Source organism: Oncorhynchus gorbuscha, linkage group LG01 (assembly GCF_021184085.1).
Source record: "Oncorhynchus gorbuscha isolate QuinsamMale2020 ecotype Even-year linkage group LG01, OgorEven_v1.0, whole genome shotgun sequence".
In the NCBI taxonomy this organism is placed as follows: Eukaryota; Metazoa; Chordata; class Actinopteri; order Salmoniformes; family Salmonidae; genus Oncorhynchus; species Oncorhynchus gorbuscha.
Window position 1 is genome coordinate 102,246,426 of NC_060173.1, and position 72,089 is coordinate 102,318,514.

At 44.4% G+C, this 72,089-nt stretch overlaps 1 protein-coding gene and 1 long non-coding RNA gene across 2 annotated transcripts; both read left to right on the forward strand.

Moving 5' to 3' along the window:
• Positions 1 to 10,899: 10,899 nt before the first annotated feature.
• LOC124028664 lies at positions 10,900 to 12,644 on the forward strand. Its single transcript, XR_006837634.1, has 2 exons — positions 10,900 to 11,415; positions 12,133 to 12,644. It is a non-coding gene; the product is annotated as an uncharacterized LOC124028664 (long non-coding RNA).
• Positions 12,645 to 22,306: 9,662 nt separating this feature from the next.
• On the forward strand, positions 22,307 to 34,574 carry LOC124047565 (inhibin beta B chain-like). Its single transcript, XM_046367877.1, has 2 exons — positions 22,307 to 23,411; positions 30,371 to 34,574. Exons 1-2 carry the CDS (start codon positions 23,012 to 23,014, stop codon positions 31,204 to 31,206), a joined length of 1,236 nt encoding a protein of 411 aa, XP_046223833.1. The 5' UTR covers positions 22,307 to 23,011; the 3' UTR covers positions 31,207 to 34,574.
• The last annotated feature ends 37,515 nt before the right edge of the window (positions 34,575 to 72,089 follow it).

Genomic DNA, 72,089 nt, shown 5'->3' on the forward strand with positions numbered 1-72,089 from the left:
TCTCTTATCTCTTGCAGCGAAAGAGCAGTGGGTGTATTGGCAGGGGAAAGGGGGAACAAGCCTCAGGCATGTACTGTAATGGAACGCACCACATACCAGGGAAATTGAGAGTGTTAACATGTAAACACATAATCATGCTTCCTCTCTCAACAATGCTTCCTCTCTTTTCCACAACTAGCTCCCATTCATACAAAGGCACCACTGTAAGCATTCTTAAAAGAACAGTACATATACATTTTTAAAAACTTGATGGTTCGAGCCCTGAGTGCTGATTGGCTGACAGCGGTGGTATATCAGACCGTATACCACGGGTATGACAAAACATTTATTTTTACTGCTCTAATTACATTGGTAGCCAGTTTATAATATCGATAAGGCACCTCGGGGGGTTTGTGATATATGGCCATTATATCACAGCTAAGGGCTGTGTTCATGTACTCTGCGTTGCGTTGTGCATAAGAACAGCCCTTGGTATATTGGCCATATACCACATCTCCTCGGGCAATATTTCTTAAGTACACCCTCATATATCAAGAATATCAAGTATAACTGAAATTAATGAAAAACTAAATAAATTGTTTAACTAAATGAAACCACAGCATATGGCAGCTCTATAAATTGGCCCATAGCATGATCAATAGTGGAATCTGTTTAGGTAGGGTTTCCATGTCTTGTTACTGTAATTGATGACAACCCTTCATGGCAGTCCATTTGTTAAAAATGTTCCCAGAACCAGGTGCCAGTCAACAGGAAGGGCCAAAGTGCCGTGGTGTTTGGCTCTGCTATGTACATCTACGGGGGATACATTGACATGATAGGCTCATCACAGGAGTTTTGGAAGTTCGATTTTGGTGAGTTAGAAGTTTTGGTCGCACTTTATTTGAAGTGCATCTTATGAAGGCTTCATAAAGTATGAATTAAGGCTTTATAAGCACTATCTACATGGGTCAGAAATCATCTGTAACCTTATTTCATGCTGAGGAAAAATGCATAATGTGGCATAACTGTCCGACATAACCATCAATACATTTTTTCACATGTATTAATTATTTATAGAGCATGAAATACAGTTATATATGATTTGTGACCCATTTATGTCGAGGTTTTAAAACCTATATGAATGCTTTATGAAGCCTTTATTAGTTTGGTTTCCGGATGGGGAAAGAGGATGCGAGCTGGTGGATGGAGACCGAGGGGGATTGGGTTGGTGTTATATTTATTTATCTTTGATTTAAAAAAATTACCTGTAACCTCCCCCCCATAAAAAAGACTAAAATAAATACAAAGTTGGTAGTTGGACTGCCCGTTCCATGATCTCGCCATCACGGTTGACAACTCCATTGTGTCCTCCTCCCAGAGCGCTAAGAACCTTGGCGTGATCCTGGACAACACCCTGTCGTTCTCAACTAACATCAAGGCGGTGGCCCGTTCCTGTAGGTTCATGCTCTACAACATCCGCAGAGTACGACCCTGCCTCACACAGGAAGCGGCGCAGGTCCTAATCCAGGCACTTGTCATCTCCCGTCTGGATTACTGCAACTCGCTGTTGGCTGGGCTCCCTGCCTGTGCCATTAAACCCCTACAACTCATCCAGAACGCCGCAGCCCGTCTGGTGTTCAACCTTCCCAAGTTCTCTCACGTCACCCCGCTCCTCCGCTCTCTCCACTGGCTTCCAGTTGAAGATCGCATCCGCTACAAGACCATGGTGCTTGCCTACGGAGCTGTGATGGGAACGGCACCTCAGTACCTCCAGGCTCTGATCAGGCCCTACACCCAAACAAGGGCACTGCGTTCATCCACCTCTGGCCTGCTCGCCTCCCTATCACTGAGGAAGTACAGTTCCCTCTCAGCCCAGTCAAAACTGTTCGCTGCTCTGGCCCCCCAATGGTGGAACAAACTCCCTCACGACGCCAGGACAGCGGAGTCAATCACCACCTTCCGGAGACACCTGAAACCCCACCTCTTTAAGGAATACCTAGGATAGGTAGGATAAGTAATCCTTCTCACCCCCCCCCTTTAAGATTTAGATGCACTATTGTAAAGTGACTGTTCCACTGGATGTCATAAGGTGAATGCACCAATTTGTAAGTCGCTCTGGATAAGAGCGTCTGCTAAATGACTTAAATGTAATGTAAATGTAAAAGAAAAGGAACTGAACTACCTCAATAGCCTTATAGAAGACATACACTTTCACAGTGAAGATGCTTCTAAACCAGCATAAAATGTACCTTCTCTTCATTGGTTTTATTTGCTTAATCATCATTCACTATAAATTGTTACTCTTGAATTTTAAAAAAACGGCGGTTTGAGTACACACAGCACATGAGGTAAATCAACATTCTAAGTTATGTGATCTTTGCCACACAAAGAAAAAAAGAGAAACAAAAGACAAATTGTGTTGGTTGTTTAACAATGGCATTGTTTTTTTTTGTTTTTTTTTGTGGGGGTGTCACGCCTTGTTCTTAGTATTTTGTGTTTTCTTTAATTATTTGTTCAGGCCAGGGTGTGACATGGGGTTATTGTATTGTCTTATTGGGGTTTTGTAGCCATTGGGTTTGCGGTTGAGTAGGGGTGTTGTATAGGCTTGGCTGCCTGAGGCGGTTCTCAATCAGAGTCAGGTGATTCTCGTTGTCTCTGATTGGGAACCGTATTTTGGTAGCCGGGGTTTCACTGTGTATTTCGTGGGTGATTGTTCCTGTCTCTGTGTAGTTTCACCAGATAGGCTGTAATTAGGTTTCACGTTCCGTTTGTTGCTTTTGTATTTGTATAGTTATTTTCATGTGTCACTTTGTTCATTAAAGTTATGAGTAACCACCACGCTGCATTTCGGTCCGACTCTCTTTCGACAAACGAAGAACGCCGTTACAGGGGGTGGGTAGATCAGCTTCAATATTGCAGATAGATTGTAGCTTCCATCAATGTAATTGTCTGCATTTTTCCAATCCACCATAAATATATATATACAGCACGAATCAAACGTTTGCACACAATTACTCATTCAAGGGTTTCTCTTTATTTTTTTGTTATGTTCTACATTGTAGGATAATGGTGAAGACATAAAAACTATGAAAGAACACCTATGGAATCATGTAGTAACCAAAAAAGTATAAAACAAATCAAAATATATTTTATTTTTGATTCTTCAAAGTAGCCACCCTTTGCCATGTTGACAGCTTTGCACACTCTTGGCATTCTATCAACCAGGTTCACCCCGAAGGCTTTTCGACTTGTCTTGAAGAATTTCCCACTTATGCTGAGCACACCAAACCATCTCATTTGGTTTGAGGTCGGGTAATTGTGGAGGCCAGGTCCTCTGATGCAACACTCTTTCAGTCTCTTTATTGGTCAAATAGCCCTTACACAGCCTGAATGTGTGTGTTGGGTCATCGTCCTTTTGAAAAAGAAATTATAGTCCCACTAAGCGCAAACCAATTGGAATGGCATATCGCTGCAGAATGCTGTAGTAGCCATGCTGGTTAAGTGGGCCTTGAATTCTAAATAAATCACTGATAGTGTCACCAGCAAAGCACCAACAAACCATCCCACATCTTCCTCCATGCTTCACGGTGGGAACTACACATTCGGGGACCATCTGTTCACCTACTCTACGTCCTCACAAAGACACAGCGGTTGGAACCAAAAATCTCAAATTTGGACACATCAGACCAAAGGAAAAGTTTCCACCGGTCTAATGTCCATTGCTTGTGTTTCTTGGCCCAAGCTGTCATGTTTGTCATTTATTATCATGTCTTGTCCCTGTGCTCCCCATGCTATTCGTTTCCCTCTGCTGGTCTTATTTGGTTCTTTCCCTCCTATCCCTCTCTCTCCCCCTCCCTCTCTCACTCTCTCGCTCTCTCTTCTCTCTGTCGTTCCGTTCCTGCTCCCAGCTGTTCCTATTCCCCTAATCATCATTTAGTCTTCCCACACCTGTTCCCGATCCTTTCCCCTGATTAGATTCCCTATTTATTCCTTTGTAATCCGTTCCTGTTCCGTCGGTTCCTTGCATTGTATTCACGATGCTGTGATTGCGTTTCGCCCTGTCCTGTCGTGTTTTTTGCCGTGATTGTGTATCACCCTGTCCTGTCGTGTTTTGTGCCTTCTTCAGACGCTGCGTGTGAGCAGGTGTCTCAGTTGACTACGGCCTGCGCCTACCCGAAGCGACCTGCAGTCTGTGGCCGCTTCTCCAGTTGTTTTCCCCTCTACTATCTAGAGGATTTCAGTTATTCGGTTTTGAGCATTAATAAACTCTGTTTCTGTTAAGTCGCGTTTGGGTCCTCCTTCACCTGCATAACAGAAGGAACCGACCAAAGAATGGACCCAGCGACTTCAGACGCTGTTTACACTGCCGTCAAGATCCAAGGAGCCATGCTCGGCAGACACGAGCAGGAATTGTCTGCTGCTCGCCATGCCGTGGAGAACCTGGCCGCTCAGGTTTCCGACCTCTCTGGACAGTTCCAGAGTCTACGTCTCGTGCCACCTGTTACTCCCTGGCCTGCCGAGCCTCCAGAACCCAGGGTTAATAACCCACCTTGCTACTCCGGGCAGCCCACTGAGTGCCGCTCCTTTCTCACGCAGTGTGAGATTGTGTTCTCTCTCCAACCCCACACATACTCTAGAGAGAGAGCTCGGGTTGCTTACGTCATTTCACTCCTTACTGGCCGGGCTCGAGAATGGGGCACAGCTATCTGGGAGGCAAGGGCTGATTGCTCTAACAGATTCCAGAACTTTAAAGAGGAGATGATTCGGGTTTTTGACCGTTCAGTTTTTGGTGAGGAGGCTTCTAGGGCCCTGGCTTCCTTATGCCAAGGTGAACGGTCCATAACGGATTATTCCATTGAGTTTCGCACTCTTGCTGCCTCTAGTGAGTGGAACGAGCCGGCGCTGCTCGCTCGTTTTCTGGAGGGACTCCACGCAGCGGTTAAGGATGAGATTCTTTCCCGGGAGGTTCCTTCAGATGTGGACTCTTTGATTGCTCTCGCCATCCGCATAGAACGACGGGTAGATCTTCGTCACCGGGCTCGTGGAAGAGAGCTCGCATCAACGGTGTTTCCTGCTCCGCATCGCAACCATCTCCCTCCTCTGGCTTTGAGACTGAGCCCATGCAGCTGGGAGGGATTCGCATCTCGAATAAGGAGAGGGAACAGAGGATCACCAACCGCCTGTGCCTCTATTTGCGGAGTTGCTGGACATTTTGTTATTTCATGTCCAGTAAGAGGCCAGAGCCCATCAGTAAGCGGAGGGCTACTGGTGAGCGCTACTACTCAGGTCCCTTCATCTAGATCTTGTACTACTATGTCGGTCCATCTACGCTGGACCGGTTCGGTGCTACATGCAGTGCCTTGATTGACTCTGGGGCTGAGGGTTGTTTCATGGACGAAGCATGGGTTCGGAAACATAACATTCCTTTCAGACCATTAGACAAGCCTACGCCCATGTTTGCCTTAGATGGTAGTCATCTTCCCAGTATCAAATTTGAGACACTACCTTTAACTCTCACAGTATCTGGTAACCACAGTGAGACTATTTCTTTTTTGATTTTCCGTTCACCGTTTACACCTGTTGTTTTGGGTCATCCCTGGCTAGTATGTCATAATCCTTCTATTAATTGGTCTAGTAATTCTATCCTATCCTGGAACGTTTCTTGTCATGTGAAGTGTTTAATGTCTGCCATCCCTCCCGTTTCTTCTCTCCCTACTTCTCAGGAGGAACCTGGCGATTTGACAGGAGTGCCGGAGGAATATCATGATCTGCGCACGGTCTTCAGTCGGTCCCGAGCCAACTCCCTTCCTCCTCACCGGTCGTATGATTGTAGTATTGATCTCCTTCCAGGGACCACGCCTCCTCGAGGTAGACTATACTCTCTGTCGGCTCCCGAACGTAAGGCTCTCGAGGATTATTTGTCTGTGTCTCTTGACGCCGGTACCATAGTGCCTTCTTCTTCTCCGGCCGGGGCGGGGTTCTTTTTTGTTAAGAAGAAGGACGGTACTCTGCGCCCCTGCGTGGATTATCGAGGGCTGAATGACATAACGGTTAAGAATCGTTATCCGCTTCCCCTTATGTCATCAGCCTTCGAGATTCTGCAGGGAGCCAGGTGCTTTACTAAGTTGGACCTTCGTAACGCTTACCATCTCGTGCGCATCAGAGAGGGGGACGAGTGGAAAACGGCGTTTAACACTCCGTTAGGGCATTTTGAGTACCGGGTTCTGCCGTTCGGTCTCGCCAATGCGCCAGCTGTTTTTCAGGCATTAGTTAATGATGTTCTGAGAGACATGCTGAACATTTTTGTTTTTGTCTATCTTGACGATATCCTGATTTTTTCTCCGTCACTCGAGATTCATGTTCAGCACGTTCGACGTGTTCTACAGCGCCTTTTAGAGAATTGTCTCTACGTAAAGGCTGAGAAGTGCTCTTTTCATGTCTCCTCCGTTACTTTTCTCGGTTCCGTTATTTCCGCTGAAGGCATTCAGATGGATTCCGCTAAGGTCCAAGCTGTCAGTGATTGGCCCGTTCCAAGGTCACGTGTCGAGTTGCAGCGCTTTTTAGGTTTCGCTAATTTCTATCGGCGTTTCATTCGTAATTTCGGTCAAGTTGCTGCCCCTCTCACAGCTCTTACTTCTGTCAAGACGTGTTTTAAGTGGTCCGGTTCCGCCCAGGAGCTTTTGATCTTCTAAAAGAACGTTTTACGTCCGCTCCTATCCTCGTTACTCCTGACGTCACTAGACAATTCATTGTCGAGGTTGACGCTTCAGAGGTAGGCGTGGGAGCCATTCTATCCCAGCGCTTCCAGTCTGACGATAAGGTTCATCCTTGCGCTTATTTTTCTCATCGCCTGTCGCCATCTGAGCGCAACTATGATGTGGGTAACCGTGAACTGCTCGCCATCCGCTTAGCCCTAGGCGAATGGCGACAGTGGTTGGAGGGGGCGACTGTTCCTTTTGTCGTTTGGACAGACCATAAGAACCTTGAGTACATCCGTTCTGCCAAACGACTTAATGCCCGTCAAGCTCGTTGGGCGTTGTTTTTCGCTCGTTTCGTAGTTTGTGATTTCTTACCGTCCGGGTAGCAAGAACACCAAGCCTGATGCCTTATCCCGTCTGTTTAGTTCTTCTGTGGCTTCTACTGATCTCGAGGGGATTCTTCCTTATGGGCGTGTTGTCGGGTTGACAGTCTGGGGAATTGAAAGACAGGTTAAGCAAGCACTCACGCACACTGCGTCGCCGCGCGCTTGTCCTAGTAACCTCCTTTTCGTTCCTGTTTCCACTCGTCTGGCTGTTCTTCAGTGGGCTCACTCTGCCAAGTTAGCTGGTCATCCCGGTGTTCGAGGCACTCTTGCGTCTATTCGCCAGCGCTTTTGGTGGCCGACTCAGGAGCGTGACACGCGCCGTTTCGTGGCTGCGTGTTCAGACTGCGCGCAGAAGAAGTCTGGTAATTTTTTTCTGCTTCTGCTCCTGGTCTTGCTGGGTCTCAGTCTGTTCCCTGCCATCGCATCTCTCCTGTTCTTGTCCCTGCCCTTGCTGTGTCTCAGTCTGTCCCTAGTTCTCATTTTTTTTTTTAGAGTAGTACCCTAGTTTCCTTTTTATCGTTTTTGTTACGGTCCTGAGGAGAGGAGTTGGGTTCTTTCTCGGGACGTGCTGGACCGTTTGATCTATGATTTCCTCCGTTGCTGCCAGTGTTCCTCCTCGAGAGCGCCAGGAGGCGCTCGGTGAGTGGGGGGTACTGTCATGTTTGTCATTTATTATCATGTCTTGTCCCTGTGCTCCCCATGCTATTCGTTTCCCTCTGCTGGTCTTATTTGGTTCTTTCCTCCTATCCCTCTCTCTCCCCTCCCTCTCTCACTCTCTCGCTCTCTCTTCTCTCTGTCGTTCCGTTCCTGCTCCCAGCTGTTCCTATTCCCCTAATCATCATTTAGTCTTCCCACACCTGTTCCCGATCCTTTCCCTGATTAGATTCCCTATTTATTCCTTTGTAATCCGTTCCTGTTCCGTCGGTTCCTTGTTTTGTATTCACGATGCTGTGATTGCGTTTCGCCCTGTCCTGTCGTGTTTTTTGCCGTGATTGTGTATCACCCTGTCCTGTCGTGTTTTGTGCCTTCTTCAGACGCTGCGTGTGAGCAGGTGTCTCAGTTGACTATGCCTGCGCCTACCCGGCGACCTGCAGTCTGTGGGCTTCTCCAGTTGTTTTCCCTCTACTATCTAGAGGATTTCAGTTATTCGGTTTTGAGCATTAATAAACTCTGTTTCTGTTAAGTCGCGTTTGGGTCCTCCTTCACCTGCATAACACAAGCAATACTCTTCTTCTTATTGGTGTCCTTTAGTAGTGGTTTCTTTGCAGCAATTTGACCATGAAGGCCTGATTCACGCAATTTCCTCTGAACAGCTGATGTTGAGATGTGTCTGTTACTTAAACTCTGTGAAGCATTTATTTGGGCTGCAGATAATTGCCGATTTCTGAGGCTGGTAACTCTAACTCTGCAGCAGAGATAACTCTCTTTTTGGGTGTTCCTTTCCTGTGGCGGTCTTCATGAGAGCCAGTTTCCTCATAGCGCTTGATGGTTTTTGCAACTGCACTTGAAGAAAGTTCTTGACATTTTCCAGATTGACTGACCTTCATGTCTGAAATAATGATGGACTGATGTTTCTCTTTGCTTATTTGAGATGTTCTTTCCATAATATGGACTTGGTCTTTGTCACGCCTTGGTCATTATATTTTGTGTTTTTGGTATATGTTTGGGTAGCCAGGGTGTGACATGGGTTTATATGTTGTGTTTCGTATTGGGGTTTGTAGTAATTGGGATTGTGTATGATTAGGGGTGTGTCTAGTTAGGCTTGGCTGCCTGGGGCGATTCTCAATCAGAGTCAGGTGCTTGTCGTTGTCTCTGATTGAGAACCGTATTTAGTCAGCCTGACTTTCGCGTTGTATTTTTGTGGGTGTTTGTTCCTGTCTTAGTGTTGTAGTCACCAGATAGGCTGTAATAGGTTTCACGTTTCGTTTGTTGTTTTCATATACAGTTATTTCATGTACCGCGATTATTTTAATTAAAGTCATGAGTAACCTACACGCTGCATTTCGGTCTGACTCTCTTCATACAACAGACGAACTGCGTTACAGTCTTTTACCAAATAGGGCTGTCTTCTGTATTCCACCCCACTTTGTCACAACACAACTGATTGGCTCAAACGCATTAAGAAGGAAAGAAATTCCACAAATTAACTTTTAACAATGCACACCTGTTAATTGAAATGCATACCTCATGAAGCTAGTTGAGAGAATGCCAAGAGTATGTAAAGGGTGGCTACTTTGAAGAATCTCAAATATAAAATATATTTTGATTTGTTTAACACTTTGGTTAATACATAATTCCATATTTGTTATTTCATAGTTTTGATGTCTTCACTATTATACTACAATGTAGAAAGTAATAAAAAATAAAAGAAAACCCTTGAATGAGTAGGTGTCCGAACCTTTGACTGGTACTGTACATACTTACGGGGCGGCAGGTAGCCTAGTGGTTAGAGTGTTGGACTAGTAACCGGAAGGTTAGAAGATCAAATCCCTGAACTGACAAGGTAAATATCTATTGTTCTGCCCCTGAACACGGCAGTTAATCCACTGTTCCTAGGCCGTCATTGAAAATAAGAATTTGTTCTTAACGGACTTGCCTAGTTAAAAAGAGGTAAAGAAATACACATAGAGTATATTCACATATGTGTTTTTATTACTTTGTAACCCTACCACTCCTCCCCTAATTGGAGTAAACTAGTGAACAACAACGCTTAGGCTTCTACTTGCAGCTCATACATACTATATATATTTTACGGGAACAGAATATTTTACAATAGTTATATTTTGTTTGATTTTCCTCCTCTAACAACCTCTCCCATCTATTTCTTTCACAGAAGATTTGAACCTATATACGTTTTATAGACACAGTATGTTATACATTAGTTATGTTGTTGTTATTAGTAGTTATTATTCCCAACCTTCAGCTCCATTCAACCCCTCCCATATATCACTTAACACCATCCATATTGGATTTCTATTTGCCATATATTTTTCAACTGTGCTGTGATGTTTCACAAAAGTTCTGAACCTTTCTATTCTCATAATTTCAGATTGTAAATTAAGAACAAACATTTTTGATAAAAGTACTATTATATTATTGATTGATTGACTATTACTTTTCAGATCACCCAGTAGTGCTATCTGCAGAGTTAGCTCCAGGTAAATGTTCCAATTCTTCAGCCACTCCTGGACCTGTAACCAAAAACAAGCTACATATGGACAGTACCAAAACAAATTATCTAATGATTCTGTCTCTTCGCAGCTAAATCTGCAGAGCTGGGAAGTTTGTATCCCCCATATATATAACATTCTATTGGTTGCAAGAATTTTGTATAATCATGTAAAATGAAAAATTATATGTTTTGAATCCAGCATAATTTTGTGTATCAGTTCATAAACCATGTGCCATGGAATCAGTACGTCGAAAATCTCTTCCCAATTATTTTACAATCTATATTGCAGTTGTCAATTTTTTGGTCTTTAAATTAATCTTAAATTTTTTTGTTTATCACAATTTTCTTGAACCAATTCTGGTCTTTAATGCAGGGCCGACAGACTAGTTCCTTACTTTCCCCCTGTCACGACTTCTACCGAAGTCGTTGCCTCTCCCTGTTCGGGCGGTGCTCGGCGTTAGACGTCACCGGTCTTCTAGCCATCATTGATCCTTTTTTCATTTTCCATTGGTTTTGTCTAGTCTTCCCACACACCTGTTTTCAATCCCATTCATTACCTGTTGTGTATTTAACCCTCTGTTTCCCCTCATGTCTTTGTCAGAGATTGATTTGTTGTCAGTGTAGTGTGATTGTTTGTATAGGTGCGCGTCGGGTCTTCGTACCCATGTTTTGTTTGTACATTTATTGTTATGGAGCATACTCGTTTAACTTTATTAAAAGACTCCATATTTAAACTCCAATTGACTCTCCTGCGCCTGACTTCCCTGCCACCTATTACACCTATGCGTGACACCCCCCTTCCACATTCCTCTTCATTTTTGAAGTAATGCTGCAATTTGTTGGTTGTAATTTTGGGTAGAGCAGAAATGTCCATATATTTTTGTTAGCTGCATGTGTGACATAACTCCACCAGTCCTATTCATTTACGAAGATTAATTTTTATTTTTATTATTACTTTTTTGTTTTTAATCTAGTATATTTGAGTTTAACAACAATATTTGTTGTATTATTTGTTCTGTTTGGTGGTGCCACCATGGGGCAGTCTGTTTACAACATTGACATCAGCAAACCTCTCAACCACAAGACGCCATACACGCTGTCTGCCATCTAGCCAGTACAGTTGACACCGGGATTCATCTATGAAGAGCACACTTCTCCAGCATGCCTTTGGCAATCGCAGGTGAGCATTTGCCCACTAAAGACAGTTACGACACCGAATTGCAGTCAGGTCAAGACCCTGGTGAGGATGACAAGCATGCAAATGAGCTTCCCTGAGACAGTTTCTGACAGTTTGTACAGATATTCTTTGCTTGTGCAAAATCACAGTTTCATCAGCTGTCCAGGTGGCTGGTCTCAGACGATCCCGCAGGTGCAGAAGCCAGATGTGAAGGTTACGCATGTTCAGCAGTTGTGAGGCCTGTTCGAAGTACTGCCAAATTCTCTAAAATGACGTTGGAGGTGGCTTATGGTAGAGAAATTAACATTAAATTATCTGGCAACTGCTCTGGTAGACATTCCATTCTCTCAAAACTTGAAACATCTGTGGCATTGTGTTGTGTGACAAAACTACACATTTTAGAGTGGCCTGTTTTAATCAGCTTCCTGATAAGCCACACCTGTCAGGTGGATGGATTATCTTGGCAAAAGATAAATGCTCACTAAAAGGGATGTAAACAAATTTGTGCACAAAATATGAGAGAAATAAGCTTTTTGTGTGTATGGAAAATTTCTGGGATCTTTTATTTCAGCTCATGAAACATGGGACCAACACTTTACATGCTATGTTTATATTTTTGTTCTGTAAATCAGTCAGAATTAAGAGAAAGATCTAGTGTGTTTGCTGAAGCAAGTTACAATAAATATATGATATAATAATATAATGTATGCCAATTTGCAGATGCCTTTTCTCCACAAGTACAGCTTCACCACCCGGACCTGGGTGAAGCTAGCCGTGCTACCCAGCTCCAACCCTCCACCCCACAGGATCTACCACTGCTGTGCTGGCCTAGGCCCCAGCTACCAGCCTGTCATGACCACCACCACCACCACCAGCACCACCCTGACCCCCAGCATCACCATCAGAAACAGTCTGGACAGCAATCTACAGTCATTCAAAAACAAATGCTTCCCTTCCTCCTCAGAGTTAGAGGGCACTATAGAGCTGGAGACGTTAAGTAGCTCAGAGAAGCTATTGACTGAACTGGGGGACTATTGTAATGGTCTAAGTGGGAACTATGCTGAGCGCTTTGGGAACTGTCTGACTTTTTTAAATAATTGTTATACTTTTTTCATCAAACCCACAACCGTGGCGCTGCAAGTGTAATATATAATTCAATATTCACTATTAGCAATTACTGATTTTATTTTCAATACAATTCAACAATAAATTATTGTATTTCTGTTTTGCTATATATTTACATGCATTTCATTTGTAAAAGCTGTCAAAAGGGTGGAGGGAACAAAATGTACTCTTGAGAACTCCATGGTGTTGGGAAGGCTTTCAATGCAGGCTGCAGAGTTTGCTTCCCACCAGCAGGATCCGTGGAGGTTACGTGTAAAGTTTTTTTATAGTAATGGTGATCAATGTCATGCTAAAGTGGAGGGAAAGTCCATGAAGATGGACATTATTGTGGATGCGGCAGAGTGGTTCCTGGGGCTAAAATATTTCTCAAGAAAGGGATTACATGAGGCTCTGTCACAAGCAGTGATACCCTCTCAGGCCCCAGAGTGTGGGGAGGGAGCTATTGAAGAAATGAGGGAGTGTGATATAGGTTTTGTTAAGTCATTTTTTTGTATGGCATTTCCTTTTTTACCTTAAGGAGTTTCCTTGTCCCCCTGTACAGATGGTGGCACCATAAATATAGTATGACGACCGCCTTTAAACTTCACCGATGAAGAAGAAGTTCACAAAAGATCATGAACAGTCAAACTCATGTTTGTCTTGAAATTGGATAATATTTGGATGAAACCAGATAAAGTTTAATCATAAAGTTACTGATCCCGTCTCCCATGTCAAACACTTCGATTCTGAAGGTGGGATTTTTAAGGGGATAGAGTAACATCACACTAACTCTTATTTGGTAACATGATATTATATTCCCTAGCTTAAATAAGTAACGCCTTGTAAGCAACATCAGAGAAGGCGTGTTTGCAGAGGGGTCGTAGTTTATAAAGCTAGATAGCTACTCTACTGGTGCCAAAATTGGACTGTATGGTGTCAGCAAATGTAATTAAAAGTTGACACTTCACCTATGGCAAAGATACTTATATGTTTCCCCTTTCATCTGTTTCTGGTATTAGCTAGTTAATGGCTAGCTAGGTCTTCATCTATTTCTGGTATTAGCTAGTTAATGGCTAGTTAGGTCTTCATCTATGTCTGGTATTAGCTAGTTAATGGCTAGCTAGGTCTTCATCTGTGTCTGGTATTAGCTAGTTAATGGCTAGCTAGGTCTTCATCTGTGTCTGGTATTAGCTACTTAATGGGTCTTCATCTGTAGTCTGGTATTAGGTAATGGCTAGCTAGGTCTTCATCTGTGTCTGGTATTAGCTAGTTAATGGCTAGCTAGGTCTTCATCTGTGTCTGGTATTAGCTAGTTACTGGCTAGCTAGGTCTTCATCTGTGTCTGGTGTTAGCTAGTTACTGGCTAGCTAGGTCTTCATCTGTGTCTGGTATTAGCTAGTTAATGGCTAGCTAGGTCTTCATCTGTGTCTGGTATTAGCTAGTTAATGGCTAGCTAGGTCTTCATCTGTGTCTGGTATTAGCTAGTTAATGGCTAGCTAGGTCTTCATCTGTGTCTGGTATTAGCTAGTTAATGGCTAGCTAGGTCTTCAGCCAGCGTGGAACAAAAGGGTTGTTGAAAACTCTGACGCAGTTGTCATGTCAACACATCTGTCAGTGCTGCTGTGAACTGCGTCAATAAAAGACATGCCAAAGGGGAGATGTGTATATATAGATTTTCCGTAATTGATGCAATTTCAATGTTTGTTGCTTTGCTTATTTCCAATTTGTTTTTATACGTTTTTAACTGAAACACTGTCAGTCAAGGCGAGCTCATGATTATTGGCTCCCCGCTCACTTAGCCTCCTTTGAAAAATGGTTGAGCATTTCTATCCCCCCAAAATATTATGGGTGATATTTTAATCGCTCAAAATACTATTTTACATGGGAATCAGAATGATTGTTTGGGACCTTTTAGTGGTTGAATATTTACCCATGCCCATTTGATCTGTTTCGCACAGCAATCACATCCAGATGAGAAGCCTTTGTTTAGGCATCTAGAAGTGAAAGTGATATAAAACACCTAGTATTTATTAATATGCTGTAATATGCAAATGCCTACAGCTAACCTGCTTGGTATAATTACAGTAAAATACAGTAGAAATAATTTTCTTTCAGTTTAATAGGAGCATTTACTGTACTGTGTTTCATTGCCCCGGCATCATCGTGAATATCTCAGTATTGTATTGACACTATCCAGAGATATATCATAAGATTTCTATAGATCCATTACACTTTACGATACGAAATGGGAAAGGAGAACCGTAAAAATATACAGTTGAAGTCAGAAGTTTACATACACCCTAGACAAGTACATTTAAACTCAGTTTTCACAATTCCTGACATTTAATCCTAGTAAAAATTCCCCGTCTTAGGTCAGTTAGGATCACCACTTTATTTTAAGAATGTGAAATGTCAGAATAATAGTAGAGAGAATTATTTATTTCAGCTTTTAATTCTTTCATCACATTCCCAGTGGGTCAGAAGTTTACATACACTCAATTAGTATTTGGTAGCATTGCCTTTAAATTGTTTAACTTGGGTCAAACGTTTCGGGTAGCCTTCATCAAGCTTCCCACAATAAATTGGGTGAATTTTGGCCCATTCCTCCATGACAGAGCTGGTGTAACTGAGTCAGGTTTGTAGACCTCCTTGCTCGCACACGGTTTTTCAGTTCTGCCTACACATTTTCTATAGGATTGAGGTCAGGGCTTTGTGATGGCCACTCCAATACCTTGACTTTGTTGTCCTTAAGCCATATTGCCACAACTTCCTGAAGTATGCTTGGGGTCATTGTCCATTTGGAGGACCCATTTGCGACCAAGTTTCAACCTCATGACTGATGTCTTGAGATGTTGCTTCAACATATCCACAAAACTTTCCTACCTCATGATGCCATCTATTTTGTGAATTGCACCAGTCCCTCCTGCAGCAAAGCAACCCCACAACATGATGCTGCCACCCCCGTGCTTAACGGTTGGGATGGTGTCTTCGGCTTGCAAGCCTCCCCTTTTTCCTCCAAACATAATGATGGTCCTTATGGCCAAACAGCTTTATTTCTGTTTCATCAGAACAGAGGACATTTCTCCAAAAAGTACGATCTTTGTCCCCATGTGCAGTTGCAAACCGTAGTCTGGCTTTTATATGGCAGTTTTGGAGCAGTGGCTTCTTCCTTGCTGAGCTGCCTTTCAGGTTATGTCTTTCTAGGACTCGTTTTACTGTGGATATAGATACTTTTGTACCTTTTTGCTCCAGCATCTTCACAAGGTCCTTTGTTGTTGTTCTGGGATTGATTTGCACTTTTCGCACCAAAGTACGTTCACCTCTAGGAGACAGAACACGTCTCCTTCCTGACCTGTATGATGGCTGCGTGGTCCCATGTTCTTTATACTTGCGTACTATTGTTTGTATAGATTAACGTGATACCTTTAAGCGTTTGGGAAATTGCTCCCAAGAATGAACCAGACTTTCCCTGAGGTATTGGCTGATTTCTTTTGATCTTCCCATGATGTCAAGCAAAAAGGAACTGAGTTTGAAGGTAGGCCTTGAAATACATCCACAGGTACACCTCCAATTGACTTAAACTATGTTAATTAGCCTATCAGAAGCATTGAAAGCCATGACATCATTTTCAGGAATTTTACAAGCTGTTTAAAGGCACAGTCAACTTAGTGTATGCAAACTTTTGACCCACAGGAATTGTGATACAGTGAATTATAGGTAAAATAATCTGTCTGTTAACAATTTTTGGAAAAATGATGTGTGTCAAAGTAGATGTCCTAATTGACTTGCCAAATTAACAAGACATTTGTGGAGTGGTTGAAAACCGAGTTTTAATGACTCCAACCTAAGTGTATGTAAACTTCCGACTTGAACTGTATATATAAAGTACCAGTCAAATTATTTGGACAGGTTTTTCCTTTATTTTTACTATTTTTTACATTGTAGAATAATAATGAAGACATCAAAACAATGAAATAACACATATGGAATCACGTTGTAACCAAGAAAGTGTTTAACAAATCAAAATATATTCTATATTTGAGATTCTTCAAAGTAGCCACCCTTTGCCTTGCTGACAGCTTTGCGCACTCTTAGCATTCTCTCAACTAGCTTCACCTGGAATAATTTTCCAATAGTCTTGAAGGAGTTCCCACATAGGTTGAACACTTGTTGGCTGCTTTTCCTTCACTCTGCGGTCCATCATCTTATTCCACTACTTAAACTCTATCTGATCCTTCCCCAGGCCAAAAGACGGAGAGGATGTGACACCACCACTTAACACATGCTGTAACTCTTCTGAAGTCAAATCTCATACCCCCAAGCAATGTTCCCTTCATTTTTTTTCCGCACTGAGCAAATTCCAGGTCTGCTGAGCTCAAACTTCTGTGCAACTCCGTGCTATTCTGTGCAACTTCTTGCATGCGCTTATTGTGAACACTGAGGCTGTACCCACTTTAAGTTACAGTTATAACAGTGGCCAAGTAGACAACTGTGGCTACTTGATCATAATGTACAGTGCATTCTTAAAGTATTCAGACCCCTTGACTTTATCCACATTTTATTACGTTAAAACGTTATTCTAAAATTGATAATTGTATTTTTCATCAATCTACACACAATACCCCATACTGACAAAGCAAAAGCTGTTTTTTAGAAATGTTTGCAAAATTATAAAACATTAACAAGAAAAGGATATTGCATTTACATAAGTTTTCAGAACATTTACTCAGTAGTTTGTTGAAAGACATTTGGCAGCGATTACTACCTCAAGGCTTCTTGGGTATGATGATACAAGCTTGGCACACCTGTACTTAAGGAGTTCCTCCCATTCTTCTCTGCAGATCCTCTCAAGCTCTGTCAGGTTCGATGTGGAGCATTGGTGCACATTTTTTTCAGGTATCTACAGAGATGTTCGATAGGGTTCAAGTCCAGGCTCTGACTGGGCCACTCATGGACATTCAGAGACTTGTCCTTTGTGCGTTGCCTTGGTTGTGTGCTAAGGGCCGTTGTCTTGCTGGAAGGTGAACCTTTGCCTCAATCTGATGTCCGAAGCAAGTTTTCATCAAGGATCTCTCTGTACTTTGCTCCATCGATCCTGATTAGTCTCCCAGTCCGTGACCCTGAAAAACATCCCCAAAGCATGATGTTGCCACCACGATGCTTCACCGTAGGGATGGTGCCAGGTTTCATCCAGACGTGACACTTAGCATTCAAGGCAAAGTTCAATCTTCTTTCTCATGGTCTGAGAGTCCTTTAGATTCTTTTTGGCAAACTCCAAGCGGGCTGTCAAATGCCTTTTACTGAGGAGTGACAATTTCTTTGGCCTCACGACTTTGTTTTTGCTCTGACATGCACTGTCAACTGTGGGATCTTAAATAGACAGGTGTGTGCCTTTCCAAATCATGCCCAATCAATTGAATTTACCACAGGTGGATCCAATCAAGTTATAGAAACATCTCAAGGATGATACATGGAAACAGGATGCGCATGAGCTCAATTTCGAATCATAGCAAAGGTCTGAATACTTATGTAAATAAGGTATTTCAATTTTTATTTGTAATTCATTTGTAAATTTTTCTAAACCTGTTTTTCACTTTGTCATTATGGGGTATTGTGTGTAGATTGATGAGGAAATGGTTCCATTTAATCCATTTTAGAATAAAGCTGTAACTTAACAAAATGAGGAAAAGGTCAAGGGGTCTGAAGACCTTCCGAATGCACTCTAGGTCTATCAGAGTGGCCTACCATCAAAAACAATAGAGAAAATGCATCCCATAACATTTAACATGGAAATAGCTGTTCTATCATTCAGCCCACAGTAGCAACCAATGTGTGGTGTTCAATGTAGGCCTGCATTCCATGAGACTTTAGGAAAAAATATGCAGGGCTTGACAATAAGCTGTTTATCCACTTGTCCTTCAGACAAGGAGGTGATTGAAAATGTGTTGATTGATCCAAGAAACCACTTCATTATTATTCCCATACCATTATTACTGAGAATCAGACTAATGTGGCTACCCTCTGCCTATTGGCTACTTGGCTTATTCAAGCCTGTCTCAAAAATCAACAATTTAAGACAGAGAAATTATGTTCTTTACCTGACGCACTTTTCAAAGATGGCTAGAAACGCTCACGTTTGTTCTGTTGTAGGAAGCAACCACTCCCCCATTGTTGACTAGAAATTAGCTATAACTGGGCTAATAACTAACTTACTCTGAAATAATGGGGCGATAGGTAGCCTAGTGGTTAGAGCATTTGGGGATCGCAATCCCCAAACGGACAAGGTAAAAATCTGTTGTTCTGCCTCTGAACAAGGTATTAACCCACTGTTCCGAGGCCGTCACTGAAAATAATGTGTTCTTAACTGACTTGCCTAGTTAAATAAATGTAAAATAAAATATTAACAAATGTGCACATATGGCTACATGTAGCTCTCACTTTGATCTCAAAACAAGAGCATCTACTCATGACCACTCATGCTGTAAACACAGTCCAGTTCAAAGTGAATGGCATATCTATTTGTATATACATTGTAGGGATATTGCAGCTCTGATTGGTTAAGCTGCACCGGAGTCTATAGAGTACAGGCTGAGTCATGCCTGTCAATGCAATAGAATCCTACTCCTGTTGTAAGAACCGACGCTGGAGATGAGAAGCAGGTTCAGGGAGTTGAACATTTAATGAACAGACAAGTGCCAGAACAAGACCATCGTCCGTACAGGGGGGACAAAGCGACAATAATGTTGAAGCGGGGAACAACCTCGGGAACAGACAGATATAGGGGAGGTAATGAAAGCAGGTGATTGAGTCCAGGTGAGTCCAATGAATCGCTGATGCGCGTGACAAGTGAAACAGGTGTGCGTAATGATGGTGGCAGGAGTGTGTAGTGCTGGGCAGCCTGGCGCCCTCGAGTGCCAGGGAGGGAGAGCAGGAGCAGTCATGACAACTGTGCATTCTGCCTACAAGAAAATCTCTTGCATAGTTGGTTTTGTTTCGGTATGTTACATTGAAAGTGGCCAATATAGGCAATTCCCACAGTAGAAGGAAACGTTGATAGTGTTAATTAAAGGGGAAAACTAGAATGTTGAATGAAGTTCAATCTCATGCTTCTCTGCGTGGGCTGATATTTCTTCTGCTGCTGCAGTCCCAGGGGAGCTGCACAGCTTAAAGGGAACATTTCCCCCAAGTACTTCTCTGCAGCTGCCACCACAACATTTATTTCCTGTGACTCACGTTCCATCTCTGCGGAACAGTTGATAACCATTGCCATGAAGCCGACCTTACTGAAACATACACTGAGTGTACAAAACATCAAGGACACCTTCCTGATATTAAGTTGCACCCTCCTTTGATCTCAGAATAGCCTCAATTCGTTGGGGCATGGACTCTACAAGATGCCGAACGCATTCCACAGGGATGCTGGCCCATATTGACTCTAATTCTTCCCACAGCTGTGTCAAGTTGGCTGGATGTCCTTTGGGTGGTGGACAATTCTTTATACACACAGGAAACTGTTGAGCATGAAAAATTTAGCACTGTTGCAGTTGTTGACACAAACCAGTGCGCCTGGTACCTACTACCATACCCCTTTCAAAGGCACTTAAATCATTTGTCTTGCCCATTCTCACTCTGAATGGTACACATACACAATCCATGTCTCACAATCCGGTCAGTCTATATCACGGAAAGAGAAGTTGTTCTTAATATTTTGTCCATTCTGTATATCACTCATTGGCCTATCCCTCTGTTCTGGCACAGATCTACTATTCATCACAGGGATCCTCTCAGAATCCCTCACCCTTCATCTACCTTCTTCACTGCCTCAATATACGACACCTTCTGCACTCCTCTGACCCTGGCCACCTCAACCTGCCTCTCTCGCACTGGACACCTGTGATCCAAAGATACATGAGCACCCTACAGTTGACATACACCATTTTTTCCACTGAACTATTCCTCTGTCCCATGTCCTTCTACACACTTCCCACATTTTGGAATCTCCCTCCTCCACACTGCTGCAACATGCCCATAAACGTGACACCTAGAACACCGCAATGGATTCGGACACAAACGCTCTAACAGCATAACTCATATATAATAACATTACTTTGGCAGGAAAATGCTAAATAAAAGCTCAAAAGAACAGACTGCGCCAACTCTGTTTCACGACGCTTTCCACTGGGTCTGCGTTGCACCAAACGGCGGGTATCACAAACACCAGGAATCTTCAACTTCAATTGCTCCACCTCCACGCTACCCCAGAAATCACTCCCTTCAATGGTGCCCTGTTCCTAAGCGCAAAGCAAGATACAGGTCTTTCCCCCAAGTTGTGTCGCACGGAGCGCCTGATCTGAAGAAACACAAACAAACATCACAAGTCCACTTCGGGTTATCTTCACCGACGCAACAGCACCCACCATCTTTTCCACCCAACCTGAAACCACCCATTGATCAGCCAAAAGGCCTGGTTCCACCCTCTTCAAAAATCTCACTCCCACTGGACCAAACCTATCTTTATTATAACCATGTCCATCAATGCAAGGCTGTAATTATGCTACAACAACATTTTCAGTAATGGTTACAGAAACGTTTTACTTGCTACGACTGTGCTGTGTTTTTTGTATATATTTTTTTAGCAACATTGGTTGAATGCACTGATTGTAAGTTGCTAAGGACAAGAGCACCTCTAAATGACCAACATCTAAATATAAAAATTAACATTTGCATGGGTAATTCCGGTAATACACTGTAAATTAGATTAACAAAGTACTGAGCAAAGGGTCTGAATACTTATGTAAATGTGATATTTCAGTTTCTTTATGTTTTATAAATTTGTTCAAATTTATAAAAAACTGTTTTTGCTTTGTCATTATGGGGTATTGTGTGGGAAATAAACAATTGAATCAATTTTAGAATAAGTCTGTAATATAACAAAATGTGAAAAACGTCAAGGGGTCTGAATACTTTCTGAATGCACTGTATATTTTTGTTCAGTATATATAAATTACTATTAACTTACTATTACTATTAACTCTCTCTCTCTTAACTCTTTCTCTCTCTCTCGTGTCCTTATGTGACTATCATAGGTCGTGCCTAGTCCACGACCATGCGTGACCGTTGGCTAATATGTCATTTCACTTGTCCTACTAACCTACATCAAGGTATCGGAAGGTGTTGGTTGTTTTTTGACAAATTGTTGCATGCAGACACTTTTCTCAGAAATAATTAACCGAGTTTTCAGATGAATGGGCCAATAGTGTAGTGAAGGTGTTTCAACAAAGGATGGCGCTGTTTGTTTTCTTTTTTCTCGTGCGTAAAAACGCACGGATGGCACGAGTTTCCGGGAATTTGTCTTTCAATTCCAAGTTATCGACAAAAACCGAGTCGTTCACCGACTGTCGGAACTTGTGAATACCTTACAAAAATGTGATTGTGAAACACATTGGAATATAATTTAAAAAATGACTGTGTTCAATCAACCCATGAAAACTACAGTGAAGTGTGTTTAGGGTATGAGGAATCTTGTAGATATAGCTCCATCTTTATCAACATTACAACATTTTTTAGGCCTATAATAAAATATATTGTTTATGAGGTAATTTAGCGTAAAATTATAATAGAGAAATTGATATTCGGGGTTAAAAGGTGTCACTAGTATTCTCTCCATCCTGCGCTGCGCTTTTCTCCCAGCAGCACTATCCCTTGCGCGCTGTTGGTGGAACTCCCCACGTGGTTTCAACTCCTGTATAAAAACTTTCGGTGTTAGGTGGCTCCGTGTCGTGATTGCAAAGGAGAAAACTGTAAAGATAACAGCATCTCTTACTGGGCGCTGAGACGTCCTATAGCCAACTCACCAACAGGCAGAGAAGACAGTGATCAAGGGATCAGTTGGTTATGAAATGGATTGCAATTTAGTTGGATTCCTAAAGTTGCGCTTATATGATTGAATTGAATGTAAAGAGCAGTGCTAACCTTATATTTGGAACTTCACATCAGACGTTTCGAATACAAAGCCAGCGTACCGGTGAGATACGATTGATAACTATGAGTGGTTTGCAAAGGATACGGACTGTAATAATTCGTTTTGATACGTTTGAAAACGCGGTAGAGCCATTCATTTAGTGATCATTTCAAGTTCGCCGGTCAAGACCAAAACCTCTGGAATTGTGTTTTAGATGAGAAATGGACTAATAGTGAGTTTTGACAAAAATGACCCAAGCCTAACAGGGCTGGAGATTAAGCAAATAATATAATATCTGCAATAATCATTAGCTCTTGACAGCAACATCTTTTGGAATGCAAAAACTACATGGACTGTTTTGGATTACCGTAATTTGTGCATCAATCATCGTCCCATGTGTATTCCCAGTGGCGCATAGTAGGATCATTACCGTGATACTTGTGAAGTAGCCTAACCCTCTAATTTTGCGCTCTGTATTCAGGAACCACAATTCCTTTCCAGCGTGCTTTGGAATTACAGTCTCAAAAATAGAAAATGAGAAGATATAATCTCACACTGGCTTGTTTAATGGCTTGCATACTTTCAATCCGCGGTACCTTGGGGACAACGCGGGCGCGCATAACGGGGGCAGAGACTCAAACCGTCACCCAGGAGTCGTGCGCATCGTGTGGGTTGCCGGAGGCGTCAGAACGGGTGGACATAGACCTTCTGGAGGCAGTTAAGAGGCACATATTGAACAGGTTACAAATGAGAGAAAGACCCAACATCACTCATCCTATTCCCAAGGCTGCAATGGTAACAGCGCTGAGGAGGCTTCACGCCGGTAAGGTACGGGAAGACGGGAGGGTTGAGATCCCCAACCTTGATGGACAAGCTTCCTACAGTAACGAGGTGCAAGGGGAGACGTCGGAGATAATCAGTTTTGCAGAATCAGGTAATTATCGATAATCGTATGATTCATATCACTAATTTGATCACCCCTTTTAACTCCCTTTATTTCTAAGTTATGAATCATTCAGTGACACACAGTACATTACTGTAAAATTCTCTATATTAAACTGTAAAAAGTAAATGCTACCATTATCGGAATGAATGACATTAATTGAGTGGGGGGGTTTGTATTTGACATGATTTTACTGTAATTACAAGGTTTTTGTTTGCTAGGTAAAGTGTTTCAACATTACAACATATTAATTAATAGTTGGTATTTTATATCACTTGCGCTTCTAGAGGTCTTAACAAAAGGCTTCCAAACTGGCAGCAACTACAGTGCAAAACAGACCAAAAGGACATGGCAAAATGCTCAACCATTTAAGGTTTAAGACTTGATGCCACTCGAATGTTTTCTATATATTTTAAATTCATTGGGCACTATAACCACATAGGAGTTCAATTGGAACAGCATTCTGACTCACAGGTGCAACAAATATAGCCTCTTACAATGCACACCTCAAAATATGTTAATAAGCCAGACACAACACTACCATGCATCCACTAGAGGTCAAAACGTTTTTGGCACTCCAAAGATATGGTATGGTACTGTATTCTGCAACAAGCTCTCACATTCCCACGTCAGAATTAGACATTCATCCACGTTTCTCAAATGTAAAATATAAGATTAAGTTTAAGCATTAAACTCTGAATGGTAAGGTAAGGGTTAAGGTTTGGGATATAAAACAAAAATCTAAAAAACAACTTTCTGTCACTGAACGTACAACCTTTTGCATTAGAGGCTTACGCCTATCCTCCATCCCTGTCCATAATACCCAAACAGAACTGAAAGCTACTTGAAGGTAACAGCACGCACTGTTACCTCTAGTGGCCAGTTGACGTCCTCAGACATGGATGAACTTCTAATACTGACTTGTGTCACGGGTGACCTTCTTTGGGGTGGAATTACAGTACCATTAGAAATACAACAATTCTTTCCCTGCCCATAACATTTCCCAAAATGCACTATCATTTGCAGTATACTGCAGTAAAATGTTTCAGAGTATTTTCTGTTGATAATACCCCCGAAATTACTGGATAAATTACAGTTTTCCTTTACAGTGTAGACAATCAGCACGTTTTTCTGTACTCAGATATATTGAGTGCAATGGGTTTCCTCAAAACTTTTGTATAATAACAGCACATTGGGGATTACAGTGGACTCACACACAAGGTCAGATTAGCAAATCATAGATGGTTGTGCATCAGCAGTTTTTCTCTTGTTACGTCAATCACTGACAGTAACTCAATTAGCCATGTCAGTTATCAATTTCTTGATTGGTAAGTTAGTCTAGCCAGCTATCTAAACATGTAGTAATCATGGCCGAATACCGACCAGGCATGCAGGGCACGTTTTACGGGCCCTGACCCCCAGGGGGCCCCAATTAATTGTGTTTGTTACTTTCACTCAGATATCATTAACATGCCATAAGTCATGGCAGAATGTGTAGAATCACAGGTAATTATCATTAAAACTGTAAAAATTACTCACATACCCTATGATAAATAATTAAAATTGCAGATATCTTACTTTAAAACTGCAATATTTTCTCTACGTTACCCAACCAAGGCAGGGCCCCCTAGTTATCATGTGGGCCCTCCATTTCCTCTCCTCCCCCATCTGATGATTATCAGTGCGGCAGAAGCAGGCTGTCTACACTTATTGAGAGCGGGCTCCTGAGTCCTCCTGTGGTTGGCGTTTGCATTTTTTTAATATAAAAAATATATATACTACATATATAATATACAGTAAACTGTCTATTTAGTGTTTAAATTCTTTATTTTGTTTCCTACTGGGCACCCTACGGGCCTCGGCCCCAGCCCCCGTAAGCCCCTTTATTAACCCAGCCCTGTACACACACACTCTGTGAGCTCTAATCTATCATCAGTTAGATAACTGAAATCAATAATTGGCAGGTTAGTGAGGTGAGAACGTCCTATTTAACTGTTTTTTTTAACTATGAAAAAAATATCAGAGGAAGCATAGATGCCGGTCCCACAGTACGACGCTGCAGCACAAACAGTACAATCAGCTTGGATGGATTCCTAGCTGTAGCCTTCGAATAGGAATGTTTTTATTTGATTTAACTCGGCAAATCAGTTGAGAACAAATTATTATGTACAACGACGACCTACCCCGGCCAAACCCTAACGACGCTGGGCCTATTGTGCGCCGCCCTATGGGACTTCCATACATTTGGTATGTTACATAAGATAGGTTACGCGAACGTATAGCAACCCAAAAGTTGCGTTTGAATCGCATCATGGTCAACTTTAGCATCTTAACTAATTAGCATCTTTGCAACTACTTACTACTTTTTATCTTCTTTTCAACTACTTAGCATGTTAGCTAACCCTAATCTTAACCCTTTAACCTAAACCCCAACACTAACCTTAACCCCAACCTTAACCCCTTACCCATAACCCCTTTAGCTAACATTAGCCACCCAACTAACATTAGTGTTAGCGACCTAGCTAATGTTAGCCACAACAAATTGGAATTCGTAACATATCATACATTTCGCGAATTCATAACATATTGTAGGAATTGTAATTTGTAACAAATTGTACGAATTGCAAATGAATACATACCATATGAAACGTAACATACTAATTGGAGTGTGCCAGAATTACATTTTACTATGATACATGTACCTCTGAGTCCATGTTACGCAAGGCAATTATTAGGAGAGCGCCCCCGGTTGTGGGTTCGGGTGATAGAGAGGTGGAGGAGGAGGGTGCATGGTGAGCCCATATCACAGTTTTCTAAAGAATGTTTTTGTCATATAATGGTTCACCAACCAGGCCTCTTTGCTTTTGCCATTATTCACGACACCTTTGAGCCTTTGTGCAGCATTGTGCCATGGAACTGGCTTTGCTCCCTGTTCTGTAGACCCCCTCTGCCTTCAAGCCAGCTGGCACTCACCCACAGAGCCCAGAGTCCAGGCTGCCAGCCAGGGCATGGAGAGAGGGACAAGGCCCCTAGAGAGACCTGGAGAGAGGCAGCTAGACCAGGCCCAGGCACAGGCCGGGTGATGTCACAGTCAAAGATCAAGGTGTGCTGCTAGGGGCCGAGGGAAGTTTGTGCTGGGCATTACTGGATGACTGATAGGGGCCCGAGGGAAGTTTGTGCTGGGCATTACTGGATGACTGATAGGGGCAGAGGGAAGTTTGTGCTGGGCATTACTGGATGACTGATAGGGGCAGAGGGAAGTTTGTGCTGGGCATTACTGGATGACTGATAGGGGCAGAGGGAAGTTTGTGCTGGGCATTACTGGATGACTGATAGGGGCAGAGGGAAGTTTGTGCTGGGCATTACTGGATGACTGATAGGGGCAGAGGGAAGTTTGTGCTGGGCATTACTGGATGACTGATAGGGGCCGAGGGAAGTTTGTGCTGGGCATTACTGGATGACTGATAGGGGCAGAGGGAAGTTTGTGCTGGGCATTACTGGATGACTGATAGGGGCAGAGGGAAGTTTGTGCTGGGCATTACTGGATGACTGATAGGGGCAGAGGGAAGTTTGTGCTGGGCATTACTGGATGACTGCGAAGTATCAGGCCAAAGTATTTTGTGAGGTGTGTGGGGCGCTGTCCTGTCTTATTCACATAGTTTTAACTGCATTGTTTTCAGCCAGCTAGGAGCTAGGAGGCAGCTATTGCTCTCAGTCACCAATCAGTCTTATACTGCATAGCGGAGCAGAGGCTGAGACTGAGCTCACTGCCAACGTTCCAGGTAAGGAACAGTGCCAACCGCCTGTCTCTTATGACACGGTCCCGCGGGCCCTCGCTTTGGCGGCGGGATTCGGTGTCCCGTAACCACGGGAGCGAAGCGGAGGGCAGGGGGAGATGTGAGCATCTCGATTGTCGTTGGTATAGCCGTTTGGACCGGTTGAACTCCCTGTGACTCCGGTCCAAGTAACGGAATTAAGACTTCATTATTGGATGTCATTAACTCTGGCCCAGTCCCCGTGTTGTATCCCAAATGGCACCCTATTCCCTATATAGTGCACTACTTTTGACCAGAGCCATATGGGCCCTGGTAAAAAAAAATGTGTGCACTATAGAGGAATAGGGTGCCATTTGGGATGCATCCTTGCAGGGCTATAGGGCTGGCTTCTGGGTTTACTCTGGGACACAGCCTTTCATGAAGAAACATCAATCATGCCCTGTCTGGAGCCGCTCCAGGCATTTTCCACATCACACTCAATCCATGCACCCCCCCTCCAACCCCCTCCCTGTGTGTCATTTCTCCACCACTACCACCAAAGCAGCTTACTAACTGCTGGCCAAATGGAGCTCACCCTGACCTGCTGTGATCTTTCCCCCTCTCCTATTTCCCTGTGTGGAATTCCTGGAGTGCAGAGCTGAGCTCTGTGCTCCAGCAGCCTAAGGGATGTCTGTCAGAGCCGTGTGTGTGTGTCACTGCGAGGCGAGGCTCCTGTCAAAGCAGCAGTGCTCCGCAATGTGCGGTCTCTGTTGTCACAGACTTTGAGTAATGAGCATAGCACCCTGCTACATAGACCCTGCCCTATGTTGCGCACATGCACACACATATACACACACTGACTGCTGGCGCACCTGCCTCCCTGATTTTTTGTCTGCCTGATTTCCCACCTGCTTACCTACCTGTCTGCCTGATTTCCCACCTGCTTACCTACCTGTCTACCTGATTTCCCACCTGCTTACCTACCTGTCTGCCTGATTTCCCACCTGCTTACCTACCTGTCTGCCTGATTACCCACCTGCTTACCTACCTGTCTGCCTGATTTCCCACCTGCTTACCTACCTGTCTGCCTGATTTCCCGCCTGTTTACCTACCTGTCTGCCTGATTTCCCGCCTGCTTACCGACCTGTCTGCCTGTCGGCATGCCTTGTTGTTGTGTTGATAGCGCAGGTGGGGACACGCTGAGGCAGCTGTAGCTCCAGCAGTGCTAGCTCCACCAGAGAGAGAGAGGCCCACCCAGATGTCACCCTCCCTTCACCTGCCCTGCCCTAACCATGCCTGGCCCAGGAGCTCATTGACTCCAGGCACACTCCAAGTCAGGCAGCACACCTCCTGGTTTAACTGGTCTCCTCCCTAACCTCCTTCCTCACCTCACTTCCCCCCTCACCCTCCCACAGCCTGCAGTCAGTGCCTACCAGGGTTAAAGCACCTGGCTATGTGTTTTTGTGGTATTTTAGAAAAGAAAAGCTAAATAGTTGAAGAGTTTTCTAGAAGGATGATTCTCAATCCACTTCAGCATCCATTTTAATGTGGCCACCCACTGGGCACATACTGGTTGAATCAATGTTGTTTCCACATCTTTTCAATGAAATTGTACCAACGTGGAATAGATGTTGAATTTACGTCTGTGGCCAGTGGGCAGTCTCAGATACCCTAACTTGAGGATCATTAAAAATGTATGTTATTTTTTTATGAAGCTTCAGATATACTCGACCACTTCGTTGTTTTTACAAGATCATATGACCATGCTTCAGACTGGAGTATCTTTGTAGTCAGAGATTCAGACTGCCATCTCTCCCCACCCAGCACTTCATTGCCTCACATACACTGTCACTCAGGGTACAGATAGAGAAACGCCCTGGCCTAGAAGCTCCCCTGTTGATCACTGGGAGCTGTTGAGGCAAGCAGCAAGGCATGGTAGTAAATGAGGCGAGGTTAGATACTCCTTACCTCGGGCCATGACAGCAGTTAAAACAGGGGAAAACTGTTATTGAGTCAATGCCTTTAGATCTACACTTCTGATGCATTTCCATACATACAGTTCTTCTTACGTACTTGATACTGCACCCTGAGGGTTCGATGTCGATGTTGCTGAAATGCATGCACCTTGTGCTTTTGTTGTTGCCACAGGGATGTGTTTGTTTGCGTGTGTGTGTGTTACTTTGGCTCCCAGCTGACATACTGTAGCGGGAGGCAGAACTAGTCTGAACAGGACTGTGTGAAATGAATGTAAAAATCACTGTTACTGGAGTAGGTTGTAAACGTAGGTTTGCTTTAAAAGGACCATCTTTGGTGGTCAGCTGTTGACACCAACTCACGCTAATCAGTGTGTAAACAAAGACATTTGGCCACTTCAACATGTGCTCAGCTGAAGCCGATCCTGGCTAACCCCCAGACAGAACCCTCTCGGTTTTCACAGTAATTTGGAAGACATAATTAGACTTCAAAAAAGATACGGCAGACTCCAAACTCCATTATACCTTAGACATTTGGAATCTCTTCATTGTGTCATTTTAGAAAGTGGCCAATGTCATGCAAATGTATTTTATTTTTGCCTCATCATGCTATTGGTTAGTTGGGCCACGCGCTCAATGCCAGGCAGTAGCGAGGCTGTCTCCTAATACCTCAATGGAGTCTTTATGCTGTCAGTCTCAGAGGCTCCGGGGAGCTCAAGGGGTTTCACAGCAGTGCCTCACACACACACACACACAATTAACCCCCTGGGGCCCGGGCCTTGTCCACCCCCCTCCTCCACTCTCATAGTGTTCACAATCAGACCTGAGGCCAACTGGGCCTGCTCCCAGAACTGGCCTGTCAGGAGGAACAGACTATAAGGAACTAGGCTAACGGCATGTGATGTATGAGAAAGAGAGTGGTGATGGAGGAGAGGAGAGACAGAAGTTACTAAAGTACTCTCTTTCTGGCTCCCTGCTAGGGACTCCCTGTGAATGTTTGTCCACTTTTTTTCCCTCCTACAAATGACACTCATATGTAGTGTGTGACATAACTTTAATTCAGAGACAAAAGTTGTAAAACTGTGTGGATTTCATCCTCCTGTCTTGTTTTACTTTGTGAATCTTGTCAGCTTTTCTAACTTGCCCTTTGAAATTGTCAGTTTATTCTCTTGACGGTACGGTATATATCACTAAACCCACATTTCTCTCTCTTCTCGATCAGATGAGCTGGCTTCATCTCAAGCCTCGAAGTCCAGCCTCCACTTCCTCATCTCCAATGAAGGGAACCAGAACCTTCATGTGTCTCAGGCCAACCTGTGGCTCTACTTCAGGCTGCTGCCCACCGGCTCCGAGAAAGGGCCTCGACGGAAAGTCACAGTTAAAATCCATTACCATGAGGCAGGAACTGGAGCTTCAGGTGGAGCCAGGGGAGGAACAGGGCCAGGGGCAGGGGGAGGAGGTCGGTGGACCCTACTGGAGAAGCGTGTGGACCTAAAGCGCAGCGGCTGGCACACCTTCCCTCTGTCAGAGGCAGTGAGGGCCCTGTTTGGTAAGGGCGGGCGGCGGCAGGACCTGGAGGTGCGTTGTGAGGGCTGTGAGGCATTCAACGTGGTTCCTATCTTAGTTGACCCAGCAGAACCCTCACACAGGCCCTTTCTGGTGGTCCGGGCACGACAGGTGGAAGGGAACCACCGCATCAGGAAGAGGGGGCTGGAGTGTGATGGGAGCAGTGGAGGCCTGTGCTGCAGACGACAGTTCTACATAGACTTTCGCCTCATTGGCTGGAACGACTGGATCATCGCACCCGCGGGTTACTACGGTAACTACTGCGAGGGAAGCTGTCCGGCGTACATGGCGGGGGTACCGGGGTCGGCGTCATCGTTCCACACGGCGGTGGTCAACCAGTACCGGATGAGGGGCATGAGCCCCGGCTCGGTCAACTCCTGTTGTATCCCCACCAAGCTCAGTACCATGTCTATGCTGTACTTCGACGATGAGTACAACATTGTAAAACGAGACGTGCCCAATATGATAGTGGAAGAGTGTGGCTGTGCCTGAGTGTCTGTGACTTCTTAAACTTTGAAAGTTAAATCAAACGACGATAGTCAAAATGTCTTGTACAAAAATACCTTTTTGTATGACACACATATAAATATATAGTTATATGGAAGCACACCAACAGGTACACACAAACAAGATGTATTTATGGTTTGTTGTATTTATCTGGCTGAGCGAGGCCAGGTTCTGTCCATTCCATATTAAGAACTTAAGAACGGTTCCAGAGTTTTGGGAAGAGAGGGAAATGGTTGATCACCAAATGATAACATTTTTCTAGTTTGCCATTTCTAGAGGAAAAATAATGGTCCTTCATCTCTTCTCTGATGAAGATGGAAAGAAAAGCTCTTAAGGAAGCAGCACACCAGGACATTGACAAAACAAAAGCACTGACAATGACAATTCATCAGCTTATATAATTCAGAAACACCAGCACTTCCATAAAGAATGTCATAAAGACACTGTGACTGTCTGATCCTGTGGAATTATAACATAAACTGTATCAGCAAGCGCTTATTATTGAATAAAGCTTTTCCAGGACTACACTCCTGTCCAAGTGAGGTAATGACACAACATTGACATATTGTTGTTGACATTGGACCACGTTCCTTCCTCCTGCTTGTGTCTGTCTGTCTGTCTGTCTGTCTGTCTGTCTGTCTGTCTGTCTGTCTGTCTGTCTGTCTGTCTGTCTGTCTGTCTGTCTGTCTGTCTGTCTGTCTGTCTGTCTGTCTGTCTGTCTGTCTGTCTGTCTGTCTGTCTGTCTGTCTGTCTGTCTGTCTGTCTGTCTGTCTGTCTGTCTGTCTGTCTGTCTGTGACCATGCTGCAAGCAATCGCTCAATGAGTTCAAAGGTGAAGATGGACCTTTGTGCAAACTGCACAACATACACTTAATCCTGAGAACAGAGAGTCCCCACTGCCCCTACTTGTTCTGATAAAGTGGTCCTCTAAGTGGTGATGAGTTTTTTGTTTTGGCCCAACAGGGCATGATGTTGCAGTACAGCACTTGCAGACTAAACTCTTTAAATGCACACTCCCACTCCTAATAGCACTTGCATATTGAAATGCCTTCAAAGTGGTACTGAGTGTCCTGTCATAAATAAGTGCCACATGATCTATGCAATGTATAGTAACCCACCCATGCCCACCCATACAACGGAACATACCAGACTGAACTGAACTTTCTCCTCCTATGCTAATGTAACTCCTATCAAATACTTGAAATGTGATCTTTCGCTTCCGTTTTTTCAAAGCGAATGAGTTTTATGACATTTGCACTGAAAAGTCACGGGATTAGTTAATAAACAAACTGCCATTGAAAAGTTATTTTTATAGAAGTAAATTGACATTTTTTGTTTAATAAAGTAATTTACCTACACAGCAAATTCTCCAGTGTTAAATCCACACTGAGAGTGTTGAATTCACACTGACTGTGTTGGTCCATATCGGCACTGGAACCGTGTTAAATTAACACACTGATAGGTGTAAAGCCTAATTTCCCAGAATCCCTTGCCTTTTGAGTGAATTATAGAATTACCACTCCTGCCTGTCTTTGTTAGTTGACAGAGACATGTTTGTTGCATTCATCCATTTTCAGTCTTATGGACTTCAGCAAGTGAGATCCTGAGGGAATATTTTATTAAAATTGTATTATTTAACACAATACAAGAAGTATTTCATAAGGCCTTATTTTCAGGGACTACACATAACAATTAACTCTATACATGTTGAATTAACACTTATTGGTTTAAAATAACACCCAGTGTTGGTGTTAATAGCCAGAGTTTTACCAAAACTATGCTCATCATTATTATATTTCCCAGCATGGTCTATTGCAGGTTCATTTTAATAATTGTTTGTTTCAATATCTATGTTTTTGCATGTACATTAATTGATTGATTAATCATTTGCTTCTCAAATATAAATGAGATACATTTTCTAAACTAATTCAATATTTTACTTGGATTTGTTGCACCTGTTACCGAAATGGTTGTTCCAGTTTAGATGCTTTAGGTAGTGTCATATTTCAGTCTTCCCAACCCTGGTAGCATATGATAAAAAATGCAGAACGTTGGATATCCCCACTCTGGCTAGAGTTCAATCAGAATTACACAGCATTATACAAGCCAGCATAATGTGACAGGTTGCATGAATAAGGCAACAATGATGGGTTGTTTGGATTACCCAACATGGGTTCATTTAACCATGAATTTAGTTTTTATTCACCTTCATGCTGGGTTGACCAAACCGCTCTGTCTTTTTTAACGTAATCTATCAGGTATTTTCAGGAGGCGGGACTTATTAAGGGCATGGCTTTTAGAAAGTTATTTTTGGCCATGTGAGATCAAATGTAATTCCTGTTGATAATGTAAGTCTGTACACTGCAATGTAACATTTCTATAAATATTATTGTACATTACATATTCTAATACAAAAATATTAACATTATGAATTACATATAGCAAGAAAGTGTTATTGGGGAAATCACATTTCTTTACGCTTCATTAAAGCTACCAAAGTGTTAGTGTTCAACCATAACGTGCAATAACAATTCAACAGAACAGATTAACTGGAATTACATTTACTCTCATGGGTGGCCAAAAATAACTTGCTGAACGTCACGCCCCTAAAAAACCAAGCCTCCGTGTCTTGTGATCTGACCTGCTGGGTCATATCTCAATAAACAAGTGTCAATAAACCAACCTTGGTCTTAATTTTTTAAATAAAATAACTAAGTGACCCAATGCCTGCAACCCTGCCATTGGTTCATGCAAACAACCCAGTATTCTTTTGTTTATGTCCTCAAAATAAGGCCTCATGAAATACATATTGTATTTTTTAAATAATTATATTTTAATGGTGGTATTTTAATTTAGGAGTTCACTTGGTTAAGACCACAGGACTGTAAGTGAATAAATGCAACAAGCTTGTCTGTCACTAACAAATTCAGTCATGGGTGCTAACTCCACAATTCACTCAAAATGCTAAGCACTCTGGGAAATATGCAAATCAAGCTTTACACTAAGCAGTGTGTTAATTCAACACTGCTCAGTGTCTATACGGGTCCACACTTTCAGTGTTAATTTAACTCTGGGGAATTTGCTGTGTAATAATGGAACCAAAGAGGCCAAGATTATTTTAGCTTGATCATAAGAGGCCTAATCTACGTATCAGGGTACACTATGATGATTCCATTTCTTAGTTCTATTATTTCCTTTCTATATCTATTTTGTACAATAAACATGTGGAACACTTAATTTTTCATCTTTAATTCTATTTTTTCAGTTTTTCTATTTAATAAAAATATATTTTTAGTTCCTGTTTCCGAAATAATTTAGTCATGTAAATGTCATCTGTACAGTTTGTCAAATAAAATGTGTTTCCTTAAAATATTTTGTAACTTTAAAATAAATTCTTACTCTGCATTATTATTGTATTCTTGTAAGGGTTTTCGGACCAAAGCGCAGCGTGGTTATTTTGATTCATGTTTTAATAAATCACTTCACATGAACAAACTAACAAAAACAAGAACCGTGAAACCCAAAACAGCCCTATCTGGTGCAAAGACAGAGACAGGAACAATCACCCACAAACACACAGTGAAACCCAGGCTACCTTAGTATGATTCTCAATCAGAGACAACTAATGACACCTGCCTCTGATTGAGAACCATACTAGGCCGAAACATAGAAATACCCCAAAACATAGAAAAACAAACATAGACTGCCCATCCAACTCACGCCCTGACCATACTAAATAATGACAAAACAAAGGAAATAAAGGTCAGAACGTGACAGTACCCCCCCAAAGGTGCGGACTCCGGCCGCAAAACCTTAACCTATAGGGGAGGGTCTGGGTGGGCGTCTGTCCGCGGTGAAGGCTCTGGCGCGGGACGCGGACCCCACTTCACCATGGTCTTAGTCCGCTTTATTGTCCGCCTCCGTGGCTTTCTAACCATGGCCACCCCTCTCAATGACCCCACTGGACAGAGGGGCGGAAGCTCTGGACAGAGGGGCGGAAGCTCTGGACAGAGGGGCGGAAGCTCTGGACAGAGGGGCGGAAGCTCTGGACAGAGGGGCGGAAGCTCGGGACAGAGGGGCGGAAGCTCGGGACAGAGGGGCAGGGGCTCTGGACAGAGGGGCAGAAGCTCTGGACAGAGGGGCAGAAGCTCAGGACAGAGGGGCAGAAGCTCGGGACAGAGGGGCAGGGGCTCTGGTGCCTCTGGGCTGAGGGGCTCTGGCACCTCAGACTCCGGCAGCAGCGCCGGACAGGCGGGAGTCTCCGGCAGCAGCGCCGGACAGGCGGGAGACTCCGGCAGCAGCGCCGGACAGGCGGGAGACTCCGGCAGCAGCGCCGGACAGGCGGGAGACTCCTGCAGCAGCGCCGGACAGGCGGGAGACTCCGGCAGCAGCGCCGGACAGGCGGGAGACTCCGGCAGCAGCGCCGGACAGGCGGGAGACTCCGGCAGCAGCGCCGGACAGGCGGGAGACTCCGGCAGCAGCGCCGGACAGGCGGGAGACCCCGGCAACAGCGCCGGACAGGCGGGAGACCCCGGCAGCAGCGCCGGACAGGCGGGACCACCAGCAGGGAGGAGACAGAGGGCAGCCTGGTGCGTGGGGCTGCCACAGGAACCACCAGGCTGGGGAGACCTTCAGGAGGCTTGGTGTTAGGAGGAGGCACCTGAAGGACCGGGCTGTGGGGGAGCACTGGAGCTCTGGTGCGCAACCTTGGCACCACTTCCCCAGGCTGGACAACTACTCTAGCCCGGACCCTCCAGAGTGCAGGCACAGGTTGAACCGGGCTGTGGGTAAGCACGGGAGATCTAGTGCTTACTACACGCACCTCTCCATTAGGCTCCACTCCCACATTTGCCCGGCACGAGCGGAGCGCAGGCAGAGGAGGCACTGCACCCTCCCAGCGCCCCGGAGACACAGTACGCAGAGCCGGCGCAGGATACCCTGGACCAAAACTGCGTACCGGCCGCACCGGGCTATGGGCACATATTGGCGACACTGTGCGCTTAACCGCATAACACTGTGCCTGACCAGTAATGCGCTGCTTATAATAAGCATGAGGGGTGAGCTCAGGTCTGCTACCTGGCTTAGTACCACACCTCGTCTGCCCCCCCCCCAAAAAAAAATTGGGGGCTGCCTCTCGTATCTGTCGCACTGCCGTGCTGCCTCCTCATATCGCCGCCGCTCAGCTTTCGCTGCCTCCAGCTCTGCTTTGGGGCGGCGATATTCCCCAGCCTGTGCCCAGGGTCCTTTTCCGTCAAGGATCTCCTCCCAAGTCCATTTATCCAAATAGTGCAGCCTCTCCCACTGCTGCTTCTCCTGCTGCTGCCTTTGCTGCTGCTGCTGTTGCTCTTGCTGCACCTGTCGCTTCTCCTGCTGCTGCTGTTGCCTCTCTTTATCACGCCGCTTGGTCCTTGGTTGGTGGGTGATTCTGTAAGGGTTTTCTTCCATTGACGGAGAGGCGGACCAAAGCGCAGCGTGGTCATTTTGATTCATGTTTTAATAAATCACTTCACATGAACAAACTAACAAAAACAAGAACCGTGAAAACCCAAAACAGCCCTATCTGATGCAAAGACAGAGACAGGAACAATCACCCACAAACACACAGTGAAACCCAGGCTACCTAAGTATGATTCTCAATCAGAGACAACTAATGACACCTGCCTCTGATTGAGAACCATACTAGGCCGAAACATAGAAATACCCCAAAACATAGAAAAACAAACATAGACTGCCCACCCAACTCACGCCCTGACTACTAAATAATGACAAAACAAAGGAAATAAAGGTCAGAACGTGACAATTCTCCTGTGTTGTGGTCGAAATCCTTTTAGGGAGTCCAGCAGCTTCTAGATGTGGAAAGAAAACAAAGGCACTTCAATAGCAATCTGCATCTATACTGCTCCATATGTAAAACATCTCACTGTCAGTGTCAGGATTGCACCCCTTGCTTACTAGCTGTACTATTCCTCATCATTTGCTGAAGTGGTGAAAAAGCTAACTGGTACGAATGTAACTGTCTGTCAGAACAGTACTAGTTGTACCTAGCTTTCCGTCATGTGCTGACTGTAATACAGCTGAGAGACAGACTGTCACATATCATCTTAATTCCTGATGCTCCACGATCAGTGTTGTGCTGGTATGTTGGGTAGGTTTCATTTGGGAAACAGTACAGATTTGAGAGATCCTAGGGGCAGCAGCATGTAGCCACATGGCCTTATTACATTACAGCCAATGGGTTCCCCTGAAATAGTCTTACTTGACTGTTGCTGTTTATCAGAACCACAGGCTAAGGTTGCCAGAATGACAGTTGTAGCTATGTGTACAGATGTAGGATCTTAATTCGAGCCAGTTTGCTACAGCAGGAAAATAATTCTGCAGCAACAGTAAATGTAAATTATTATGTGGATTATAATTAATGGACATTTTTGGAGTGGTTGAAAAAACATTTGTCAGGAAAAATCGAGTCTGAAATTTCAAAGTGGATTTGACAAACTTTAGAAGCCTTTTTAAACTTTAGATACACTACAAGTTTTAAATGTCTTGCATTGCAGGATCATGCAACAGGGTGATCAAATTAAGATCCTTTATCTCTAAATACCATGTGCAAACAGAATGGGCCTGCACACCTACTAACCCGTCGAGTGTTTCCGCAATGCAACGATCTTCTTGAAACACAAGCAACACATACACGAGCACAAACCACGCGTTCCCAAAGACATTGCTTGAAATGTGTCCATGTGGATATGCCAAGTGGATGAGATAGATATCAACACCTGACGCCAGCCTGTAGGGTGAATAATTGGCTGAACATTGGCTGTAGAATGGCCTGTACTGAAGGGTTCAGTGACTTTCAACTTGGCACCGTCATAGGATGCCAACTTTCCAACAAATCAGTTCATCAAATGTAGGCCCTGCTAGAGCTGCCCTGCTCAATTCTAAGTGCTGTTATTGTGAAGTGAAAACGTTTTGGAGCAACAACAGCTCAGCCGCGAAGTGGTAGGCCACACAAGCTCACAGAACGCCATGATTGATTGAATACTTAGTGAATGTGTTTCTGTACAGCAGCAAGCTGCAGGGAAAGAGCTATAGCTGTTAGCTGTCTTGTCAGGCACCTCAATATTAGCGGAGCCGCCACAACAGGAATGTTAATGACACCAGTGGAGCGCTCCGGGCCATGTAGAACTGCACACACACACACATGCAGTCACAAGTACACACACACACACACACACACACACACACACACACACACACACACACACACACACACACACACACACACACACACACACACACACACACACACACACACACACACACACACACACACACACACACACACACACACACCTCATACCTTCCACAATCAGCTAAAAAAATATTATCCCTGCCAACTTTCACTCCAACAACACAACCCTGCAGTGCTCATGACAGATGCCTTGTTGACAAGCTCATTGTCGGGGAAAAAACATGATTCTTCAGAATGACTCTGACAACATTTTTCACCAATAAATGAATGACTATCCATTGCCTGGAATAGGCTGGAATAGGAGGCATACCATTCCCCAGCTGTGTAGAGATCAGAACATTCATTTTGTTGTTGATGAAGTCATGTAAAAAGCATTTTATGTTATTCAAGTTTTATGTTGGTCAAGTTGCCTGCCTGTTAGAAACATATTTTATCAGCGTTGGCTTTTTGTCAAATATTCAACAGATAATCTCCAGTGAAAATACAGTAACCATGCTCAGCCCGTTCACCAACGTGTTTGATCTCAGGATAGCTATATAGAGCTGATCTTCTCACAACTGATTCTTCTTAGGCCTACTGTAATATCCGGGCTTGTTAGCTGTGTAGCTGTGTGATGGACATATGTACTTTAGATACCCTTTAAATAAACTGTTTGTTTCTTCTTAAGAAAACAGACATGAACAAACAGTCTTAAGCCGAAACCACACAGGTGTCCAAATTTGCATGAGAGAGTAAAGAGCGTCAATTCACATACACTGCGTATCGTATGCAAACTTAATTCTCATGAGAATCCATAACAAACAGTTGTATTTGTTATGTTCACTATGTAGCCCATATGAATTATTGTTGTGTGTTCCTTTTGACTCACCTTATATGTCCTACAGGAGCCACCATACCTGCCTCACGTTATGTTGGCTCACAAACTTGAGGAGAGTTGTAGCTAATACATACACCCTAGCAGTTTATAACAAATTTAACTAGTCTCGTTCTTTCTACACAAAAGTATTCTCTCTTGAATGGAGTTCCTCAAGTTTCTCAGCCGTAGCGTGCCTTAGCCTCATGCCTGTGTTTGAAATCAACAAAGTTAGGCATAAAGTTATTGTTTTCAAACATGTATTATTGACACTGGCGGCTAAACTTATCAACACTAAATATATACGGAAGTATATAGTACTTCCGGGTTGGAGCGAGCGGTCGCATCCCCACTTCGGTCCGCAGGAGACACTGCTAGCTAGCCAACAGCTAGCCAACGTCTACCGAATAGAACTTCCGCACTCAACAACCCGGTCGCATTCCGCTTCGCTCCACAGGTAGTATCACATTTTCATTTCATTTCATTACAGTACAACGGTTTGATTTGTTTGATCGTAGCTAGCTACATAGCTAGCTACATAGCCATCTTTGTATCAAAGATAATTGTGTAGTCTAGAGTGATTTTCTAGGTTAGCTAGCCAGCTATTGTCGTTCTTTTAACGCAACGTAACGTAATCAACATTGCTAGCTAGCCAGCTAGCCCCCGAATAGCAGCACTGTAGAAACTATTACACTCAACGGAACGACTTGATTAGGGTAGTGTCAACAACGCAGCCACTGCCAGCTAGCCTACAAAGTCAACAACGCAGCCACTGCCAGCTAGCCTACTTCAGCAATACTGTATCATTTTAATCATTTTAGTCAATAAGATTCTTGCTACGTAAGCTTAACTTTCTGAACATTCGAGACGCGTAGTCCACTTGTCATTCCAATCTCCTTTGCATTAGCGTAGCCTCTTCTGTAGCCTGTCAACTATGTGTCTGTCTATCCCTGTTCTCTCCTCTCTGCACAGACCATACAAACGCTCCACACCGCGTGGCCGCGGCCACCCTAATCTGGTGGTCCCAGCGCGCACGACCCACGTGGAGTTCCAGGTCTCCGGTAGCCTCTGGAACTGCCGATCTGCGGCCAACAAGGCAGAGTTCATCTCAGCCTATGCCTCCCTCCAGTCCCTCAACTTCTTGGCACTGACGGAAACATGGATCACCACAGATAACACTGCTACTCCTACTGCTCTCTCTTCGTCCGCCCACGTGTTCTCGCACACCCCGAGAGCTTCTGGTTAGCGGGGTGGTGGCACCGGGATCCTCATCTCTCCCAAGTGGTCATTCTCTCTTTCTCCCTTTACCCATCTGTCTATCGCCTCCTTTGAATTCCATGCTGTCACAGTTACCAGTCCTTTCAAGCTTAACATCCTTATCATTTATCGCCCTCCAGGTTCCCTCTGAGAGTTCGTCAATGAGCTCGATGCCTTGATAAGCTCCTTTCCTGAGGACGGCTCACCTCTCACAGTTCTGGGCGACTTTAACCTCCCCACGTCTACCTTTGACTCATTCCTCTCTGCCTCCTTCTTTCCACTCCTCTCCTCTTTTGACCTCACCCTCTCACCTTCCCCCCCTACTCACAAGGCAGGCAATACGCTCGACCTCATCTTTACTAGATGCTGTTCTTCCACTAACCTCATTGCAACTCCCCTCCAAGTCTCCGACCACTACCTTGTATCCTTTTCCCTCTCGCTCTCATCCAACACTTCCCACACTGCCCCTACTCGGATGGTATTGCGCCGTCCCAACCTTCGCTCTCTCTCCCCCGCTACTCTCTCCTCTTCCATCCTATCATCTCTTCCCTCTGCTCAAACCTTCTCCAACCTATCTCCTGATTCTGCCTCCTCAACTCTCCTCTCCTCCCTTTCTGCATCCTTTGACCCTCTATGTCCCCTATCCTCCAGGCCGGCTCGGTCCTCCCCTCCCGCTCCGTGGCCCGAAGACTCACTGCGAGCTCACAGAACAGGGCTCCGGGCAGCCGAGCGGAAATGGAGGAAAACTCGCCTCCCTGCGGACCTGGCATCCTTTCACTCCCTCCTCTCTACATTATCCTCCTCTGTCTCTGCTGCTAAAGCCACTTTCTACCACTCTAAATTCCAAGCATCTGCCTCTAACCCTAGGAAGCTCTTTGCCACCTTCTCCTCCCTCCTGAATCCCCCCCCCCTCCTCCCTCTCTGCAGATGACTTCGTCAACCATTTTGAAAAGAAGGTCGACGACATCCGATCCTCGTTTGCTAAGTCAAACGACACCGCTGGTTCTGCTCACACTGCCCTACCCTGTGCTCTGACCTCTTTCTCCCCTCTCTCTCCAGATGAAATCTCGCGTCTTGTGACGGCCGGCCGCCCAACAACCTGCCCGCTTGACCCTATCCCCTCCTCTCTTCTCCAGACCATTTCCGGAGACCTTCTCCCTTACCTCACCTCGTTCATCAACTCATCCCTGACCGCTGGCCACGTCCCTTCCGTCTTCAAGAGAGCGAGAGTTGCACCCCTTCTGAAAAAACCTACACTCGATCCCTCCGATGTCAACAACTACAGACCAGTATCCCTTCTTTCTTTTCTCTCCAAAACTCTTGAACGTGCCGTCCTTGGCCAGCTCTCCAGCTATCTCTCTCAGAATGACCTTCTTGATCCAAATCAGTCAGGTTTCAAGACTAGTCATTCAACTGAGACTGCTCTTCTCTGTATCACGGAGGCGCTCCGCACTGCTAAAACTAACTCTCTCTCCTCTGCTCTCATCCTTCTAGACCTATCGGCTGCCTTCGATACTGTGAACCATCAGATCCTCCTCTCCACCCTCTCCGAGTTGGGCATCTCCGGCGCGGCCCACGCTTGGATTGCGTCCTACCTGACAGGCGAGAATCTGTCTCCTCACCACGCGCGCTCACCACTGGTGTCCCCCAGGGCTCTGTTCTAGGCCTTCTCCTATTCTCGCTATACACCAAGTCACTTGGCTCTGTCATAACCTCAAATGGTCTCTCCTATCATTGCTATGCAGATGACACACAATTAATCTTCTCCTTTCCCCCTTCTGATGACCAGGTGGCGAATCGCATCTCTGCATGTCTGGCAGACATATCAGTGTGGATGACGGATCACCACCTCAAGCTGAACCTCGGCAAGACGGAGCTGCTCTTCCTCCCGGGGAAGGACTACCCGTTCCATGATCTCGCCATCACGGTTGACAACTCCATTGTGTCCTCCTCCCAGAGCGCTAAGAACCTTGGCGTGATCCTGGACAACACCCTGTCGTTCTCAACTAACATCATGGCGGTGGCCCGCTCCTGTAGGTTCATGCTCTACAACATCCGCAGAGTACGACCCTGCCTCACACAGGAAGCGGCGCAGGTCCTAATCCAGGCACTTGTCATCTCCCGTCTGGATTACTGCAACTCACTGTTGGCTGGGCTCCCTGCCTGTGCCATTAAACCCCTACAACTCATCCAGAACGCCGCAGCCCGTCTGGTGTTCAACCTTCCCAAGTTCTCTCACGTCACCCCGCTCCTCCGCTCTCTCCACTGGCTTCCAGTTGAAGCTCGCATCCGCTACAAGACCATGGTGCTTGCCTACGGAGCTGTGAGGGGAACGGCACCTCAGTACCTCCAGGCTCTGATCAGGCCCTACACCCAAACAAGGGCACTGCGTTCATCCACCTCTGGCCTGCTCGCCTCCCTACAACTGAGGAAGTACAGTTCCCGCTCAGCCCAGTCAAAACTGTTCGCTGCTCTGGCCCCCCAATGGTGGAACAAACTCCCTCACGACGCCAGGACAGCGGAGTCAATCACCACCTTCCGGAGACACCTGAAACCCCACCTCTTTAAGGAATACCTAGGATAGGATAAAGTAATCCTTCTCACCCCCCTTAAAAGATTTAGATGCACTATTGTAAAATGGCTGTTCCACTGGATGTCATAAGGTGAATGCACCAATTTGTAAGTCGCTCTGGATAAGAGCGTCTGCTAAATGACTTAAATGTAAAATGTAATGATATACTTTTTAACTATACGTAACAATGCACCAAGAATCTATATTCTGGCAATTTATCCACTCACTTTACCAGCATTGCTTCGCAAACAGGCGAGAAAATAGACTTGCTTTCTAATTTGAAGCTCATGACGCCGTTGATGCTCTTGGCGCTAGCGGCCCGCCTGTTTAATCTCATTCACTACAGTGCAATTCCAGTGTGAACACACTTGTTCACGCACATTTGTTTGATTTGGGCTTCAGGGCCATAGGATCAACCTCAAGGCTTATTCTACCCTTGATTAACTCACCTTCCAACTCAGGGTGACATTGTGACCTTTGGAGCGACCTGCACTAAAAGCCACTAGCACACTCTCACAGGGGGATTAAAGCGGAGTAAAAGAGACTTGAAAGCATATTTGCAAGCGGCTAATGAGCAGAAAGTTCATTAATCAAATCCATCTTACTGGCTGCGCTGCCAGCGCTCCCTTCTTACATCCCCTTCTTCAACCATGTTAATGAAGGAAATAAAAAACAATATATACACTGCACTCCAGGTCAGTACGCCACAGTTGCTGACCTCCTGAGACCTACAGGTGTAGACAGTGAACGATCCACCTTGCCAGGTCAGCAGTACCATGATACACTATATATACAAAAGTATGGGGACACCCCTTCAAATTAGTAGATTCGGCTATTTCAGCCACACCCGTTGCTGACAGTTGTATAAAATCGAGCACACAGCCATGTAGTGGGTTCGATCCCCGGGACCACCCATACGTAGAATGTATGCACACATGACTGTAAGTCGCTTTGGATAAAAGCGTCTGCTAAATGGCATATATTATTATTATTATTATCTCCATAGCCAAACATTGGCATAGGAATGGCCTTACTAAAGAGCTCAGTGACTTTCAACGTAGCACCGTCAGAGGATGCCACCTTTCCAACAGGTCAGTTCGTCAAAGTTCTGCCCTGTAAGTGCTGTTATTGTGAAGTGCAAATGTCTATGAGCAACTGTCCTCGGTTTCAACACTCACTACCGAATTCATGAAAGATTCATAAAATGGATTTCCATGGCTGAGCTGCCCCACACAAGCCTAAGATCACAATGCCAAGAGTCAGCTGGAGTGGTGTAAGACTCGCCGCCATTGGACTCTGGAGCAGCGGAAACCCGTTCTCTGGAGTGATGAATTATACTTCAGGATCTGGCAGACCAACGGATGAATCTGGGTTTGGCAGATGCCAGGAGAACGCTACCTGCCCCAATGCATAGTGGCAACTGTAATGTTTGGTGGAGGAGGAATAATGGTCTGGGGAGGTTTTTCATGGTTCGGGCCCCTTAGTTTCAGTGAAGAGAAATGTTAACACTACAGCATACATTCTAGACGACAACTTTGTGGCATCAGTTTGGGGAAGGCCCTTTCCTGTTTCAGCATGACAATGCCCCCGTGCACAAAGCGAGGTCCATACAGAAATGTTTTTTTGAGATCGGTGTGAAAGAACCTGACTGGCCTGCACAGAGCCCTGACCTCAACACCATTGAACACCTTTGGGATGAATTGGAATGCTGACTGCAAGCCAGGCCTAATCGCCCAACATCAGTGTCCGACCTCACTAATGCTCTTGTGGCTGAATGGAAGCAAGTCCGGGTAGCAATGTTCCAACATCTAGTGGAAAGCCTTCCAGAAGAGTGGCAGCAAAGGGGGGACCCACTCCATATTAATGCCCAGAATTTTGGAATAAGATGTTCGACGAGCAGGTGTCCACATACTTTTGGTCATGTAGTGTATCATCAGGAATGTTATTTTCTTGAAGGGGGAGTTGAGAGAGTGAATCAATAACGTCAAGGTTCTTCCCTCTGTAGGAAAACAACTAGAGCCTTGTCACTAACCATCCCCCACTCCCCCCCTAGCTCTTAAACTCTCACCCCCTCCTTCCTCCATCTTGACCTCCTGACTCCCAGACCACTGAGGTACACTCAGGGCCACAAAGCCTTCGTTTGTGTGTCGTTCAGTGGCTAGCCTAGCTCAGCGCCAGCCAGCTCAGGGATCACCTCCACCCTGCACAGGAGCCCCTCGACCACAGCACTGGCCATGGCGGTGAAAGAGCTGATAGTCCAATATGCCACATAGACAGGGACTTAGGGTTAGACAGGGAATTAGGGTTAGACAGGGAATTAGGGTTAGACAGGGGGTTAGGGTTAGACAGGGAATTAGGGTTAGACAGGGACTTAGGGTTAGACAGGGGGTTAGGGTTAGACAGGGAATTAGGGTTAGACAGGGGGTTAGGGTTAGACAGGGGGTTAGGGTTAGACAGGGATTTAGGGTTAGACGGGGATTTAGGGTTAGATGGGGATTTAGGGTTAGACAGGGGGTTAGGGTTAGACAGGGGGTCAGGGTTAGACAGGGGGTTAGGGTTAGACACGGGGTTAGGGTTAGACAGGGGTTAGGGTTAGACAGGGGTTAGGGTTAGACAGGGAGGACTGATTCCTTCACTGTGACTCTGAGCCCCCATGGAGCCCGGGAGCTGCTCCACTCTCCCTCACCCCTCGGCCCTATCTTCCCGTCACTCCTCTGGCACCCCTCACTCCTTCAATTTGATCCACGTGTCTGGATATCTTGCTCTTGTTAGCCTGAGACCTGTTTACCAGCCAGGGTACATTTAAAAGTGAAAATCCTTCTTGGTGACTCGCTCATTCGCTGGCAGTTAAAAGTAGATGCAGGAAGTTAACAGTCTGTCTTTTGTTCACTCTTGAACTGAACATAGTTTCTGTACGACATTCAAGTGAGGCGGTGCATGTGATAGAAAGCTGATAACTGGAAGTGCAACAAGCTCTCACAGCCTCAACGTCAGAATTAGACGTTCATTCATTTTCTCAAACGTCAAATTTCTAAGTTGTTCCAAACATCAAATTTCTAAGTATTTAAGGTTAAGTTTAGGCATTAACTCCGAATGGTTAATGTAAAGGTTAAGTTTTGGAATTGGCTCAAAAAATATATATAAAAACTACTTTGCTGTATTCAAACATGCAACCTTTAGAAACTAAAGGCAGATGCTTATGCCGATCAGCCATCCCCATTAAAAAACACCCTAGCAAACGAAACCTACATGAACAGCCCTGTTCCCCCTCGTGGCCGGTTTACACATCCTCTCCCGACATCCTCAGACGTGGATGGCCGTCGAATGCTGATTTGCATCACTGGTGACTTGCCTGGGTAGCGATAGTGACACGGACAACACGTGTGAATGAACATGCTCAGGCCCTGTCTCTCTCTCTAGCGCCAATGAATGGCCCGGCTGCCTAAAGACAAATACAGTTTCTCCCTTTGTGAAGATACCAGTATACGACAAAGGGGAAGAATGAAGCGTTGGTGTGGGTGGGTGTGAGAGGGGGAATTCCATCCAGGCAGATGTAAGGTAAATTGTGGTGGAGGATAATCTCTGGCCACTTTAAAGAGAGCCAGCTGTCTCTGTGTGTGTGTGTGTGTGTGTGTGTGTGTGTGTGTGTGTGTGTGTGTGTGTGTGTGTGTGTGTGTGTGTGTGTGTGTGTGTGTGTGTGTGTGTGTGTGTGTGTGTGTGTGTGTGTGTGTGTGTGTGTGTGTGTGTGTGTGTGTGTGTGTGTGTGTGTGTGTGTGTGTGTGTGTGTGTGTGTGTGTGTGTGTGGTGAGAGATTCCTCAGCCAAGCCATCTGCATGTGTGTACAGTCTGAGTGCTCATTATTGTGCAGGTGCTCTATTGTTCTGTCCTTGTGGCGCTTTTCATCCTCACCCATCTCCACAACACAACCTAACTTTCACCCTCACCCCTCTCCAAAATACAACCTAACTTTCACCCTCACCCCTCTCCAAAACACAACCTAACTTTCACCCTCTCCAAAAACAACCTAACTTTCATCCTCACCACTCTCCAAAACACAACCTAACTTTCACCCTCACCCCTCTCCAAAAACAACCTAACTTTCATCCTCACCACTCTCCAAAACACAACCTAAGTTTCATCCTCACCCCTCCAAAACACAACCTAAGTTTCATCCTCACCCATCTCTAAAACACAACACATTACTTTCACCCTCACCCCTCTCCAAAACACAACCTTACTTTCACCCTCACCCCTCACCCCTCACCAAAACACAACACAACCTTACTTTCACCCTCACCCCTCTCCAAAACACAACCTAACTTTCACCCTCACCCCTCTCCAAAACACAACCTAACTTTCATCCTCACTGCTCTCCAAAACACAACCTTTCTTTTACCCTCAACCTTCTCCAAAACACAACACAACCTTACTTTCACCTTCACCCCTCTCCAAAACACAACACAACATTACTTTCACCCTCACCCCTCTCCAAAACACAACACAACCTTACTTTCACCCTCACCCATCTCCAAAACACAACACAACCTTACTTTCACCCTCACCCATCTCCAAAACACAACACAACCTTACTTTCACCCTCACCCCTCTCCAAAACACATCACAACCTTACTTTCACCCTCACCCCACAACACAATCTAACTTTCATCATCACTCTTCTCCCAAAACACAACACAACCTTATGTTCATCCTGACAGATTTCCAAAACACAACACAACTTTCATCACCCCTCTCCTAAACACAACCTAACTTTCATCCTCACCCCTCTCCAAAACACAACGCAAAAGGTGGGACTGAGTCAGGCCAGTCAAGATGCACCAAAACTCCCATCAAAAGAAGGGGAAAAAATACACTAGGCCTACCAGTAAGTAGGAATGTCTGGTGAGATAAAAATGTAAATGATAGAGAGATTTGGGATGTTGTATGTGGTTCTGTAGTCATACACATACAAAGGCAGGGATGTTCTGAGCTGGACAATTTTCTTACATTGGGTGGAGAATGAGAAAGAGAGAGAAAGAGACAGACAGAGAGATACGTAAAAAGTATGCACACATGACTGTAAGTCGCTTTGGATAAAAGCATCTGCTAAATAGCATATATGTTGTTATTATTATTATTATAATATTAGCAAAGGAGCGAGATAAAGAGAGAGCATAATAGTATTAAACAGGGCGTCAGGGTTTATCATTTGCCCTGTGAGAGCAAAATAAGTTCAGTGAGTCAGACGAGAGACAGGGGAGTCACCATTCCTTTGCACTTCACTCGTTGTTTACTTGTCTACTTGTCCTTTTTAATGGCAGGGAACGATTGGAATATACAACCATGATTATCAAAACATGTCTATGTCCCAAGATAATTCCAGCCAATAGACAGTATCAACAACACAGCACTGATCTGATGTGGAGAGGAGAGCTGTGGTGTTGTTCTGCTGATAGCTGGTGTATGGATGACCTTATGGTGAAGTCCTCCTATTGGTCCTTCAGCACAGCCTATGGCATGCAGTGACTTATGAATGAGGTAGATAGATAGAATAGAATAAAATAAATCATATTTCCCTCATATGCTAGACTCTCATAACAGATGTTAATAGCAGGAGATTTGATCCTGGGTGCCATGATTACTCAAATACCAATATTATACTGTACAAACCGCAGCTCCTTGAGTTGGTTTGAGTTTTTCTGGCTAGAACAGAAGTCTCTCTCTCTCTTTTTCTCTCTCTCTCACTCTTTCTCCGGCGACAGTAGGTAAATTCCAACAGTGCTCTTCAAACACATGACTGCCTTCTGCTAGGAGGAAAGATAGAGAGAAAAAACAAATCCTCTGTATCTGAAAGATGAATAATGACGGAGGAACATTTACTTGTGATCTGTATCTGATGGTAGATAGCTCCACAGGGAGAGTATACATACAGTTTGATTTTCCATATTCATTTACTAGGCATTGTGAGACATTACCGAACAGGACATGGAATCAAAGCACACAGGGAGGGGGGCTGTCTGGCAGGCTGACTGGAGTGGTTTCCCTTTGGGTGTGGACAAGAGTCCAGAGTTTGTTGTGGTTATCATTTGATCGCGACCAGGGGAAGAGAGTGAGTGCCATGCCACACACTGTCTCTGATTCTCTGATGATTTCTGAGACGATGTAAAGGCTGCGATACCATCTTGAGTTTTGTTTTTTTATCTCGGAAACTGAGAAGACATGCCCACACTCTACCACCGGGCAAGAGCAGAGCACACAACAAAAGCATCTCTTGTAAAAAGCCATTGTGTGGGATTTCATGTCTTCTAAATACTTTGATTGTTGACATTCTCAGGTGCATTCTGAACATTCCTTGATTCCATGCCAGCAACCAAAGCACAGGTAATTGTTAAAGAAGGAAGAAGAAGGAAGCATAGGCTCCAAGAGGGTGTGAGAGAGATTCAAGATAGATTAGCCACCACAGTATGACTGTATCAGTAAAACTGCAACATGTAAAGGTGACATTGTTTTCCTAAAGAAGATGGTTATCACTGGCTATTTAAAGAATCATCGAGCAGGAACAAAGGACCCCATTTCAAAGAGATGTTTTCATGTTTTCTGTGTGTGTGTGTGTGTGTGTGTGTGTGTGTGTTGGTCCTAGACAAGACCCAGATGAAGTAAAGTCATTTGCAGGCTGTATGTTGGATTCAGTCTTTTACGATTATCATCTCGCACTGTGCGATGTTACCAAATAAAAATCTGGCCAGATTGCACTATATGCTTCATTTCCCCCATCACATTCTGCGATTGGCTTGCGAGGCTACTCAACCCGACTTAGGCTATGTCAACTGCAGCGGTGTATTTCATCTGCTATTTCATCTGCGTAGGTGCCAGCACCAGCAGCGCAAAACTCCCTCTATGCTTATGTGCCAGTGAAGTGATTTCTGAAAGTTGAAAGTATGCACTTCAGAAATTGTTTTCAAATACAAACTTTACACGTCTGAATTCAGAATCAAATAAGCTTCCCCAAAATAACATGGTTGCTGTAGTATAATATTTATTTTGATTGCCTATTTTGTGCATTTCTCCCATCAGGTAGCCTGATTTCAATGTGTCATGTAAACAAGATTATTATGGAAATCGTTCTTGCAAAGCATGTACGCGTTTAAATCGAACTATACTGGAAGAAAATATAAACGCAAACCTGCAACATCTTCAAATATAGTTACAGTTCATACAAGGACATCAGTACATTTCAATTAATTACTTAGGTCCTAATCAATGGATTTTACATGACTGGGAATACAGATATGCAGGTAGGGGCATGGATCAGAAGACCAGTCAGTATCTGGTGTGACAATCAATTGCCTCATGCAGCACAATCTCCTTCCCATAGAGTTGATCAGGCTGTTTATTGTGGCCTGTGGAATGTTGTCCCACTGTGCGAGTTTGCTGGATATTGGCGGGAACTGGAACACTTGGTCGTACACATCAATCCAGAGCATCCCAAACATGCTAAATGGGTGACATGTCTGGTGAGTATGCAGGCCATGGAAGAACTGGGACATTTTCAGCTTCCAGGAAATGCAACATACGGCTAACCAGGTAGGCCAGTTGAGAACAAGTTGTCATTTACAACTGCGACCTGGCCAAGACATAGCAAAGCACTGCGACAAAAACAACACATAGTTAAACATGAGATAAACAAATGTACTGTCCAAACACAATAGAAAAATCTATGTACAGTGTGTGCAAATATAGTAAGGTTAGAGAGGTAAGGCAATAGATAAGCCATAGTGGCGAAATAATTACAATTTAGCTTTAACACTGGAATGATGGATGTGCAGATGATGATGTGCAAGTAGAGATACTGGGGTGCAAAATATATTTTTTTAAATAACAAAATGAGGATGAGGTAGTTGGGTGTGCTATTTACAGATGGGCTGTGTACAGGTACAGTAGTGATAGGTAAGCTGATCTGACAGTTGATGCTTGAAGTTAGTGAGGGAGATATAAGTCTTCAGCTTCAGTGATTTTTGCAAGGCAGCCAAAGGAGGTGTTGGCTTTGGGGATCGCCAGTGAAATATACCTGCTGAAGTGCGTGTTATGGTTGGGTGTTGCTATGGAGACCAGTGAGCTGAGATAAGGCAAGGCTACACCTAGCAAATACTTATAGTTGACCTGGAGCCAGTGGGCTTGGCGACAAATATGTAGCGAGGGCCAGCCAACGAGAGCATACATGTCGCAGTGGTGGGTAATATATGGGGCTTTGGTGACAAAAATTATGGTATTGTAATAGACTACATTGAATTTGCTGAGTAGAGTGTTGGAGGCTATTTTGTAAATGACATCGCCGATTCTAGATTTAATTTTGGATTGGAGATGCTTAATGTGAGTCTGTAAGGAGAGTTTACAGTCTTACCAGACACTTAGTGTATTTGTAGTTGTCCACAAGTCAGAACCGTCCAGAGTAGTGATTCTAGGCAGGCGGGCAGGTGAGGACAGCAATCGGTTGAAGGGCATGCATTTAGATTAACTTGCTTTTAAGAGCAAATGGAGCCCACGGAAGGAGTGTTGTATGGCCTTGAGGCTCCTATGGAAGTTTGTTAACACAGTGTCCAAGGAAGGGCCAGATGTATACAGAATGGTGTAGTCTGCATAGAGGTGGATTAGAGAATCACCAGCAGCAAGAGCAATATCATTGATGTATACTGAGAAAAGAGTTGAACCGAATTTAACTCTGTGGCACCCCCATAGAGACTGCCAGAGGTCCAGACAACAGGCCCTCCGATTTGACACACTGAACTCTATCTGAGAAGTAGTTGATGAACCAGGCTAGGCAGTCATTTGAGAAACCAAGGCTATTGAGTCTGCCAATAAGAATGCAGTGATTGAAAGAGTCGAAAGCCTTGGCCAGTTCGACGAAAACGGCTGCACAGTACTGTCTTTTATCTACGGCGGTTTTGATATTGTTTAGGACCTTGAGCGTGGCTAAGGTGCACCCATGGCCAGCTCGGAAATCAGATTGCATAGTGGAGAAGTTACGGTGGGATACGGTGGGATTCGGTGGTCGGTGATCTGTTTGCTAACTTGGCTTTCAAAGACTTTAGATATGCAGGGCAGGATGGATATAGGTCTGTAACAGTTTGGGTCTAGAGTGTCTCCCCCTTCTGAGGGGTATGGTAGGATGTGAGTACAGTGGGGGTAAACCTAGGCATTAGGTGACGATGAGAGAGCTTGCATCTCTGGGGACACTAGCTAAACCAGGTGAGTTCTCCCCGTGTGTGGAGTCCAATGAGCAGCAATAGGTGAGTCTGGGAGCCATTCGGTAGTCGCTACTATGTTGGTGAGTGGGAGGCACGGCATTCAGAAAGCTAGTAGGCCGGGGCTAGCAGATGGGTCTTCGGTGACAATGCAATAGAAACGCCTGTTTAAACCACATTGGATGAATATGTTGGCAGACCAGTCATGACTGATTGGCAGGGCTCCGTATCGGCAATAAAGGATCTAGGCCAATTGGCAAAAGAGGTGTTGTAGCCCACGTATTAGCTGGTCTACCTCTTCGGCTAGCCGGAGATGGGCCTAGCTTGAGGCTAGCTCAAGGCTAACTGGTGCTTGCTTCAGGACAGAGGCATAGCCAGGGGTAGCCACTCGATTGCAGCTAGCTAGCTGCGATGATCCGGCGTAATGGCCAAGGACTTGCGGTAGGAGTCCAGTGATGTGGTGGAGGAAAGCAGTCCGATATCGTACTGTGCAGACTGGCATGTATTGGCCAAGCTAATGCTGGCTGGTGACCTAGCTAAAGGTGAAGACTGCTAGCCGTGGCTAATAGTGACTACTAGCTAGTAGCTAGTTAGCTGGCTAGCTTCTGATGGAGGTTCCAGTTATGTATAAAAATAGAAGATCTGTACCTCATTGGGTGGGGAGGGTTGCAGGACTGTATATTTAGATTGTAGGTGGAAAGTGGGATTAAAATATAAAAAATATATACTAAAAAAAGATGAGACCGACTATTTACATGGGACAAGACAAACACACGTCTGACTGCTACGCCATCTTGGATAACAGATCTGAAACATGAGTTGATGGCGGCAGGTGAATGGTGTGTCAATGGGCCTCAGGATCTCAAATCAAAATCAAATCAAATTGTATTTGTCACATGCGCCGAATACAACAGGTGTATGTATACCTTACAGTGAAATGTTTACTTACAAGCCCTTAACCAACAATGCAGTTATAAGAAAATACCTTTAAAAAAGTAAGCAATAAGATAGCAAATAATTAAAGAGGAGCAGTAAATAACAATAACGGGGCTATATACAGGAGGTATCAGTACTGAGTCAATGTGCAGGGGCTTCGGTGTAGAGGTAATTGAGGTAATATGTACATGTAGGTAGAGTTACTAGTGACTACGCATAGATAATAACGGAGAGTAGAAGGGGGGTCGTGAGGGGGGCAATGGAAATAGTCTGGATAGCCATGTGGTTAGCTGTTCAGGAGTCTTAAGGCTTGGGGTAGAAGCTGTTTAGAAGCCTCTTGGACCCAGATTTGGCGCTCCGGTACCGCTTGCCGTGTAGTAGCAGAGAGAACAGTCTATGACTAGGGTGGCTGGAGTCTTTGACAGTTTTTAGGGCCTTCCTCTGACACTACCTGGTATAGAGGTCCTGGATGGCAGAAAGCTTGGCCCCGGTGATGGTCTGGGCGGTACGCATTACCCTCTGTAGTGCCTTGGAAGCAGTTGCCATACCAGGCAGCAACATGTCAGGATGCAGGACCTTTTGAGGATCTGAGGACCCATGCCAAAACTTTTCAGTCTCCTGAGTGGGAATAGGTTTTGTCGTGTCCTCTTCACAACTGTCTTGGTGTGCTTGGACCACATTAGTTTGTTGGTGATGTTGATGCCAAGGAACTTGAAGCTCTCAACCTGCTCCACTACAGCCCAGTCCATGAGAATGGGGGCGTGCTCGGTCCTCCATTGCCTGTAGTCCACAATCATCTCATTTGTCTTGATCACGTTGAGGGAGAGGCTGGCACCACATGGTCAGGTCTCTGACCTCCCTATAGGCTGTCTCATTGTTGTTGGTGATCAGGCCTACCACTGTTGTGTCATCAGCTAACTTAATGATAGTGTTGGAGTCATGCCTGGCAGTGCAGTCATGAGTGAACAGGGAGTACAGGAGGGAACTGAGCATGCACCCCTGAGGGGCCCCTGTGTTAAGGATCAGCGTGGTGGATGTGTTGCTACCTACCCTCACCACCTGGGGGCGTCCCGTCAGGAAGTCCAGGATCCAGTTGCAGAGGGAGGTGTTTAGTCCCAGAGTCCTTAGTTTAGTAATGATCTTTGAGGGCACTATGGTGTTGAACACTGAGCTGTAGTCAATGAATAGCATTCTCACATAGGTGTTTCTTTTGTCCAGGTGTGAAAGGGCAGCGTGGAGTGCAATAGAGGTTGCATCATCTGTGGATCTGTCGGTGCGGTATGCAAATCGGAGTGGGTCTAGGGCTTCTTGGATAATGGTGTTGATGTGAGCCATGACCAGCCTTTCAAAGCATTTCATGGCTCCAGACGTGAGTACTACAGGTCGGTGGTCATTTCGGCAGGTTACCTTAGTGTTCTTGGGCACAGGGACTATGGTGGTCTGCTTGAAAAATGTTGGTATTACACACTCAGACAGGGAGTGGTTGAAAATGTCAGTGAAGACACTTGCCAGTTGGTCAGCGCATGCTCAGAGTACACGTTACTGGTAATCTGTCTGACCCTGCAGCCTTGTGAATGTTGACCTGTTTAAAGGTCTTACTCACAGCGGCTACGGAGAGCGTGATCACACAGTCATCTGGAACATCTTATGTTCTCATGCATGTTTCAGTGTTGCTTGCCTCGAAGCAAGCATATAAGTTATTTAGCTCGTATAGTAGGCTTGTGTCACTGGGCTGCTCTCAGCTGTGCTTCCCTTTGCACGTTCCCTAAAAACATAAGACATCTGTGGCGTTGTGTGACAAAACTGCACATTTTAGAGTGGCCTTTTTATGCGTATTGAAATGTTCTGGGATATTTTATTTCAACTCACAAAACATGAGACTAACACTATACATGTTCTGTTTATATTTTTGTTCAGTGTATTATATTAATTAGACAATTTACAATAATCATGTTATTGTGTGTATACTCGGCCATGTTCCTATTGGTCAGTCACTGGTAAAATAGTGTTTTATGCTTGATCCGGCAATGCGGTGCAGAGGCTCCATATGGAATGTGTGGGGCAAGAACTGTTGAAAGAACTGTTGAAGTGGGGATGCAGGTGGGACAACGGTGCCTTCTTTTTAATGCATGCTATCTTGACTGTAATTAGCTGTCTGGCTGTAGAGATTAGCTCTGAATCACTACCAGTTGTAGTGAGGTGCGCACTGGCCGCAGAGAAGTCAGGAGCAGGAGAGCGAAAACTGATTTACAAAGGTGTCATTTAATATCCATAAACCACCATCAACAGAACAATACAATAAATGGGTCAAACAAAACCCTGTAAATACCAGCATACCGTGCATAGGCACTACAAGAAACAATTACCGACAAGGACATGAGGGGGAACAGAGGGTTAAATACACAACATGTAATTGATGGAATTGGAACCAGGTGTGATGGAAGACAAGACAAAACCACTGGAAAATGAAAAGTAGATCAGTGATGGCTAGAAGGTCAGTGACTTCGAACAAGGAGACCAACTTCAGCGGAAGTCGTGACACCAGTAGTGTGTTTTAAGTGGTGAAGACCAATGTTGTGGATGTGTATGACACACTGAGCTCTGCTCCGTGACCCAAAGCGCAAGAAGTATGAATACTCTTGACTTGTGTAGGCCGATCCTGGCTGTAAATGCTCTACAGCCACTTGCAGGATTGACCATAAATCTTCTTTTAAACCAGCCACACTACACGATAAAGGCTAAACATTTCTGACACTGATAGAACTACTTCCGCACGTAGTGGTACATAAAATGTCAGACTAGAATTTGCCCACAATGTGGACATTTTGTCTGAGATGGCAAAATCATGGCATAATACGGCTAAAATTGTACAGTCTGTGGGGGGGTTTAATGGTCTATAGATTCCTCTTCTCTTATCTCATCAATCTTGCTGCTGCTGTACAAAGTAATGCCTCAATTATCTCAGACACTCACTCACTTACATTTTACATTACATTTAAGTCATTTAGCAGACGCTCTTATCCAGAGCGACTTACAAATTGGTGCATTCACCTTATGACATCCAGTGGAACAGCCACTTTACAATAGTGCATCTAAATATTTTAAGGGGGGGAGGGGGGGGGGGTGAGAAGGATTACTTTATCCTATCCTAGGTATTCCTTAAAGAGGTGGGGTTTCAGGTGTCTCCGGAAGGTGGTGATTGACTCCGCTGTCCTGGCGTCGTGAGGGAGTTTGTTCCACCATTTGGGAGCCAGAGCAGCGAACAGTTTTGACTGGGCTGAGCGAGAACTGTACTTCCTCAGTGGTAGGGAGGCGAGCAGTCCAGAGGTGGATGAACGTAGTGCCCTTATTTGGGTGTAGGGCCTGATCAGAGCCTGGAGGTACTGAGGTGCCGTTCCCCTCACAGCTCCGTAGGCAAGCACCATGGTCTTGTAGCGGATGCGAGCTTCAACTGGACCCAGTGGAGAGAGCGGAGGAGCGGGGTGACGTGAGAGGCACTTCCTGCCTGCCATTGACCACATGCGTATCAGCTGAGGTAAGGCTACCTGTAAGGCCCTGGAGTATCCATCTGTATCAGGCTGAGTGGCCAGACCCTGGCTGGGCTGAGCTAGGTATCGGGCTAGTGCCCAGATTAGATTCGAGCTCTGGTCTTTCTGAGGACCATGGAGGGTTCACCAGTTTAGCCCAGAAGTCAGTGCATAAACACTCAGGAGTGATGATGCAGTACGTGCCTGTCTCTCCTCATCAGGTTCAGCCCCTGTTTACTAGACCCACGGCGGCGGCTCCCTAATGTGTGTTGTGTGTGTGTCTTAGGGCCTGCTAGATCTGGATTATCATCCATGATGAGTCATAAAGGCTCTCAAAGGGAAAGAATGAGATGCTTCAGATGCTTTCTCAACACCGCAGGGATCAGCAGATCATTCCTGCTGCAATACAGTGGTTGTGATGCATGAGTAACTGGGGAGTCCCAGACATAACAACGGGGTGGTGTTCAGGATGAATAGAGAAGTAGGTCAGGTTATTCTGGAAGAATTACAGGTTTCATCAAAATGTTTACCATAAATTGCAGTAGTGATTTATTGATTTATTGTTTCCATTTTGTAATGTAGCCCATTGTTAATATTTCAGTAATTAATTAACGCATAATTAATCAACATCATTATGCGTTTGTTCATATAGTGGTTGGGGTGAGTAAGTGGAGTTCCAGACAGTCACAGCAGGGTGATTTGAGTTCATCTTGGAGTGGAACAGGAAGGAACATGTTTCATCAACATGTTTAATTAGCAGTTGTTACCTATTTAATTTTTAGTAGTGCTGAATTTATTGACACACTAGTGTTTCCATATTGTGTTGAATTGTTCAGATGAGTTGATTCACACTATGGGGTTGCCATATTGTCTTGTAACCTATTGTTATTATGTTGTTGTTCGACAGTCGTCATCCAATCTCAACACCTTAGGCTACACTATCTGACAGGCAATATAACTGAATGTCTGTGTAGACCTACAAATGACAATATTATTAGATATCAATCACAAGGGTTGATAATTGAGAGTTAGTAGACATAGCACATTGTTGCTTGATTCTGACTTGTAAAGTATAGCTAGACAGACAGCTCTGTCTAGTAATCCCAGGAGCAGACTGCAGGTCGGTCTGTGTGTGAGTCTGTGTGTCTGTGAGTCAGACTGCAGGCTGTGCTGGACAGAAGGATTTGAATCAAATCAAATCAAATGTATTTATATAGCCCTTCTTACATCAGCTGACATCTCAAAGTGCTGTACAGAAACCCAGACTAAACCCCCAAACAGCAAGCAATGCAGGTGTTAAAGCACGTTGGCTAGGAAAAACTCCCTAGAAAGGCCAAAACCAAGGAAAAAACCTAGCGAGGAACCAGGCTATCTTCTGGCTTGTCCTCTTCTGGCTGTGCCGGGTGGAGATTATAACAGAACATGGCCAAGATGTTCAAATGTTCATTAATGGTCAAATAATAGGTCTGGGACGGGTAGCACGTCTGGTGAACAGGTCAGGATTCCATAGCCGCAGGCAGAACAGTTGAAACTGGAACAGGAGCACGGCCAGGTGGACTGGGGACAGCAAGGAGTCATCATGCCAGGTAGTCCTGAGGCATGGACCTAGGGCTCAGGTCCTCCGAGAGAGAGAAAGAAAGAGAGAATTAGAGAGAGAGCACACTTAAATTCACACAGAACACTGGATAAGACAAGGGAAGGAATCCAGATATAACAAACTGACCCTAGCCCCCTGACATAAACTACTGCAACATAAATACTGGAGGCTGAGACAGGAGGGGTCAGGAGACACTGTGGCCCCATCCGATGATACCCCCGGACAGGGACAAACAGGAAGGATATAACCCCACCCACTTTGCCAAAGCACAGCCCCCACACCACTAGAGGGATATCTTAAACCACCAACGTACCATCCTGAGACAAGGCCAAGTATAGCCCACAAAGATCTCCGCCACGGCACAACCCACAACCATCAGTGACTCAACCCACTCAAGTGATGCACCCCTCCTAGGGACGGCATGAAAGAGCACCAGTAAGCCAGTGACTCAGCCCCTGTAATAGGGTTAGAGGCAGAGAATCCCAGTGGAGAGAGGGGAACCGGCCAGGAAAAGACAGCAAGGGCGGTTCGTTGCTCCAGAGCCTTTCAGTTCACCTTCACACTCCTGGGCCAGACTACACTCAATCATATGGCCCACTGAAGAGATAAGTCTTCAGTAAACACTTAAAGGTTGAGACCAAGTCTGCGTCTCTCACATGGGTAGGCAGACCATTCCATAAAAATAGAGCTCTATAGGAGAAAGCCCTGCCTCCAGCTGTTTGCTTGGAAATTCTAGGGACAATTAGGAGGCCTGCATCTTGTGACCGCAGCGTACGTGTAGGTATGTACGGCAGGACCAAATCAGAGAGATAGGTAGGAGCAAGCCCATGTAATTTTTTGTAGGTTGACAGTAAAACCTTGAAATCAGCCCTTGCCTTGACAGGAAGCCAGTGTAGGGAGGCTAGCACTGGAGTAATATGATCAAATGTTTTGGTTCTAGTCAGGATTCTAGCAGCTGTATTTAGCACTAACTGAAGTCTATTTGAAGCCATATCAGATGTTCTGCTGTCTGTCAGCTGCACTGAGGTTTTTACACACAGACACACACGCAACAACCACTACTGAGCTCAAACCACTGGCAGATAAGGAGACTGAAGCAGAGAGGGATTTGAAAGCCCCATGACTCAAATATACACAGACAGGTATACGTCACATCTCTTGCTTGCATGCAGGGCTTGACTGGCTGGACCACAGACAGACGTACGTTTAACATCTAACCACGTGACCACTGGCTAGCCCAGAGCTGAGAGTATACAGAGGACAGGGCACAGCCAGGTGTGCCCCCTTTGGCATTGGCTGTGTGGACATGAGCTGTCTAGGTCTGACTGGTACACTGTCTGGTGATCAGCTTAATACTCTTGAAAAAGGAGGGAGGAGAAGGAGTAGAGAAGAAGATGAAGATGAAGTGGCGTGTATATATGGATGCCAATGGAGGTGTCGCCAAACAATTGACAAAATAATAATAATGGTAATTAATCTTTCGTCTCTCTGTGTTTCCTAATATTCCTTTCAATTCGCAAGCGGCTGAATGTATCTCATGGAGAAAGCGTTCGAGTGAGCCACTCAGTGCCCCTCTGTCTCTGTATGTGTGGGCCATCTATCTGATGCTGTCTGGTCAATGCAAAGGAAGCCAGTGAGAATTTGGCCTCCCTTGATTAAAAAATGAATAAAATAATAGCCAATCAGCTTTGAACTAAACTGAGTGAGCTCAGATGTGAATGGTCCTGGCGCACCAAAACAAAGTGTCAAGGGAAGCCCGATTGGATTTGGCTTTGCTCCATTCAAATCACATCGAGAGCCAAACGTCATTGGCAGAAATAACTTGAATTAACTCATTTAATTGTTACATCTCGTTGTGTTGTTGTTCTCCGGTGAATATCTAGCTAGCTAACATTGGCACATTCCTAAATTAGCCACATATGGAGATAGGGATTTGTGGTTTTATTTAATTCTCCATACTGGCTCATGATTATAATGGCGATTTTGATGCAACTATAAATTCATACATTGTGCCCCTGGCCCGAGAAGTTAAATATGTAGTTCAATATGTAGCTAAATGTAGAAGACTAATGTCAACTAGCTGGCTCATCGTTGCCCATTAAAGCAAGTTAAGCTAATGAGCAAGCATTTTAGTTAGGTAGCCTAGGACGACAAAAAATAAAAGTGTGGACTTTATGGCAGAGTCATAGACCGTTTTGTCAACATGAAAGACAGGAGGATGGTATTGGAATTTCTCTACAAGTAGGGTGAGTCACATGTTGTTTCTACTTGCACCAACGAACGCACGTATATTTCAACTCGAACTGGCTAGCTAAGAAGATCCCTGCTAGCTAACATTAACTAGTTAGCCAATTTATTTAAACTCGGATAGAGATATTGATATATAACCCGCAAGGTAGCTAGCTACATTTATGAGAACAGGTCTGTTGTTTGGGTTAGCACTTGCTCTCGATAACTCAACTCAGACCCTGGCAGTATTCTGCCTTTACTGTAATGGAACTGGGAGTCATGATCAAGGGATAGGTCAGAACTATTTAGCATTCAGGGGCTTCATCTACTACTAGTGTTAACCTGTTTGGAATAGGGGGCAGCATTTTCACGTTCGGATGAAAACCGTGCCCAGAGTAAACTTCCTGCTACTCAGGCCCAGAAGCTAATATATGCATAGTAGTAGTAGTATTGGATAGAAGAGACTCTGAAGTTTCTAAAACTGTCTGAATGATGTCTGTGAGTATAACAGAACTCATATGGCAGGCGAAAAGCTGAGAAAAATAATAGGTCTGGCTGGTAGACTAGTACCTTTTATCAAAGTTTATTATGAGTATTTCTGTAAATAGGCACACCATTACTGACCATAAAGCGCCAATGTAAACTAAGGTTTTTGGATATAAAACAAAACATACATGTAGTGTGTAGCATGCAGTCCTATGAGTGCCATCTGATGAAGATCATCAAAGGTTAGTGATTTAATTTTATCTCTATTTCTGCTTTTTGTGACTCCTCTCTCTGGCTGGAAAATGGCTGTGTGTGTTTTTGTGACTAGGCTCTGACCTAACATAATCATATAGTGTATTTTCGCTGTAAAGCCTTTTTGAAATCGGACACGATGGGTAGATTAATAAGAAGTGTATCTTTAATTTGGTGTATTGCACTTGTGAATGTATGAAAGTTATATATTTCAACAAAAAAAATGAATTTCACACTCTGCCTTTTCAGAGGAATGTTGTCAAACCATAAGAAGTTTTTAAGACAAAATGCCTGTTCTCCTAAAAGTCTATTGTGCATTTTTTGGGGGAAAATATAAATGAAGGATGGAACTTGTCTAGCCTGAGTACCAGTCTTTTTAGCAAACATGCTACAAATACGCGTAAGCAAGCATTCAGCAACACAACATTACACAGCTGGTTGCATAGTAATGGCGTCAGCGTCACTGGCCTGAAGCTATGCTGTACTTAGTCACTCTATTAGTATAATTACTTCCATACCAGAGAAAATGTATTTTTCTCTATATATGTTTATTGAGTGATATTTAATTTAATTCACAGGCTACTTACAAAATCTGGTGGACTTGCTTTTCAGCAGTGTCGTGGGACCCTCCTACCTTATCAGCAGAAGGCTGAGGCAGTATGTGGCCAGGCACCAGTTCCACATCAGGTTGATCACATTTGATCTGGTCATAGGTCAAAATAATTTCACTTGTCTGTCCTGAACTATTGATAATATAATCAGTGATGTGTGTATCAACTCTACCTTGTTTTTCTACATATGGAAGACAGGAGAGATGGTTTGTCATGGAGTCCCTTGACTAAAAGACATGTTGTTGATACAGATGTCTGAACTGGGAGAAACATTTCACTTGGCATTACAATAATACAAGACACATCTATTACTTCTTATCATATTTTGTTATTATTGCATTCATGTTGGGGGGGCTGTCTATTCTTAAAACATGTCAGGGAACTGTCTTATATGGAGATGGCGAAGGGATAACATATAACATGTACCCCCAGACAAAATGCTGAAAGGTACAGTATCTGTATCCGCTGAGAATGACAGTATAAGGTAAGCAGAACACTGCATCTAGAGTATTGTGTGAAGGATGGTTTGTTCTACATGGAACTGTTACTCTTAAGATATCAAAACAGTTTGTTTAGAATGTGTACATAAGCAATTGCACTCTTCCCATATTACTCTGTAGGCTACTGACCGATTCAAAGCTTCCTACTGGAGAAAGCTTGGTCAGTAAATACAAAGTGCTGTCTTCCTGCACCTGTATTTATTGAACTGTGCTTGCTGTATCCTTGGGTTGAGGCAAACTCTGTCATATTCAGGATGGAGTGTAATGCACTCCACCCCTCCTGCCACCTGCCTGCACCTGTCCATAACCTGTAATACATTACATAGATAGAAGGGACTTCATCACCCACTGGAGACTTGAAGACATAACCTCACCCAGCGAACTGTGTATGTCAGTGTGTGGTTAGACAGACAGAACCTCACCCAGAGAGCTGTGCATGTCAGTGTGTTGTTAGACAGACAGAACCTCACCCAGAGAGCTGTGCATGTCAGTGTGTGGTTAGACAGACAGAATCTCACCCAGAGAGCTGTGCATGTCAGTGTGTGGTTAGACAGACAGAACCTCACCCAGAGAGCTGTGTATGTCGGTGTGTGGTTAGACAGACAGAACCTCACCCAGAGAGCTGTGCATGTCCGTGTGTGGTTAGACAGACAGAACCTCACCCAGAGAGCTGTGCATGTCCGTGTGTGGTTAGACAGACAGAACCTCACCCAGAGAGCTGTGCATGTCAGTGTGTGGTTAGACAGACAGAACCTCACCCAGAGAGCTGTGCATGTCCGTGTGCGGTTAGACAGACAGAACCTCACCCAGAGAGCTGTGTATGTCAGTGTGTGGTTAGACAACCAAATCCTTAGAATAGATTATATAAATAGAACTGAATGCCATGCTAGTTCTGCTCCTTGTTCTATCTGTGGGTATACTCTACACACAATGTAATTTGATAGGTAAAGTGTAGGCATACTGTCTTTATAAGTGAATAAATATGATCATGCCTATTTACAGCAGGAAATGTTTTGTCTTTGTTACACAAACACACCCATCAATTGTTTTGTTGTTGTTGTTGATAAATGTATCTGCACTCAAGCTAGCTGAGCTATGTTTGAGCAATGTCCACACGTAGCCTACATCTGTAGGGATATTAGTTATGGGATTTGTCCCCCAGGAAAGTTCTAACAGAGGATATAAGGAGAGATTTGGTGAGACATTAATATTGTGTTGACCTCATGAGCTGACTTAAGATTGGGTATTCAACTTGCAGTTGTTCATCTATCTACATGATGTGATAAAACATACATTTGCAAGCTACTTTCATTTCAAGGTGTTGTAGAACGAGTGTCTCGTGTCTCATTCCAGACACTGGTACTTCTTGCTATCTTGGCATAACTGTGATTTGACAGAGAAATATCAGCTAGCTCGATAGGCTAGTCAGCTGTAGCTATCCCCAAGCTATGCTAGCTAGTTATCTGCTCTCAGGTTGGCTAAACACATAGAACTGAATTAGCAGATCATCTTGAGATGGCAAATCAGTCAGGAGGGGAGAAGTCCTCAACTTCAAAACTTCTCTCTGTAGCAAAGATAGCTTAGCTTACCTCGCTGTCACTAAGTTACTCACTACTGCCCTTATTTGTTTGTTACTGGCAAAGAAACACCCACATTAAACCACACCCGAAAGACAACACTTGTTTGGGCTTCAGTAATGGCCGCTGCAAAGGGCTCGGGAAAGGCGAAAAGTGGAGTCAAGCGTCCTCTGAAACATGACCCGCTTAACCCAAAAGCCAGCTGCACCAATGTGTTGGAGGAAACACTGTTGAACTGGTCAGCCTGCAGGCACCCAGCCTGCCAAAATGAGTCAAGTAAAGCCCCACCGGCCAAACCCTCCCCTAACCCGGACGATGCTGGACCAATTGTGCACTGTATTGGACTCGCAGCCGATTGTGGCACAGTCCGGAAATTAACCCGGGTCTGTAGTAGCACCTCTAGCACTGAGATGCAATGCCTTGGACCTTTGCACCACTCGGGAGGCTGGCCGCATTTCGTAATGAGCACCGAAGAAACATTATGAGAAATAGGTGAGTGCAGTTCACCTTTAACACTGAAAGTGTGGACCCGTTTAGACGCTGATCAGTGTTGAATTAGCACACTGATTAGTGTAAGGCTTTATTTGCATATTTCCTTGAGTGCCTTGCCTTTTTTGAGTTACCACTCATGACTAAATTTGTTAGTGGCAGAGACATGCTTGTTGCATTCATCCATTTTCAGTCCTATTGACTTCACCAAGTGAGATCCTAAACTCAGCAAAAAAAAAGAAACGTCCTCTCACTGTCAACTGTGTTAATTTTCAGCAAACGTAACGTGTACATATTTGTATGAACATAACAAGATTAAACAACTGAGTCATAAACTGAACAAGTTCCACGGTCACGTGACTAACATAAATGGAATGATGTGTCCCTGAACAAAGGGGGGTCAAAATTAAAAGTAACAGTCAGTATCTGGTGTGACCACCAGCTGCATTAAGTACCACCAGATACATTAAGTATCTCCTCCTCATGGACTGGACCAGATTTGCCCGTTCTTGCTGTGAGATGTTACCCCACTCTTCCACCAAGGCACCTGCAAGTTCCCGACCATTTCTGGAAGGAATGGCCCTAGCCTTGACCCATCCGATCCAACATGTCCCAGACGTGCTCAATGGGTTTAAGATCGGGGCTCTTCGCTGGCCACGGTAGAACACTGACATTCCTGTCTTGCAGGAAATGCACAGAACAAGCAGTATGGCTGGTGGCATTGTCATGCTGGAGGGTCTTGTCAGGATGAGCCTGCAGGAAGTGTACCACATGACTGAGGAGGATGTCTTCCCTGTAACGCCCAGCGTTGAGATTGCCTGCAATGGCAACAAGCTCAGTCCGATGATGCTGTGACACACCAGCACCAGACCATGACGGACCCTCCACCTCCAAATCGATCCCGCTCCAGGGTACAGGCCTCGGTGTAACACTCATTCCTTCAACGATAAATGTGAATCTGAATATCACCCCTGGTGAGACAAAACCGCGACTCGTCAGAGAAGAGCACTTTTTGCCAGTCCTGTCTGGTCCAGCGACTGTCACTTTGTGCCCATAGGCGACGTTGTTGCCGGTGATGTCTGGTGAGGACCTGCCTGATGACAGGCCTACAAGCCCTCAGTCCAGCCTCTCTCAGCCTATTGCGGACAGTCTGAGCACTGATGAAGGGATTGTGCATTCCTGGTGTAACTCGGGCAGTTGTTGTTGCCATCCTGTACCTGTCCCGCAGGTGTGATGTTCAGATGTACCGATCCTGTGCAGGTGTTGTTACTAGTGGTCTGCCACTGCAACAATTTATTGCCCTGGCCACATCTGCAGTCCTCATGCCTCCTTGCAGCATGCCTTAAGGCACATTAACGCAGATGACCAGGGACACTGGGACACTTTCTTTTGGTGTTTTTCGGAGTCAGTAGAAAGACCTCTTTAGTGTCCTAAGTTTTCATAACTGTGACCATAATTGCCTACCGGCTGTAAGCTGTTCGTGTTGTTAATTGTTTATGGTTCATTAAACAAGCATGAGAAACCGTGTTTAAACCCTTCACGATTAAGATCTGTGAAGTTATTTGGATTTTTACGAATTATCTTTGAAAGGCAGGGTCCTGAAAAAATTACATTTCTTTTTTTGCCGAGTTTTGGTGAATATGTTATCATTTAAATATAATTATTTAACAAAATACAATTTGTATTTCATAAGGCCGTATTTTGATTACATACGTACTGTATGTACTTTGTCCTTCTGTAGCTCAGTTGGTAGAGCATGGCGCTTGTAACGCCAGGGTAGTGGGTTCGATCCCCGGGACCACCCATACGTAGAATGTATGCACACATGACTGTAAGTCGCTTTGGATAAAAGCGTCTGCTAAATGGCATATATTATTTATTATATATATTACTATACTGGGTTGTTTGGATGACCTAACTGCTAGGTTGCAGGCACTTGTTTTTTAAACAAAGGCTTCTCAACTGACGCTGACTAGAGGTCAAAACAGATCATAAGGACATGGGTAGCCGCTCAAGCGTCAAAGGTCTGTGACTTGCTGCCAATCTCATCTGTCTTTTAAATAAATGTCATTGTTAAAGAACCACTACCACATATCACTTCAAGTTGGTACAACACTTTCACTAACAAGTGGAATAAATATAGCCTCTTACAAGTCATACAGTACCTCAAAATATGTTAATGAGTGAAAAACAACAATACCACACTTGCAATCCAAAAGTAATTGGCATTCCTAGAATGCATCTTGGTAAAATATCCCAAATGATGGTAAATTAATGGTAACATTTGGCAAGTAAGCTACTGTAGCATTTCAGTACAAGGTTTGTAATATACTAACAGTATATCACCATATTCTGTGGGGGTACAGCATTCTCACTCACGGGTGCAACAAATATAGCCTCTTACAAGGCAAGCCTTAAAATATGTTAATGAGCCAGAGACTCTTTCCCCGCCAACACCATTTTCCCACAATGCACAATAATTAATCATGTAAAACACGTTTACGGTATTTTACTGCGCATTCTAAAGTATTTTACTGTTGAAATTACAGAAAGGTCTTACAGTGTGCTGTAAAACAAATGTAAGGTAGTTTACTGTATATTCTACAATAATGTACTATATTCAGTTTATACAGTAACATACTGATGATTAATACAGTAAACTACTGGTACAATTGTAGAAACCTCTAACAGTGTGGCCTAATGTAATTAAATGTGTATTGTTTTATGCCAATAATGATAATCTAGTTGTTCAGGATCTCACTTATGGAAGTCCACAGGACTGAAAATGGATAAATGCAACAACCATGTTTCTCTCACCAACAAATACAATCATGGGTGGTAACTAAAAATTCACTCAAAAGAAACATTCTGGGAAACAAGGCTTTACACTAAACAGAGTGTTAGTTTAAATGTGATATTTGAAGGAAAACCAAATGAAAGTATGATGACCAAAGTATGAAAATGATTTTTGCTTCCGCATTTTGATCAAGTTTGATCATAAAGTTGCTGGTCCCCTCCCCCATGTCAAACACATGGATTAATTATTAATGGGACAAGGTGACATCACCTTAACTCTAATTGTAACACACTGATGGTCACATGATATTCTTTTACCTAATTTAAATATGTACCAGACTGTAACCAACATTGGAGAAGGCGTGTTTGCAGAGAGGCTTAGTTTATAAAGCTAGACAGCTTGCTATGGGTACCAAAATGTGACTAGGCTGTCAGCAAATATAATGAAAAGTTATATTCAACTATGGCAAAGATACTTATATGTTTCCCCTTTTATCTGTGTCTGGTGTGAGCTAGTTACCGGATATGTCTTCAACAAGCATAGAACAACAGGGGGGGAAGGGTTGTCCAAAACTCCAAAGCAGTTGTCAAGTCAACACATCCATCAGTGCTGCTGTGACCCACATCACAAGAGACATGCCAAGCAGGAGATGTATACTTATAAAGTATATCGTTGAGGCGGTTTCCATGTTTGAGTTGCTTGGAGTATCACTGAATTTGCTTGAGATGGTTTTATTGCAACACTGCATCCAAGTTGCTTGACATAGGTGTTTCAATAAGATGTCAGTCAAGGTGAGCTCATGAATATAAGCTCTCCGCCCACTCAGTAATTTGAGTGTGGTGTAAATTGTAGCTGTTTGCGTAGTGGAGGGTGTACTAGAGCTAACAGTATTAGAGGTTGCATTACGCTGCAAGGCCGTGTTTGTGTAGCCCAGGGTGTATTAGTGAGCTGAGGTCAGGGAGTCAGCCTGCCTGGTGTTTGTATATTAGTGAGCTGAGGTCAGGGAGTCAGCCTGCCTGGTGTTTGTGTAGCCCAGGGTGCATTAGTGAGCTGAGGTCAGGGAGTCAGCCTGCCTTGCTGCCTGGGAGAGGGGCGGTGGGGAGAGATGCTCCAAGAGCACCTGAAGATTAGATTCAGCATTCCTGTCCTGTTGGGTGACTGGCTGTGGCAGGCGTATGACGGAGGAGACACACACAAACAGACAGGGGCGGAGGGCAGGCCATGGGGTGGGATGGGGAGAGGAGAGGAGGTGTACTAGGCTACATACCACTGCATGTTTATAACGGGCACATCACAGAACACCACTGCCATTCCCAGGTCAAGGCCCCTGTGCAGATCCCTAATCTGCTGGTATGAGTGACTATGTCTACGTCCCAAAAGGCATTCCCTACCAAAGTGCACCATGGGCTCTGGCCAAAAGTAGTGCACTATATAGGGAAGAGGGTGCCTTTTGGAACACACACTGAGCAGCATTATCATTAAAGGGCTTACAACAAACGCTAACCCATGGTGGGAATGTGAATGCCTTTGCAGGCTTACCACAGATCACCCAGCTTGTTTAAAGGTGTAAGTCTCTAAAGCTGACTGCTTAGACCTTTCAGATAAGAATGTCAGAGACTGTGAGTATGACCACAATAGGTCATGATCACACTGATGTCCATGAAATTACAGTGCAGAGAGTTTAACAAATCAGGTGTAATGTACTTCCATTTTATTAGACATTGGACTTGACTGTCACACACAACATGTTGTAACGGGGTGCTGGATGTTTATTCACATGTTTATTTCTCTTATCCATATCTCCTCTATCTTGACGTGTAATCGCTATAAGCTGGTCTTCCAGAACTCGTCCTAGTTTACAAGATTAAGATTTCTAAACATCGTCTGTCTAGGCTCCATGGATTCTCCTGTCTTTACAGAGCAGAATGTCATCTCAGATCCTTTTGTATTGAAAATGGTTTATTCTGCAAAGTAGCGGAAGAGTCTTGTCCACCATCAGGCATCTCTCAGCTCTGTCTAACCCGGACCAATGTTTGTTTATTTGTGGCTGATCTGAGGGCTGAGGTTGGGCCTGGTGTGTGTCAACACAAGCTGCTGTATGTCTGCTGTCCCCGGGTCTGATCCGGCCCGGGCTGCCTCCGATGCCCCTAACAAGAACTAAGACACACACAGACAAACATTCACACACGCTAACAAGAACACACACACTAACGAGAACGCCAGCTAGGACGGATTAGAGGAGACACATTTAATCGTCTCACTTCCAGAACCCACCCCCCAACACCATTCATGCACAATATAACATGATCCCTCCTTAACCAGTTGTGTCATTTGTTCAGAAAGGTCAAAGAGGTAAGGAATGAATTATGTTACGGTGTCGGTTCTCTTAGGTGAAACAGTCAAACTTCTAGCCCTAGAATCTAGAAAACTAGGGTAGCAAAACAATCCACACTAAAGATAAAGGACTGAATATTGTTAACCTTTGCAATGTATAATTACTATGCCAATGTATAGTCATCCAGTGAGATCTGAGTTGATGCTTATGGGCAGGCTAAGGTTTCTTAAAGTAAGTTTTGGCATCTGGAAATGAAGAACAGCTCTATTGTACCCTTGGGGGGACAGAAACCTGAAAAGCACCTCTCATCTAAACGCTCATTCAAATGGGTACACTTGACATGCATGGTACAATTCCACAGGCTCAGAGTGAAAAGGTGCTGGCCAGCAGAGCAACGCACAGAGAGAGAGAGCAAGAGGAACAGAGAGAGAGAGGATAGAAAGAGCAAGAGAGCAAAGTAAAGAGCGAGAGAGCGCATTAGCAAGAGTATAAGAGAGAGAGAACAAGACAGTGTGAGCAATAGAGAGCGAGAGAGAGAGAGAGAAAGAGAACAAGCAAAAGAGAGACAAATGTGGATTAAATCTCAAGGAAGAGCAAACAGAGAAAAAGTAGGTTCATTTCATTCCAATGCCAGATTCGTTTTTAGAAATATTCTCTCCTCCCCTCTTATATTATATATCTGAATAAGTGCTTCTTCCATTCAGAGTTGACTGATGGACAGATGAAGTTGGAGCGAGGGGTCGGGGGTCAGGGAAGGCGTGGACTGGGAGAGGACGGGGGTGGAATGTATAGGATAGGCGGTAAGCGAGAGAGAGAGATACAGAGAATGCGATTGAGAGACTGAGAGAGACAGGCGGCGAGCTGGAATCCTAAAAGCACATCCTCCAGAGCCCAAAGAAGGGTGGCGGTGCGAGGGGAATACCAAGCTCGGAGGACAATGAGGAGAGGGCAGAGTCACCCCGGCCACGGCATGGCACGGCCACCAGGCTTTCACAGAAGCAAAGCACAGCACAGCAGCCCCACACTAAGGCCCAGGGCAACCGACAGTGAGAGTTCACTCTGAAGCCCACCCCACACTGAAAGGCAACCAACAGGCATGGAAAGCTGAGTCTGTACAGCACAGCACAGCAACCCCAAAGTCAGGGCAACCGGTAGGCATGAGTTCTCTTTGCAGAGAAGCCCAAAACCTCCACACTACAAGGCAACCAACAGGCAGGGGATAGTTGTTCTGTTGGCTCTCTGTCATATTGTCATGGTCCGTTTTAAAGGCCAAATCCTGAATTCCTCAGTCATGTCAATTGAGGAAAGCCTGAACAAAATAATTTGATGGAAAAGGAAATGTTAACTGTTGAAAATAAATTAATTTGAGACAAAATAAATATCTCAGCTTTTCCGCAGGGAGGACCTTGCCTTGACGTAGAAAATAACTATAATTATTTTTCAGTCAAACATTTTTTTTATTGAGGTTGTTGTTGTTATAATGGTAATGGCAAAAGTTATGACTATTGCATTTGTTGACAGCTTGCAGTACAATCTATCAAGATCAAATAACATAATGGACTGAGCAACTTGGTGAGACTGAGCAACTTGGTGAGACGAGACACATCTTGTTGTGATGGAAACGTTCCCTTCTCTATTTGTCTTCCTGTTTCAGGGGAATTTCGTCAGTAAATCATAGCTTTTCTTGGTATCCTCTAGTAGCCTATGCCCGGTTCATCCCTTCATCCAATTATAAATGATTGATTACTATATTTTGGCCGTCATATTGTCATGCACCAAAATATTTGTGAGTAAAATTGACACTCACTGAATCTCATGCATACATACAGGATCTCTGTGCCTCTGACCTATGTTCTGAAGGCTGATTAGAACGTCACCTGCCCTCACTTCCCAGTGCATATAACGTAGATCTACACAGTGTATTTACGAAGGCCTACACAGTGTATTTACGAAGGTTTACACAGTGTAATTACGAAGGCCTACACAGTGTAATTACGAAGGCCTACACAGTGTAATTACGAAGGCCTGCACAGTGTATCTACGAAAGCCTACAGAATGTATCTACGAAGGCCTACACAGTGTAATTACGAAGGCCTACACAGTGTAATTACGAAGGCCTACACAGTGTATCTACGAAGGCCTACACCAGGTCACAGAGACTCATCAAAACCTCACTTCAAAGAACCGGTTGTTTAAACAGCTATTTACAGCTATGTGTAATGTATTTTTGTTGTTTTGTTTGTGGTTAACTCCTCAAAGACTCAACCACTTCTACGGTTTGTACTTAAATTACTGTAATTGCTTCCCAACATTAAAAGCTTATGGTTTCCTCGGCATTAAGAGAAGAACATGTATTGTAAGAC

What these genes read in the sequence shown, in the direction of transcription:
- LOC124047565 (XM_046367877.1), top strand. Translation starts at nt 23,012, where the DNA reads ATGAGAAGATATAATCTCACACTGGCTTGTTTAATGGCTTGCATACTT. An exon ending in AATCAGTTTTGCAGAATCAG is followed by an intron (nt 23,412 to 30,370) that starts GTAATTATCGAT and finishes CTTCTCGATCAG; the next exon opens with ATGAGCTGGCTTCATCTCAA.